The sequence below is a fragment of the Anser anser genome (genome assembly GCF_964211835.1).
Source record: "Anser anser genome assembly, chromosome: 2".
NCBI classification, from domain to species: Eukaryota; Metazoa; Chordata; class Aves; order Anseriformes; family Anatidae; genus Anser; species Anser anser.
This window is the reverse complement of record NC_139721.1, coordinates 24,441,435-24,498,415: the sequence shown is the minus strand read 5'-3', so window position 1 is coordinate 24,498,415 and position 56,981 is coordinate 24,441,435. Positions and strand designations below refer to the sequence as shown.

The window sequence follows — 56,981 nt, the reverse complement described above, 5'->3', positions numbered from 1 at the left end:
ACAGATTTCCCTTGGAAAAGATTAACTCACAAGACACACATACCTGCAGATAATGCAAGTTAATAAAGTGAGAGTAGCCAAAGAAATAAAAGTAGTGGGTTTTTTTGGTTGTTGTTGTTTTTCATACTGGCACCACTTTCATTTACACATGAAGTGAGGCTCAGCAGAACGAGTCTCATCGTAGCTGTGAGAAGCTAAGCTGCTCTGTGGATTTTTCAGAGGTATATTTTCTGTTCAGAGGACCCAGAGAGGGAAAAAAACACTTAAGAACCATCAAAACTTCTATGCAAAAAGCCTGAACGCACACAGAGTTAGCAGCCAGCTAACTTGAATCGTTCACTGATGAGGCCAGGGTGGAGGACACAGACCAGGCTGAGGTGCTCACCACCCTCCCTGCCTCACCCTTGACCAGCAAGGTCTCCCAGGACCCTGAGCTTATTGAAGGAGTTCAAGAAGGAGAAGATCAACCAGCAGCAAGTGAGGATAAAATCAGGGACTACCTGCACAAACGGAACCCATACAAGTCCGTGTGGCTAGGCAGGCTGCAGCCCACCTTCTAAGAAAGCTGGCTGGTGTCCTTGCAAGACCACGCTCCATGATTTTTGAAAAACTGTGGAGATCGAGGATCTCTGACTGCAGGAAAAAGCTAAAAGAACAATCCAGAGAAGACCAGTGAACCTGTTTCTTAACATTTAAATGGAATTTCCTTTTATTTCAGATCATACCCATCACCTTCTGTCCTTTCCCTGGGCACTACTGAAAAGTCTGGCTTCTTTTTTTTTTTCCCCATCAGCCCTCTTCAGGTAGTTACACACATTGACAAGACCCCCCCAAGCCTTTTCTTCTCCTGTCTAAACCACCCCAGATTTCAGCCTCCCTGCATTGTTTCAGAGGCTCCAGCCCCATTATCATCTTGCTGTCCCCTTGCTGGACATGCTCCACTACATCCATGGCTCTCTTACACTGGAGAGCCCAGCACTGGGCACAGCGCTCATACATCCCATCAGCGCTGAGTAGAGAAGGATCATCTCCCTCAACCTGCTGTCACCATTCCTCCTAACGCAGCCCAGGAGGCTTTTAGTTTTTGAGGCCATGAGGTGCACTGCTGGCTTAAAGTCAACTTGGTGTCCACTAGGACAACCAAGCACTTTTCTGCGGTGGTGCTTTCCAGCCAATTGGCCCCCAGCCTGAACTGATGCTAGTGGTTATTTTTCCCCAGGTACAGGAATGCATTTCCCTGTGGTGAATTTCATGAGGCTCCTGCTTGTCATGGTCCTTCTGAATAGCAGCACAGGAGGATCAACAACTTCCCTGCTGTCTCCAAGTGTGCTGGTGGTTCACTCTGCTCCAGCAGCCAGGCTGTTAATGTAGATGTTTAGCAGTATAGGACCCAGAATCAACCCCTCAGGTACACCATCAGCAACCTGCCTCAAGATAGACTTGGTGCCAGTGATCACAACCCTTTAAAGCTGAGTAGTTCAGCTGGTTTTCAATATACCTGCTCGATCTACTTACTTCATCCAAAATTTATGGGTTTGGTAGGATGTTACAGGAGACATTAAAAGCCTTGCTGAAGTCCAGATAGTATCTGCTGCTCTCCCCTTATTTACAGAACCAGTCATCTAATTTTAGAAGGCCATGATGCTGGTCAGGCATGATTTCCATTCTGGTTACACCTTACCACCTTCTTGTTCTTCAAGGTTGGAAATGGCTTCCAGGATTATTGCTCCATCATCTTCCAAGAGATGAAGGTGAGACTGGCTGGCCTATAGTTCTCCAGATTCCCAGATTCTTTTCATCCAACTTGAAGATAGTTGCTTTCTTCCCATCCTCAGGAACCCTGGCCTTTGCCTTAACTTTTCAAAGATGAAAGAGAATGGCCTCACAATATCAGCCAGCCAATGACCATTACCAGTCACAGATGCATCCCATAAATGTGTGTCTTATCCCATAAATGTGTGTCTTTAGTTGATGTGTTCCTTTAGTTGATCCTCCTCAACCAAGGGAGGATCTCCCTTGCTGTAGCCTTTCCCAATAGCATGAGGAGCCATTGATTCCTAAAGGCTGGTCTTACCAGTAGATACCAGTGCAAAGGAGGCATGAAGTTGTTCAACCTTTTCCATGTCCCTTGTCACGAGGTCTCGGTCTCCTGTCCTATTTAGCAGTAGGCACATATTTCCCCCGATCTTCCGTCTGCTTGTAACATATGTAGAAGTCCTTGTTGCCTTTCACATCCATCGTTAGACAACTGCAGGTGGCTTGGCTTTCCTGAGCCTGTCACTGCCCATGCGCAGAGGGTCTTTATGTCCCTCACAGTTTACCTGTCCCCACTTCCACCTCCTGAATGGCAACAGCCTTCCAGTACCTACAAGATGCATACAGATTCATCACAGTGGTAAACGGCAGGTCCATGAAGGGCAGTGGGAAAGATCTGAAACAAGATATTCATACTAAAAGAAGAGCCTTCCCTGGTCCTCCAAAAAAGCCAAGCACCAGGACAGGTTGCCAGGAGATTGCGCAGGCTGGAAAACCTCCCAGAATGGAGGCAGGACCAACTCAAGTCCTGAGCAGCCTGGTCTGACCCCAGCAGTAGCCTTGCTATCTCAGTGAAGAGACCCACCACCACACCCAGCCAGCTTGGTCATCAGCATCCATCAGAGAATAAGCAGACAATATTTGGATGTTATCAACCACTGGAAAGTGTCAAGGTGTATACCTAGATACTATTAGGATGTTTGTAGGATGGGGTGAACAGCCAAGCTGCCCCTCTGGTCACTTACTAGCAGACTGGAGATCATTCTTCTTAAGAGGAAGATAAGGCAGTCCTTGTGGGAAGTACAGTGCTTCCCCATGTACTCCTCATGACAGTTACCTTGTGAAGATCTGTCCATCTACAGTTTGCTTCCCTTCCATGGCTTTAGCTCCCCACCCTGCGTGTGTTTTATTAAGTGGTAATGTTTTCAGTCCCCATCCTCTTCACATACCCCACTTGTAGCCAAAACATCCCTTAGACCATGCGTTGTCACTTGATTGAGCAACGCAAGCCGATTCCCCCGGAAATGTTTGAACTACAGCAAGAATTCTGCTGTACTCACCATATTCCTACCTACCATGCTCCAAGGGGGGTGCTCACCTATTTCAAGTTTAACAGACAAAATAAGACTGACAATTTTTGATAGGCCATTTTTTTTATTGAGTTCAGATCACGTCTCCCATGGTGCGCGTAACGCACTACGAAAACAAAATACAGAAGATCGCTTTAGTAAATGCACACTGGTTATTAAGCAATGCTACTTTTTGGCAAAGTGCTGTATTTTGTCGGTTTTCAGCTTGTGTTAAGCTATTAAAAGTAAGAGCCAGACATTCTTCCATATCAAAAGGTCTGCTACAAATAGAGAAGTGGCTCTAGAAAGAAGCTGCCATAGATGCATAGACTGATGTACAGTATTAATCCTAACTGAAATGTCCCTTTTGAGTCTTCAAGTTTGCTGTGTAAAGTTACACCGAGAAGGCACAGTTTAAAATGCAAATCTGTCCATTGACCAATACATATGAAAATACCATTTCTGAAAGATTCATGAATATCAATCAGTATGAGACAGTGCAAGGCCTCCACTTTTACAAGAAAAAACACACATTTTAATACAGTCCAAAAACCATATAAAAAGCCACACAGCTCACTATTAAAACAGAAAACCAAAACAAAACTAATTGCCCAACAGCTCCAGGCATAAAATGGGGCTAGACCAACATAAATATTTAAAACAAATTAACAAAAAGCAATTGATGCAGTACTATCTCACACAATAATATGGTTTCCAATATTACAAATTGAAAAGCACAGCTTTGTGCAACAAAACAGTTTATATCCTGAAAGATATAGGCGTTCATCACCAGAAAGTTATCTAGTAATGTAGTATTAAAAAAGATCAGTTTCTCCCAACTCTAGGAGCAGTCTAAAGTTGCATTTACTTGCCTGCTAAGAACAAACCAAGGCTCTCATTTTAATGCCTGGGAGCCTTTATACTCTCAACTCCATCTCCCCACTGAGATTCAAAGGATTACTTACTCCTTCCAACACAGGGAGGTGGAGACGCCATCTTCCTTCATTTAACTTTAGGAAAATTAAAGCTGAAGGAAAGTAGTTACTTACGTATCAAGAGAAATAACACAGGAAAGCACAGTTTTCCTGAGCTAGAAAGCTGTCAGGGAGAGGGAATTTTAAGTTGGACAAAGAGCTGGAGTGATAAAGGTAGATAATCTGAGACAAGTAGAAGTATTTATGCCAGTGTACAGGTGTGAGACTGGTGAAACTACAGCTACTTGCAGGTAAGCCAAAATATTTGGACCACAAAAGAATTTGTGTATGGACATTGGTACATACTGCTGGAAATAGTGACAAAACCCCTATTTGAGGCTCACCATGTGACCAGTTTTGTTTTCTTTCACAGTCCATATGAACTCCATGTGTCTAAAAAAAACTAGCATATCCAGGAAAGCACCACTTGCTCTTACACATTTAACTATTTGACAACATCCCTTTGCAACAATCATAACTAAACTCAGGGAAGCAGCAAAACTGCAACAAAACAGAGCATTTTAAGTGCTGTTCTCCATACCCTAGGTATGTTCCACAGCAATTCCAGTTGCACTCCATGCAACACCAACACTACGTCGAGGCTAACTCAGGTTGTTGGGCTTTTGCAAAACTACAGCATTTGACTGGATTGAAAATAAAGCAATGCAGGCCTGGAATAATTCACATTATTGACCTCGCCCAATTTCCAGAGACCTCCCACATGACTCCTTATACTAACTTCTGTATAAGGACTACTGGAAGACATAACTGAATGCAACATTAACACTTTAATGCCCTAGGCACTAAACACAGGGAAAAACAGTTGAGCACTGACAGAAAGGAGGTAAATTTATGTATTTCCCCCTTCTTTCTGTGAAGATTTCTGCTTCTTCACCTCCAAAGCCATTTTACCTACTTCCTAGATAAATCTATCGGGGTTCAGTGTGCCACATGGCTACCGTGCCATATGCACTCTGTTAACAGGTAAACTTTAAGTGCCTACCTCCTTCCAGAATTCTCAAGTATTTGTTGGTTTTGAATGGCTTTTCTTCCCTGTTGGCCTACAGAATTCATGTCCAGGCCTTCTTTCATGTCCAGGCCTTCTCTGCCCAGCTGAAGGGAAGAGAAAGCACTGTGATGTGCCTCAATTTATACACTGTTATCTTTGTGTTTAATTAAGACTTTCAGCACACTTTTTTCTCCCTTTCACACCGCCCTTCATTTCCAGTCACAATTAAACTCAGACTTCATTGGAGAGGGGGACTAGAGAAGGTTAGTTAGGAAAACTTCTGGTAAGAAACAACTTTCAGCTATTTTTGAGCAACTTTCAACCCGTAAACAAGAAAAAGAATCTAACAGCAAATAGCAGCTCAGAAATAGCTGAGCATCAGCCTGACTTCTTTAAAAAACAGTCATCTACCAACAGGATTAGAATAAGAACAGTTGTTCCACCATCTTTTTCTGTAACTAGACAGATTAAATGGAATAGGTTAGGTCTTGGAAAATATGTCTGTCTGAGAAGACAAGAGTTAGAGAAAGGGAAGAAGAGAACTCAAACTGTACCAGGTAAAACAGTTCAGCTCTCTGGGTTACGCATCTGCACTTAACCCATAGGTCCACTTTTCCTTTCACTCCACTGTGAGGTACTACATCTGCAACACCAGTGCCACGTCATCCTGCAGGAATATCGAGGGGACATTTAACCCATATTACGTACCCAACACAACTCTAGACTCCACTCAAACACAGATAGGTACTAGGCAATTTATATGAGATGTCCTTCTTGTAACAGTTCAGCATAGCTATGTAAAATCCACTGGCAGCTACGGTATTTCCTTGTTAGAACGTAATCGTATGCGCTGGATACAGACAGATACACAAGCTGTCAAGTACTTGTCATTAAAGCATATGGCTAACCTCAGATTTTCTAACTCCGCTTTGATTAATGCAAAGATGCAACTGATTTTCCATCTCAGTTAAGTCTCCTTAACTTCGGTGGTCCTCAGAGACCACCTAAGAACCCATCAGTTTATAAAACAGCACAAACTGTTGTACTGACAGGCTTCTAAGACACTGATATTAAACATCATGTAGGACTTGCAGCAAGATGTTTGGAGGTGTCTCGTTTCAAACACACGCGGCACTAGTTATGATTGTGTCTGAGGGAACGATAATCAGCTTCGGATTGACCACACTTACCTACGCATGAAAACAGGAGCAACCTAAGAACCAATTAGACCATAGATTAAAACCCCGAGAGCCGTCAGTAATTGAACTGACGCTGGCAAGGCTGGTGAACAAAGAGTCCGTTGTGCTTGAGTTGCCGAGGGTGGCAATCCCTGGTAAGGTTTTGGCGGCGGAGCCCATTTCTGCTGAGATAGTGTCTTTCGCTGTGCTCTTTTATCCAGTGGGTAGGACGAAAGCTCTTCGATTTTTCCAGGAAAGTTGAACGAGTAGCAAGAGCTGTGACGTAGCAGTGAACGCGCTGCCCCGTTTCATTTTGGGCCTCCAGTCTGAAAACACAACAAGCACTTTTAGATGGTTACCGAGTTAGTATTGAAAAGAGGCAAACTATACAGGGCGTGAGAACTCCAACATCGGGCGGGTCAAGCAGGGGCACCCTTATTCTACTGGAAAACGATTTGGGCCGAGGTTAGGCCAAGTCAATTCAGGAAAAAAATCACATTGGTAAGTAGGGTGTAGTGCTGCCAACTCACTTTTTCTGCAGAGGCAACACAATAGCCTCGAGCTATTATGCTATTGTGCCTTTTCTTCCCTGCCCCACCTCCCTAACCCCAAGATGCAGCACGGATCAGAACTACAAGGCTACGTGCGTCACTGATCCAGCTTTAGAAGACTTAAATTTATCCACGGGGCTAAGTTTGGTTTAAAAAAATCATCTTGACCATCATTTGTTCGGTCTGAAAACAAAAGCACACTGATGGAAGTGTACAGTTGGACCACTGGCCACACAAGTAAACCCAAACAACGTTCATGCAGAAGAATGGGAGAGAGACTGGCGGTGACGCGCTGGGAATAACTCAGCAGGGCCGCTCTCCAGCCGGCCCTCTTGATTTCATGAGCAGAGAGTCAGCAGCTTTGGCAAACCCTTACTCCATCATGCACTAGTGAGACACACACGAGCAGCCTATGCAAGCAGGGACTGACACACTGAGAGGGGACTTCCCTACTTCCCAGAACAATCACTGGATTTCCTAAAAACTTCCAAAGGACAAAAATAACCTTGCAGTTTTAGAAGTAAGAAAGCAAATCCCAAGTCTGAGTGCCACAGCTGGAGTGAGGCCAGTGGCACCAGCACTACTTGCCTTCCCCCTTCCTGCCCCAGGACTGCCCAGCAAGGCCAGGAGCTTGCTCAGGCACAAGCAAGGTGCCTGTTGGGAAGTCTTTCAGCACTAGCCTGCCTCTGTGAAGTCCATTAACCCTGGGGAGGGTTAATTGCACTTAATGTCCAATATCTGTGAGCTCCTGGAGAGCCTGCAGCAAGTCTGGGCTGCCATGCCCCTGGTACGCCCTCTCAGCCTTGCTCTTGCAGTTGATCAGCACAGACACGAGCACCCTCTACCTCTCTCCACTCCATGTGGAAGGGATGTGCTGTCAGTACAGGACTTCACCCTGCCTCTCCCCTCTACTTTTTTCCTTTAAATATAAAAACCCACTTGATCTACTTGCTTTTTAGGCCCCTGGGTATAGCTGCACTCAAGCCTACAGACTCCAGAATAGTCACATACGGCATGCTCGTTTTCTCTTCTTCCCTCATTGGATTTGTTCTAAACCCAGCACTTTAAATATGAAGCAAGAAACGAGTGAATGAGATGACACAAATCAACTAATTTCATGAATCAATTTTTGCTATACGTATTGCACCGCTTTAATTTACTAGAGGGTGCCTGCAAATACGGGGCTCTCATTTTCTTTCTGTCGAGGTCCCTCAACACGTTCAGTGGTGGAGCTGGAACTCCAGATGAAGTCTTAGTAGTGAAAGGCATAAGAAACAAGGGGGCCAAGCCACTGTTATTGGAACACCCACAACCTAAGCATGCTTTTGGTTCACGTCATTAGCTACAGAAGGGCATCAACTGCTAACACAAAGCATTGTGGTTTACTATGGAAAAATACGACTAACTTAAAAGAACAGAGGGAAGTTTATGCAACATCCTTTTGCTTCGAAAGAAATTTAGAAGGAGCAAATCGAGATTTCCTCCACAGAAGGAGGAAGACCAATTTGAAATTCTTGCTGAAGATGCTTTTTAACTTCACACACCCCCAAAATGCTTTACAAACCAGTGCTGAAAGAGTAATAGAAAGTGGAAAAATAAATGAAAAAAATGAGACTGGGATAGCAGATACTGTTTGAATTACCTAGGAGGCCAGGCACTCTTGTGAAGCATGGCACTGTGGTACCTTACTGTTTGCTCTTGGTAGTCTGGCACTAGTGGGCCCCAGGCACTGGAACTGGGCTGACAAACCCCTATCCTCACGGTCAAGTCTCATTTTAGAGGGGCTGTGTCTAAAGCCAGCCTGCTGCTACATACACTCTGTGTCCCCAGCATCTATTCTGCCAGAAAGCTAAGCGTCCTGCTAGTTGCGCTACACAGCCAGGCCTCGTGAGAAACATTAACTGTTGTAGGGTCTGAATCCCATGAAGTGATTTTTCTGCACTTAGCATTTTGGCTTGTTAAAGCAGATGTAGTTAGGCTCGATCAATTCACATTATTTGGCACAAAGGTTAGTCCTAAAAATGAGTATTGTTTTGGCATACAAGGCTCTAGAGGAAGCGGTGTTGCTAGCAGGCTGATCAAACACAAAGCACTGTCCCAAAACAGGAGTACTTACTGTGCCAGCGTGCCTTAAGCAGCTTTTCTTGGCCCTACAATGTTAAATGGCCAACCATTAAATCACTGGGGACTCCAAAACAGTGTGAGACTCATTGCATCAATGTCATTGATTTCTCCAGTTTGTGATTTACCTCAGCTTTAGACTTAAACTACTCCCAGCTCTGCCACCCCAAAAGCGTTACATTTTACACACAAGCCTAGGTCATCTAAATAAAGCAGCAATTTCAGAAGTCAGCATGGAGAAACTTAGTGATATGCCAGCTGAGGATCTCAGCTTTAGCTTCCCAACACATTCAAGTAGCTTAACATAATACAGGATGCCAGTATAAATTCTTCGGGAGAAGCACCTCTCATTCACAAGTCACCAGAGAAGTCAGTATCCGACTTCAGGTGTTCCTGTCCCCTGGCGATTAGCAGTTTAGATAAACTGGCCTGCTGCCTTTCACCAGGCCATGCCTAACACCCTGTGGTTACCTCAGATTCCCTCAGATCTTTGTTTTTAAAGGTGCTGCATGCACATAGCCTCCTACCAAGTTAAGCTCAACCCTTGATGCTTAACATCACAAACTGCCCTGCCTAAATAGCTACAGCAATCCCCTGTTCTCTAAGATTACTGGTGTCAGCGCTGTGCTTCATCACACAGCCACATGCATTATCTCAAAGTCACCCAGTTCTTCAAACTAAGAGCTTCAAGTGTGGCAAGGAGCTGATCAGAAAAGTCAGCGGGCACCTACCTAAAGCAGCTTGATCACTGCACTCACTGTTTTCCTATTCAAAGCTTACTATACTACAATTTCTTTTAATTATAGTTTCTAGGGGTGTCAGGAAAAGTCAGTCTTTATTAACCAGAATCCACAAAACATCCCATTATTTCTAATTAAGGGAACACAGGCAAATGTGGAGCCATGATGGCAAAGACATTTTATTTGTACACATGCTGTATTACATAGATGTCTATATTATATAGATGTCTATACACTGGCCATTTAACACCAAAGAAGCAGTGCACCAAGCCCTGCTACTGCATGGCCAGATCTTTAGGACCCAAAGCTAAAACAGCACAGCTTCTTACCCTGCTAGAAGTTTACAGTGCAAATTTTTACCTTATGGGGGAGTAAGTCTATGAGCATCAGTTTAATTTTGTACCACAAGCTGTGTGTGGAAGATTTAATCTCTTGTCCTAATCTATCACTGGGTTAGAGTAACAAAACAACTTTCCTGACAGGACTGTTGAAGAAATTTTTCACCTCAAGGTGACTGAAAAGGTACTGACTAATGCTTATGAAAAATACCCATAGCTATGGAGGGGGCAAAGTGCTTTCAAGTCCACATTACCAGCCACACAGTTAACTACCAGACCCGGAGTGTGTTCTGAGGGAACAACTGGGCTCCATAAATATGCACCGCAGAGCCAAAACAGCATCGCCAACTGCCTCATGGCCCAGTCATCCCCTAAGATTTCCCTAGGCAGGCAGGCAGCTCTGACCACCCTGCTCCACTTGTGCAGGATTCATGCTTTATTCACTCGCCCCGGAATAAGCTGGAAAATTCAGTATTAAGTGTCTACGCTGATTAAGTAGAAACCAGATATTTTCACGACGAGGCGAGAGAAGCGAGACGTACCTGGGACTACCCGGGCTGGGGAACTCCTCATCCCCGCAGCCAGGCTCGCTGAGGCTGTGGCAGGCGTTGTGGACAGCGTACACAGACATGCTGGGGTGCTCGATGAGTAGGTTCTCCATAGGACTGGTCTCCACCTTGATGGCGGTGAGCCCACCGGCGGTGAAGCACGGCGGAGGGGTGATGAACCAGCTCTCCTCCATGGGGCACGACTCGAACTGGATGAAGCAGGACTCGCCGGCCTCCGGCAAGTGCTCCAAGGGGGACGGTAAGCAAGAGAAGACGGGCGAGGTGTCGGCGGCCGGCGCTTCGGCGAGGTCCACTTCCTCCGCGGAGCAGTTGGTGCAAGTGTCTGCTGCAGGTGAGGAAGCCACGGACATTGGCGAGGGCAGAAGGACGCAGACAGCAAGGTCAAAAAGAGCCAGACACAGGATATAAAAACAAAGAAACAGAAATACACCCCTATCAGCATGTACACAAAATTTGTTTTACGAGCAAGGGGAGGGGAAAAGGGAGTTCCCTCGCGATCCATGCTAGACACGTAAAATGACTTATCAGCAGAGCAATACAATTGTGTAATAAGTCAAATAGGGTTTATCTGCACAAGAGGTTCTGCTGAAGCCTGTGTCAGGTCTACAGGCCTGACATCATTCTTCTCATCACTTTACATAACCCATTTTGGTACATTTGCTCAGAAGACACCCATTTGCGCTGGAGACCTACATTTCTACCTACATTCCTTTTTCTTAGGCTAAAATCCCGTCAAGTGACTGGTTTCTTCGCATGGAAAGGTGACAAGTACAAGCCATCTTACCTATGAAGTCAACCAGAATCCACTCGTCATCTTCCTTCTCACTGAACTCTGGCTCTTGGCTGGACAGGCTGTCGATGTCTCCCATGAACATGTTATTTAACCTCTGGAACATTACTAAGGCAGGAACAAGACTTTGGCTGATAGATCTTTATGTCCAAGGAGCAAGGCACAGCTCACACTGTACTAGCAGAGTGGCATCAACTTGAGATTAAAGTGCATAGATGCTTTATCAGCTTAAGCGTGGGACATTCAGAGTCATGGCTGGTAAACACTTTGTGAAGCCTGCAAGAAAACAAACAAAAACAGGGTGTTAATGACAAAGCAGCAACAATATCCTGAGGGAAACACATGGAAACCCTCTCCTTAGTGCAGTCTGAGGTATCAGCGGAGGTTTTTTCTCACAGGCAGAGTCTCTCCTCCCAGCGAGAGGCACAGAAGTAGCCTGGGTCTCTCCTGGGAGAGGACAGCCTTCCTCCCAGGTCCTCCTCCCCACGCAGAGCTCTGCCCAGCCTCCAACCCCACCTCCTCCTGGGTGAGGAGGGAGCTTTTGTGCTCCACCGAGCCCTTCCCCAGCATCCTGCCAGCTCCCTCATGGTCAGGGAGAGGGATGCAAGGGGGGTTTCCCACCTCAGCCCACACACCCCTCAGCCCGCAGACTCCCCTGGTGCCTCCAGCAGCACCCAAGGGTGCCCAGGGGGCTGCTTCTCCCCCCGCCCACCTACAAGGGGGGAGGCAGGGGTTCACAGCACGCTCACTGCCTGTTACCAGCAGGATCTCCGCACAGCCCGTGACATGCTAAGCAACTCCAAGGAGCGAGGAGAGGCAACTCCCGTCCCTAATTACAGCAGGGCTCGCTTCTCACCACTAGATCTACGCACAGCCAGCGAGCCTGGAGAAGCACAAACATCCCGTCAGTACTGAGAAGCTCAAAGCTCACCCACCTCACGGCAGCCTGCCTACAGCCCGTGAATCTCCCTGTATTAACCAACAAACCGAGGCCATAAACCAGCTGAACATCGCTCCCGTGCAGCCTTCACTTATTCCTTATTTATTTTGTGACTTAACTACGCAGTTACTATGCACCTTACATTAAAACAGTTTCATATCTGAGCTCCCGCAGCTCGCGAGGACTCTCACAGTTAAACACCGCTCCAATAGCGCACTGAAGTAATAATTAACTAAGCTAAATTAATTAACCCCCCCCCCGCCAGAGGGCTACGGGACCGCTCCGTCCAGGCCCAGAAGGCAGCGGGAGGGACACGGGGGGGGGACCCCAACCCCTTCCCCAAACAACAACCCCGCAAACGAGCGGGGAGCACCGGCTCTGGAAGGTGCAGGGAAACGAAAATAAGGCAGAAAAAGAAAAATATATATATATAAATAAATAACAACAATAAAGCAGGAGGCAGAGCGAGGAGCCCCGCCGCCGCCAGGCGGCTCCCACCAGCCCCACACGCCCCGGCAGCCCCGCTCCGCGCCGGCAGGGAGGCACCGGGCCGGGGGGGGGGGGGACACGAGGACACGGACCCCAAACCCGGGGCCCCGATCCCAAACCCAGGCCGCCCCCCCCCCGGGTGCCGGCCCCCGCCCGGCGCCCACCTGCGCGCGGCCGCTCCCGCCGCTGCCGCTCCCGGCGCCGGGCGCGCGCCGTGCCCGCGCCGCCCTTTGTTGTGGGGGGGGTGCGCGGCCCCGCCCCCTGCCGCACCGCCCCTCCGCCAATGGGAGGCGCCGCCGCCGCCTGTCGCTAACGCACGTGACGGCGGGGGGGGGGGGGAAGGGGGCGGGGCTGCGCTGTGAGGGGAGGCTCCGCCCCTCCCGCGCCCCGGGCGGTGCCTGCCCGGGGAGGGAGCCCGCTGAGGGGCTGAGGGGGTCCGCTGGGTTCCCTCAGGCTGAAGGGGGAGGTGACAGCGGCTCCGAGTTAAGCACGAGGCTGAAAATTAAAAAAATAAACGCCCCCAGAGGGTTGATCGTCTACCCCAGGGTTGCGTTGTGTCACGACACGTCAAATAAAGCTGCACAAAGCACACGGCGCTGACGGGAGCCGTCATGTCTAGCCGCTGGGTCAGTGACAACAGAAGCATTAAAGGCAGGAGCCGTTGTTTATTATTGACGGCTATATTTCAGAATTGGGCGTTAATCAATTAGCATGATGTGTTTTGCCAGCGTAGGCGAGCCCCGGGGTTGTACACAAGAGACAAGCCCCCGGTGAAGTTCAAAGGCCAGTGTTTATATTTTAACATCCCCTGAGAGGTAATTAAAGGGATGGAGCTCTCCTCAGCTTCTCTCATTCCACCTTTAATTGCCCGTCATCACAAAATGGTGGGAGCAACGGCCCTTGCTGTGCCTTCCCCCAAATCCCCTCGGCGGGATGGGGGCAGATCCGAGAGCTGCCCTCTGCTCTTTTGCTCCAGACCTTAGGCCCGTGAGCGGTTATAGACCAAATAAATTACACGTGTGGACTTCAATCCCTGCTGGCCAAGAGCCTGGGGGTTTCATCCCGCCCTGGCTGAGGTCAACGACAAATTTAATGGTGATTGCGACGGAGCGGGTTGTGGCCTCAGGCGCTTTATCCCGGGTTGCTCACATCAATTAGTCTTCCTACTGAGTCTAATGGTTGGTAGTTCAGGCCGGCCGACAGCAGAAGAAATACGGTCACTGCGGTGTGGGGTTTGCTGGACACAAAAGCTGACAAGCTTTCCATAAGGAATCTGATGTTTGTATTTGCATTACGGAAAAAAAAAATAAATTATGAAGCGATCTCCAGAGCCGGCGAACTGCTTCCAGCAATGCAGGCAGCTGCCCGGTGCAGACTTTTGGTACAAGTCAGCAGAGAGCCCGTTGTGCTTTCTGTGTGCTCAGTGACACAGCCATCGCTGTGGCTGCAAAAATTGCCGTGTACTTCCCTAGCACTCTGCATGTCATAAGAGCAGTAAGTGGCTGGGCAATATTCCCCCGTGATTTTAAACTACATCGATTTTTCTAGATCCTACACATTAATGCGAAGCATGATCTGCTGCCTGGGTCCCCGCTACAGCAGTGTTTAGCAGGCACAATGTATGTCTGGCCGTGGCGTACAGGGATATTGACCTTCCTAGTGCAGGATCTGCAAGGTACAATGAGCGCATTGAGCTCCTAACAAAGCCCTGCCATGTGTCGTGCCTCTCGGAGAGGCCCGACTGCTCGGTCATGCCTGTTTAAGGGGTAGGTGAGAATGCAGATCGATCCCCATGTTAGGAACGCTGGGTGGCAGGAGGGAGAGCGATGCGAAATAGCACTTGCACGAACTAAAAAAAAATAAACTTTGGGGAAGACATATCCTCCAGACAAAGATATATGAAAAATCTATGCAAGCTGTATGTAACAAGCCTCTTTATATCACTCTGAGTGATTTCTATGAACAAATCAATCATTTGTACGCAGCACGAGCCCAGCATAACTGTACAGGAACCTCCAAAGCATTCATCTTTTCTGATAAATGTCTCACTGGTTTAAGGTCAGTGCAGTGCGGCAACCAAAATCAACACTTCACTTTAATACTCGGTTAAAAACATATGCCCTGAGCCTGATTGTCATTGAGACTGAGTCTAATGCCTTCTCCACGTGCAAGACAGCTTCCACCTGGCTGTGGCAGAGAGATTTTGAAGGATTCTGCAAGATCACTGCTGTTGGATAGGTCTTGGTCCATCCTGCTGAAAGCAATGTGCAGAAATAGCTGGGGTTTCATGATTTCAGAAATATCTCAATTTTATAATTAACCACAATTAAATCCTTTTTTTATTTTCATAAGAAAAGGGTATTAGATGCTGTTCAAAAGATTCCAGGCTTTCCTGCCTCAAATTTAAGCACATAAACTACCACCCTGTTGTTTAAAGCCTGAGTGGTCTGGACAGATCCAAGCACAAAAAAGCCCAGTCTCACACTTGTGTCTGTGTACAAAATGTTCTGTTCTGAAAGCGGACTTTTAGATTTAAACATCAACCTCAGTTAAAATGGCCACTTCCTTTTCTGCTTTTCTTCCTTCGACTTTGGTTAGTGCAAAGCTTTCTGCAACATTGGCTTAAAGATACCAGATTGATCGTTCCCGTTGTAAGTCACAAGTTTGTAATGCTGTTTTCCCAAACAGCAAGTTAAAATTTTGAGCAAGACCAGGCCTTTCCAGATTTTTATACAAAACAGGTGTTAGGGACCTGTTTCTATATTTCTAGAGCATGAACTAAGCAAAATTCAAGAATCCAATTTGGACTTGACTAGGAGCCTCATAATTTGGCTGACTGAGATCCAAGGAAGCAGAAATTACTGGATCTGATTCTCCAAACCAGACTGAAAAAGTTGGGGCTTCAGTTTTCTGGGGAAGAACTATTATCTGAAACCATTAAACCTGTGATCCTTCTCAGAAAAAGAGTCCTTGGTTGAGACAGGGGAGAATACTTTTTCCTTAGAAGCTGTCAAAAAGCAATTCCTTCTTTTCCTATTGTTAGAGAGCAAACCCAGGTATTATTCTGTCTTCACATTTTCATTGGCAGGGAGCCACTGTAAATCATAGCCAGATTAAAAAATAACGGTAAGCTTTAGCCATGCTTCGAGCTCTTTTCCTTGACTCAGTCAAAATAAAAACCCTTTCAGAAGGCTGGTCTGAATACCTCTGGGCTTTTTTTGTGCTGCCTTCAGTGACGGTGTCTGAATTGTGAGCTCAGACTGGCGGGGACAGGGCATCGCAGGAGCTGGTGCGGTACCGAAGTATGGGCAGCAGAGAGACAGAGGCTGGTGCTTGTTTTTGTGTCACTGTGTGAACGATTTATCTGCTTAGCCCCGAGGCGTTCGTCAATCATTTTCCATTGGGACTGGCTGCCCTCTTTCATACTTGTGTCCCGTACTACAAAAAGTCTGGCAGTTTCACCGCTCTTCTCTGAACCTGCCCTCTCCTTCAGCAGTCTCTATAAAAGAACCTGTGATACCTCTGGGCACAACCAAGAATCGTGCTCCCTGAGTGGTTTTGGTTTTGCCCCCTAATCAGAGAGGCTTTCCAGAAGCATACCTCCTGCCCAAGACAGTCAAGGAGAGCTGTCCTGTCATCCAAAGGAGAAAACACCTGGGGATTTTTGACTTTGGGCATGAACTTGAGTTTATTACATTTATGAAATTTCTACACGCTGTTTATGAAATTCCTAACACATCGGTGTTTGATGGGTTATTAACATGGTTATTAACCCTTCAATTTTTTTGTTCTTTTGTTCAGTGTGATGAAATACGATGATGTGCATCCCACGGTCGGCATATAGGCCAGCGTGCTTCACCCAGTGCTGGGGAAAGCTGCTGCAGCTTCATGTCTGTAAGAAGTTGTTCTCTGCCTACTACAAGATGAGCTTAGGAAGAACTTACCTTGGTGCCGTGATTTATTTTCCTGTGCTGGATTTATCTTCGTAAGGATTAATGTTCAGTGAAGGGATAAGTAGGTCTCTTTGTTGGTAGCATATCTGTGTTTTAAATCATGTGGGAATGACAGATGGTGATGAAATAACAGAAGTGTGTGCGCAGAGAGCTTCCTCCTTAAATTGTCAGCTCAAAGCGTGTTTTGTTGTGTGGCTAGCCATGCTTAAAACCCTTTATTGATTTTTTTTTGCACAGCCACAGTATCTGCAGACACACACTGTATACATCTCTGAGGCATTTCTAGCCCGACCAGCGAGCCACTTGTTTCCTTTTGGCTCTCCCACTGATCCGTAGGTTTCCTAAAATAGCGAGCACTATCTTTGTTTTGTTGTGATGAGTTACAAAAGAATTAGCAACATCAGCTTAGCAACCGAGTAATAAAAATCAGGTCATTTTAAAACGTGCTTGAATTTCAACCGCAAGACTCCCTCCAACTGTAAGTTTCCATTATCTTTGACAGAGCTCTTCGTCTCTGCAGCGTACGAAGCCACGCATGTGATTCTGCACTGTAATCCTTTTCAGCCGTGGATGTTTGTTGCAAATTCTGAGCCCAGCGTTTCTCAACATTACTCTGAACGGACCCAGGAGATGAAGGAATGCGCCAAATACTTCTGAGAGCAGATCAAATAATGGCCATCGCAGTGGAGCCTGAGGTGACCACAGTGGATAAAAAAGACATGGCCTGTCCTGCTTCCAGGTCTCAGGCACTGCGTTGGTAACAAAGCCAATCGATACTTCACAATATCCTTAGCCAGCATGTTCAAAACTAACTTTAGTACATTATATATACAAATATATGTGTTATCTGTATGCATTTTGTAAATTATATACACAGTATGTAATGTGTATGTGCTTTACCCAAGGAGGAACTGCCAGGATCCCAAGCACTTACTGACAGGTTCCCTTGCTCGCCTAGGACACGGATGAGGAATGCCAGCGCTCTGTGCCAGGCAAGCTCTGCTGAATGAATAAATCCCGTGGGAGGTCTTGTCTGTTGTGCTAAGCATTTCATAGAAGCCAGGTGCAAGAGTCATCATCCCTTACTGAGTCACTGCAACTGCAAATCTGGTATTACGTTCGACTGAAGAGCTTTGTTCAGATCGCATTTTGAAACTGGTTATGCACAACAACAAATTAATGAGGTCTCAGTGTCTGTCAGATTAGTGCTAATGAAGCCTCTAGGCAAGAGACAGATCCTGCCACATGCCCTTCCCATCTGGAAGAGTCTGCTTTCACAGCAAGGTATGGCTTCCCTGCACAACAGCGTAGCTCCCCGGATGCCAGCAGAGTTTCCAGCAAGACAGTCTTGTCCAGTCATTACGGCAGGGGACCTGTCGTTCCAGGTTTAGATGCTAACCTGCTGCGCTGCTTTGGGCAGGCTACGTAAGTGCCCGAGTTCCTCATACGTAGGATGTGGTCAGGTAGTCAGGCGTGCCACAGCGGTGATGCAAGAGACTTGTTTGCTCTTAACCCTTTTTATTGTAGGCTGTCTAAGAACTTTTCCAAGAACCGCAGGAGATAAGGTGAAGTCAAGCTGCTCCTGGATTATTCTTCTGGGTGATGGTTCGGCTGGCGTGAGGGCTGAATCCTAGAGAGAGTTACACGCAGGATTCAGTTCTTGCACATACACACCAAAATGGCACTTCCTGGCTGGGAGTGACAGCGTGGCAGAACGTGACAACTTGACAGTGGTGTCGCCCTCAGTGCCCAAGCACCCGGTATTCCCGAGACTCAGCCCAAACAGCTGATGTGCTGAAATCCAGTGGCCTCATCTGTGCCACTACTTCAAAATACACGTTACCTCATGTATTTTAAAGATGCGTCTTTCACTCCAACGTGGAGAAAGGGCCCAAGTATCAGAAATGTTTTTTTAATAAAAGCAATCCTGGCAGAAGCAGGGCCTTAGAGTGTCTTCCAGGGTTTTTGGAAAAACATCATGACTGTGGTTGTGACAGAGAGAGGAATGTGTTGTGAGAAAACAGTTCAAGAGAAGAGCTAAGTAAAAGACACTTTAATTGAAAGAACTCTTTTCCTGTGTGTCTGAATTTTGCTAAATATTATCATTGAAATGTCAGTGCTTGAATAATTAAAGTGGTGTAATGAGATGTAATTGCCAGAGCTGCAAGGACAGTAAACATAACTGCGCTATTATCAGGACAAGCTGAGCTTCCAATGGTGCAACAGGTCAAACAGCCATAATCACACCACTGTACCTGGAACAGGGTGAGTGAAGGGCCACGTGCAGGCTGAACATGAACACACTGTACCTCTGCAACTATAATTAGAGCAAGGCTGAAGGTTTATAGATCCTAGGCACAAAGCAGTGTGAGAAAGCTTAAAAAAAAAATGGTAGTTGGAAGAAATATGAGTTTAATATTCAAACTGAATCCAATCATTAATGAACAGCATATCTGGGATTGTTAGTGAAAAAAATAAGATGCTATTACAGAATAAAAAATGCAAGGTTTTAAGTTTGGTCAAGAACACTCAACAGCAAAAACACAGATTGAGGAGCAAATGGGTAGGGAGCAGCCCTACAGAAATGTGCTGGAGGTTGCATACTGTCTCAAAAAAAAACCAAACTTCATACTGAGACAAGGCTATAACATAGAGGCTATAAAGTACTTGAAGTGATTCTTCCAGTTTTCTCATATTGGCAAAACTTATCTGGAGCTTCGAGAGTCTGGCTTGGGGCACCAAGCTCAGGAGAGATAAAACAGCAATCAGGCTACAGGGGAGAGCGATGAGTATGATCGGAGTTCTAGAAAAACACGACTTACCAGAGAAGACTGGAGAAATGAGGGTGCCTGCTTTGGTGAACAGAAACCTGAGAGAGATAGGAGTCTTCAAAAACAAAGATATTAGAGATTAATAAGACATACTTTGGTTAGCCATTAGGAAAAAAAAAAAAACTTTATAAAAATAAGGATAGTGATGCCTTAAACTAGATTGCCTGCGGATTGTAAATCTTTTTAAGAACAAAGAAAATTTGGTCTGTAATGACAGAGATAAAATTAATCCATCTCTAGTGAGTGGGATGGTAGAGATGGCTTCTGGAGATCCCTTTTTCATCTGTATTTTCAATGATCATTCAAAAGACAAGTGGTTTTTTTTTGTTGTTGTTTTTGTTATTGTTGGGTTGTTTTTTTTGTTTATTTGTTTTGTTTGTTTGTTTGTTTTTCAGACTTGCTTGTTTGTCCATGCTATTCACTTGCTTCTTCACTTTGGAAATGGAAATCAGATTGTTCAGTCCCAGTCAGCACCGATTTCAGGTTTTTCTTGTACTCCATAGCAACACAGTGTGACTGTGTTTAAATTGCAAAGTTGTCAAGACAAAGTTAAAAACTGTGTTAGTTAAAATAATAAATTTGAAGCCGCACTCATACCGGTCAAAATACATATCATTGGCTTTACATCAAAAGAGTTCGTTAAAACAAGTCCTAAGTCGTGTGTCTCAGGTAATTCGTGTGGTCCCTTTGACACTTCAGAGAGACTTAGGTTTGATGAAACCTGTGGTTTTAATGGGACAAGCAAAGCAGAGTCAAGAATAAAAGCGTTCGTATCCAGTCTACAAAGCCCTGTTCCAGCTCTGCCTTGCTGGGAAAATAGGAGACTTGTTGCCATTTTCTGTCAACAGCACGGAGCTGCTTAGAGCCCATCTGAAACAAAGGATGTTGCAGGGGGATTTAAAGCCTGCTCGTGGAGATCTGGGCAGTCAGACCCTTAGGTAAGACAAACCCTGGCCAAGCTCAGCAGTTCAGGCCTCATCCTGCATCCACGGATGCCTTTGGTATTTTCCTTCACCCAGTGTTCCTATAGCAGCAGAATCAAAGCCTTGAACAACTAATCCTGTTGCCTACATCCTGGGAGGGTTAGAGACCATCTGAATATGTTTCTGTCTCGGTGTAATTTTGCTTATTACTGAGAGCATTTTAGCTCATCTTCAAATTATTTCAGCTCCAGTGCAGTGATCCTTGTTGCAACATGCTAAGGCTCTTGGCTCCAGAGCCAATGTCTTATAAAAAGGATAAAGTGCTTCTACCTATTATGATTAATATTATTTTTCTAAGTATGGAGGGCACTTTGGCTCCCTTTGCCCCAGGTTGCTACAGCAACACACATCTGTAAGCAGTCATTCTTTTAATTGTGTCAATTAGGCTTACATAAGAGTACTTCAGCGATCTTCATGTTGTGGAAAGCAGAGTCTGAGGTCTGGCTGGAGATGAACCTCGTGGTCCAAACACTAACAAAATTATTTTAAACTTCCTTCTGCTGTAATTGCCATGCTGTGCATGCGTTAGTCATGGCTAGCAGGCAGCACCAGTGTTGTCTCACAGAGCTGTGCAGGTTTGCTAACTTCCCAGATGGAAGGAAGCACAAGAGATGGCTTCTTAAATGCATCCCTGCAACAGAAGAAACGAAAAGTGATCTTGTATTTCATTTGCAATACATTGTTTTACAATCAAGAACAACTAAATTAGAGCAACTAAATTAGAGCACAAACCTGGCAACAATGCCAGATTAATGACTAATATTTTGCAGCTAAGTGGTGCCGAATTAATGACTAATATTTTACAGCTATACACTGCTTTTCAAATAAAGCCAAGCCATGAAATACATACAGATGTTCACGTCAACAGCGGTGAAACTGCAGCAAACTTCTGACTGACACCTTTGACCGGAGCAATTCAGAAGCTGGAAGGCTGTATGGAAACTTTCCAGGCAACAGCAGCGCCTTTCTCATGTGAGAAAACTGTGCTGCCCTCCACACAATAAAATTAAATGAAGAAGTTTGTACTAACTAGCTGCTTATTTTATTAGCTCTACCCTCCCAAGGGCATTTCTGCAGCCCAGATCATTATGTGTGAATAACAACCACTTTCTGAAAACTTGTTCTAATTCAGAGGGTTGTCATTAAAATATTAGAACAAGACACTGACTTGCTGTTACATGACATTACACCACCACACTTGCCACATTTTGCTGATGATTTGACTCATGGTAGGCGTTTGCTAGAGACCGGCCAGTGAAATGCCATCCAATTGCTGTAATTGCTGTCTGAAACCTCCTGAAACAAAGAAAACGGTAACTTTATAGTGAGACAACTACATTAATTACTGCCTGTGATGGTCATATAATAATATAACTGTCCAAACATAACAGTATGATCATCCAAATGCCTAACTCCATTCAGCCAAAAGAAACAGGCAAGTTTCAAAAATCAATATGCCAGCTCTTCACAGATTGTCATCCTCTGTCGCAGAGGAAATGCAGGTAAAGCTGGAATATCACTTCTGGGGTAGAGTGGGTGTCTCCTCATACAATGTTTTCAGATTATAGGAAAGTGTAAAAATGGTATAAAAGTTTCTCCTCGCTTTATTTAACACAGTTACAGGGGGGACAGCACAAAGTAATTCACAGTTGTGTATGAGTTCCCTGAATGGACGGATCTCAAATAGTTTTTGTGTTAAAAGTTTACAATGCCCTGTACAGGATAAAAGACAAGAAAATGACCCCCTACATATGCCAAAATGCAGCCACCTTTAATGACTCGCTGACTTCAGGACAGAGCAGAGTAACTTACTGTAGCTCTGCACCAGGCCGCCCACCACTGAAGCCTTTGGTTGGGAGCTAGGCTGTGCAGCTGAAAGCTCAGTTCGAGAAGTCGAGAAGTGGAAAACACTGAAGTGCACGGCTTCCTTTTGTTAAAGAGGGGGTGGGGAAGAGGCAACGTGGGGGAAGGAGGCGACCAGAGAAGTTCCCTAGCTTAGCGTTTCCAGTTTGAGCCTTGACCTCCACTGACCTGCCTCCCAGGACTGAAGCTTTGCCATACTGATGCAGAAAGGATTACTTCCCCATGGTTTTTAGTCGTCAATCTTACAACCTAAAGCTCCTTTCTCCTTTAAGGTTCTCAATAATTCTTCTGTTTCTGCAACCAGAGAATAACCATAAATCACCCTTCTCCATCAGCACTTTTTCCCCTCCTGTGCTCTCTGAGGGTGTTTTGTCATTGATCTTGTCTGCCCTGCAACTCTTTTCAGTGTTTTAGCTGCATTTAATTAGCACGACCATTTACAATGCTCAGAATTGAACTCTGGGCTGTTGGGGGATTTGAACACAGTTGCTTTTTAAATGGTGTTTGAGAAAAGCTTTTGGATCCATACCACCATAAAAAAAGGGAGAAGTGAAAAGCAGGGCTAAAAGCTAGGTGAAAAGCTAGGAATCTTGTTTCTCCAGCAGCGCCGTAACCTGTTATTATGGTTGGCTGTTGAGGGGCACTTCTGGGGGAGAATGTTTCTACCTATCTCTGCAGATGTCAGCACTTAAATCCCCTGAAGTCCTCCCTCCAGTTTCTGCCCAGACGTGTCCCCTCTCTTTGGCCCCCTAGATGAGACAAATCACTTTGGCCAAGCAGAGCTGGGAGGGATTATGCTTTAGGAGTGAGAACAGCACCTGTAAAACAGCGGGGTGCTAACTGCTCAAGTGTCCCTACCTGTGACGGCTCCGCTTCACAGCTTCCTCACATGCTCAGGGCCAGGAGAGGGGGAAAAAAGCCAAGCTTAAACATAAATTCTGCATTATACCCTGGCTACGTGGATATTTTACTATCTGTCCACTTCCCTGAAGCCCTTCGTAAACTACTTCAGTTGTGTACACAACCAAAATGGCAGCGTCCTTGCATCTCCTGCAGGTTTGTTCTGTGCTTTACATCTCTCCTGCAGGGTACTCTGTGAACTCTGAGGAACCAGGCTAAGCTGCAGAGGGGGGCCTGGTTGCCTAAAGTAAAGTTTGGGCAGAAAGCAGTTTGACTGAATTGCCAGGCGCTGCTCGATGATCTGAGGGGCCCAGGATTTTGTCAGGAACAATGTGTAGCCACCCAGGACTTAAAGACTATGGGATCAAGGAGCTGGCTAAAGCCACGTGGCGTAGCTTTGGCTACAAGTGCCGTGGCTTGGGGTAGAAACACTTTTCAAAGGGGAAGGCATGGGAGAAGACCTGAGGTGTCTTAGCTGCTGCCAGGAAGCCCAGTCAGCAGGGTAAGTCTTTCATTATTCACATATATATATATATAAACATATAAACACTTGACATCAGGCTTTTTAGGCTTTTGTTTGAAGTGCTGTGTTCGCTCACCTCTGTGGAGATTTCTGAGGCTCTTGGAGCTTCTTTTTCCCTGCTCGGCCCACAGAAGGGCCCTTGACCTCAGACTGTGCGGTGTAAAACGCTTGCGGTAGGCAGAGAAGTGTGGATGTCAGAGACACCCAGGCAGGCACTATCTCTTCAAAAAGAAACGAGCAGGGTTTGGGGCACTCTTGCTAAGCTGCTGGCTGCCTGGCCTGAATAATGGGGACAGCCTGGTACTTGTCATCAGGGGCTCTGGTGGAGGAAGGAGAGAGAAGAGGCTAGTTTGATGGCATGAGCAGCTGCTGGGAGGCAGAGACCAAAAGTTAAGAAGGAATGAGTGCACGTCTGTGACCTGTAACTTCAGACATGTTGCTGCTAGCTGTTTGTTACATGTGACTTTCCCAAAGCATTGTCTCATCCCCGGAGACTGGCACACCAGCACCCTAGGAATGCCCGCTCTGAATGGAAAGTTTTCCCCGAGCCCTTTTACAAGCTCTGTCGGAGCCTTGCAGGCGGCAAGGGTGCTCGGCGTGCTGTATCACTGCCAGCAAATCTGCAGTGTTTTGCTCAGCTGCCTGGCAGCACGCTCAGCCCTGCAAGAGGCTGGAGCCTGGTTAAAGTTCCTGGACAGGTCAGGGTTTAACCATAATGAAGTGGGATCCCCTCAGGCCACTGGTTTTCTAAACAGCAGAAGAAGGAGGTTCCTGGCTTGCGTCTCGTGGAAGGGATCCAAGTGCTGAAAGACGCCACCATCACGGCCTCTGCCAGAGTAACCAGGTTATTGATTATCCTCAGGGACTGACTGGGGGGTCAAGGTGTGGTACCCTTCCTAGTTCTTGTCGATATACACCCTACGTGGCAGGCAGCAATAGGAACAAATGCCCCGTTTGTGTCTTTTGTTTCGGCTAAATGCCACTGGATGAACTCCCTTGTAACTCAAGGCCTAGGACAGGGTGCTCACGATGCCAAGTTCTACCCTCTACCTTGCTCTAACGCACAAAGGCAGCAAGCAGCAGCATGCCTGTGCAGGGAGCACGAGGCAGAGGGTGAATGGCAGAGCAGGGAGTGGTCCATGCCCAGGAACACCAAGATCTGCTGCTCTCATCCCCTCTGTCTCAGGTAGCAAAGTGGAAACAGGCCTGGGGATGTTTCCCTGGCGGGACGGGTCTCATACCACCCTGTGTTCCTGCTGACTTAGTTAAATATAGCTGCTAACGGCTGTTGAAATGACTTGGTCCAGGAGCCATGAGGCGTCAGCCGCTCTCAGATGTGACCATCACAGGCAGTACACATGTTGCCACAGGAACCTAGTGACAGGACTTCAGAATCCAATCTACCGGCCTTGCGCCCTGGTTATTCAATAGTGCTGCCTCTTGCAAGTTCCTAGAAAAAAAAAAAAAAAAAAAAACAACACAGGAAAACGTAGAGATCTCAGTGGAGCATGATAAGCTCCTGGAACGTGCTGTTCTCCCCTACTGTTGCTTCTTTGCTGAAATTGCCTTAGCACACTCTCACCTTGCCACATCTGCTATGTCACTTCTTCCCAGACTTCCCAGGGACAAGTCCTAGCGATGCAGTTCCCCATTATTCACCTTCCCTCCCTCCAGGTGCTGGTCCGGTTTGCAGGGGTCCAAGCGAAAAGATATAAACAAGAGCAGCGTTGACAACAAATGCATCTGCCTCCAACACAGCAGACACAACATTTAGCTCTATCTTGGCCCTGGCAAAAACACATTTGCTTTGTAGATTCCATTGAAATCCTCATTATATTTGCGACTGACTTCATCTGCGTGCCAAAGACCAGTTTGCACACCCCCAGCTTCCTCTCCCTCTCATCTCCCTCCCAACAGCTTCACAAGAATTGCAAACAAGAAAAGGCTGGCAACTTGCTGAAAGAACACAAAGACCTTGTCCTTGCTAGCCAGAGCAACAGCACTGGTACCTGTCCGTCAAGAACCTGTGGCTTTTCAGTTTGCATGTTTCTTGCTAACAGTGTTTATCCAGGTAGCACAGATGGGGCGTATCATTTGGCAAGCCTGCCTGTAAGCTTTTTACAACAAAGATGATAACAGGTGCAAGATAAGGGATACGTACAAAACCGGAGTTCATTACAAATACATTTGCATCCAAAGCAGCAGCAGCAGGACTTGGCTCTACTTTATCTTAAAAGCATACACTTTGTGAATTCCATTCAAATACTCACGTTATTTGCATCTGATATCACCCCAGGCAACAACATGGAACCAAACTGTGTTTGTGTGGGCCCGCGCTGCTGCGCAAGGGCGGACAGATAAGTCATCTCTTCTCACGACAGTACTGAGCTTTTAGGGTGGCTCTTGAAAAGCTAGAGCCAAAACTCCGAAGAGAGTGCATTGTCCCCACAGAGATTTACAAAGGAGTACATTAGATAACTAGCAATGCCTTCTCAATCCTTAAAATCTTATTCTGATGTCAAAGTGGAAGCTGGGCAGTTATGTGCTAAGCTCTTGAAAATTTGGCACCGAGTCCTGCTTCTGCCTGTTTGTGTGTTCAGAGAACACGGTGCAGCTGTGGAGAGGCTCTTGGTCAGAGGATCAGTAACCTACAAGCAGTAGAGAGACTGAGGTTAATTAGGGTGATCTGAGTGCTGAAGCTATGTCCTTATTCTGAATTTCTCTCTACATAAGTCCTGTTTTACTCCACTGGCTAAAAAAAGGTAAGAGACTATCCTTACAAAAGATAGGTATCAAAAGGTATCATGCAACAAAAGTTGCATAACTGCTTCACACACGAGTTTGCAGTCTGAATCAGAAATAACTTAAAGTTGGCAATATCCAGCCTTTGCCTGATGGCATATGTAAAGGGCGTTGACAGATCTACCCAGGGGAGTAAAACTGAACCTCACTAAAACTGCAGAAGGCTTGAAAATGTCAGACGAGCAGCAGTTCCTGTGGGTGCAGTGGAGGGCTCCCATGGCTGGTGAAGGTGCTGGTGGATATGAAAAAAAGAGCCATTTGCTTTCCCTCTGTAGGACAGTCACTTCAGTCCTGCAGCACGTGGCCAGGGAAGCACAGAGTGGTCCTCACACTTAATAATTCTGAGACCTTTGTCGTCCATTGTATAGCGTCTTTTACAGTCTTCATTTGTGCTTGAAACTGGGGAGTGAAAGAGCAAATGGTAACAAGAAATAAATGAAAGTTTACGAGCACATTTATCTAAAGTCAAAACCGCAAAAAATAAACATACAGCAGCAACAAAGATGAAAGCTGCAACATCCTTTTGGAACTTTCTGTCTACTTTGCAATTAAGGACTTAAAGGTTTAAACCATGTAAAAAGGGAAAACTGTGTTTTAAAATGTCCCACTGCTTGTTACCACGTGTGTGAACGCATTATTCTGTGGCCAGGAGTGGAACGACTGCAGTTAGTCATGTTTTGTTAGTCACGTTTTGTTACTGTACTCCTTTAAACAAAGATTTTTGGTTGAATATTTTTAGTAGTCCAGGTAAAAATAACTGCATGTGCCTGTTCATTGCGGCATGCAACTGGACAGGAAATACTATTGCTACTCCACAAAGATTTTTCCTTAACTCATATTGGAATGAATCCAGGAGTATTCAGAAGAGGAAAACGAGAGAAAGAAAACATATCCTTGCTCATGCAAGTGCAGAGGATATACCTGTCAGATCTCTGTTCTTATTTCTTCCCTCATCATTACAGCTTAGGGATGCTGGTGTTGGTATCTCATTTTCCAGTGAATACCTGAGCCTCCAGCCTGCTGGTTATGCTGAGGTGGGTCTCCTTCTCTCCTATTCTCTTCTGTATGATCACTTTTTCGGTACAAGCACCTGCATATACGTAGGCCTCCTGTATTTCAGACTCTGTTTGGCTATCACAGGATAGCAGAGGGTCTCTCTTTCTCATTTATATGGTGACAAATAATATCTGGATGTTTTTAACAAGGGTTGGATATAACTGATCAGTATTTTCTGACCCAAAACATTTTTTTTTCCTCCAAAAACTCTATAATACAGCAACAACTGACTTATTTCTACCTAAACCAGTCATTGCTGTCACTAGCATTTCTGCCCAAGGATTTCAGAGTTTTATCTGAGGAATCTGCTGGACAAAATAATAAGTACACATCAGAGAGAGCATTATCTTTCAGCTTCTGAGAGGAGTATTGAAAAAGGCCATGAAATGAGCTCTTTGACACAATTTTATCATTAAAAAATCATAGAAGCCCCTTATTAAGCTTAAAATTTCATATACAGTGTTAAAAGTAACTCCATAAAACATTAACTCTAATCATTATTTTCACTACACTGGCAAAACAAAAGTCTAACGGGCTAGAACCAAAACAGACTTGAAGAAGCTTTTCAATAACTATACATGATATGTGAAATATTTGTTTAAAGAAAAAAAAGTGTAATTTAATGAGAACAGTAAAGGTACAGAATGGCAAGAAACAAATTCAGTGAACTGAGAAAGAGGTCAGGATTAACGTTTTTTATAAGATACCTGGTTAATTCTTTTCTTACTAAGGGTTTAAATCAGATTAACACCATTTTGGTTCATTCAGAGATTAACAGAAGTTAATATTTTATAAGATTTATTTATAATACCCTTGAGGTTTAGAGTATGTTTATGTAACCCTTCTGCCAGGAATTGGCAGCAGCTGAAAGAGTTGGATTCATTTATCTAGGGGTTCTCTCTGAAAACTTAAACAACAGCAGTTTCAGCCTCCACCCAGAAATCTACCAAAGCTAAATGACCTCCTTTGGGTGCCCTGACAAACAATAAATCCTGCTCAAGGCATAGCAAGGGTTTAAAACAAGGTCCAGAGTTTCAAGACAAAGAGAACTTCAGAGACGAGGGAAAGAACTGAGGGAAAGGGACGAAGAAAGACTCAGGATAAACCCACAAGAGCCACTGATCGATAAACCAAATAATGCTGGAATGATGTTCCCAGCCTTCCTCTCCTCCTCTTCCCTTTGTTGTCTTGTCATCACACAAAATAAAGGCTTGCTCTCATTTCCAAACAGATGTCTTGTAACTTGAATGTCACTGCCCACTCAAAACCTCCCCCATATTTACTGTGTGGCTTCAATAATTTTCAGCTAAGCAAATGAACATGCATATTAGTGCCCCAGATCAGGGAGATCCTACTCACTTTCCAGCTCATAGTCTCCTGATCGTGCCAATTCCCTGTGCTGGCATGTATTCTCACCTGACCACGTAGTGAACTGATTCAGAGCAGCAAACTGGTAGAAAACTTCCTCAAGAAAACAAAGAGAGAGCAGTGAATGTTCTGCTGTTTTAATCCCCTGAATCAGCTCCATGTAGTATTAAATGAAAGAAAAGCTGGCACTTGGGAGGAGGATGGCAAGGCTGGGGATGGAAAGCTGGCCTGTTGCTACTTCTACTAATAACTACCCACAGTTTGGGTTGGCATGGTTTTAAGATGAAACAGCTCTTAAGCTTGTTGGTACTTTTGTTAATTTGTTAGTTTATCCTCAGATAGGCCAAACTTTGAGGGGACATGACTGCTCTGCCTGTGACTACAAGACTAGAACAACCGTGTTGTGATGTGAGTCAGCTCTGCAGAGGGACCATATCCAGCACAAGGTCCCAGCAGTGTCCCACAGCCTGCACCTGGAAGCTTTTAAGGTGTCTTTTAGGGATGGCAGCTCTAACCCAGTGTGTCAGGTCTCCCTTGTCCCCGTGTTCATGTGCCACCGCTGTGTTGTGGTGTGCTGGCTCTCTTGCCCGAACATGTTCTGTGTACGAATACTGCTGTGCCCAGCCTGTCACAGCTTGGGACTGCTCCAACGGGATATTTTTATCATTCAGATTCCTCAGATTTGTGGGGTTTGAACACGTGAGTGCCGGGTTTTCCGGAATTTCTTTTGAGGGGAATTCAGCTCAAGCCCATGCCAGCGGCGACCGCCCCGGGAGCCGGGGTAAACTGAGGCCAGGGCGGCGCCGAGGAAGCCATTTGCAGGACAACAAAAGGCTGCACGGCCAAAAACCCCGGACAGAAATAACGCATTCTTGGGTGCCATCTACCGGTACCTTCTCCCTTAAACTTTTACACCGGGCCCTTCTGCGACCCTTCGGCACTTTACGGAGCCGATCTCCGCCTGAGGCTACCTCAGGGTCCTGTCCCAGCGTCCTCCCACCCTCCGCCGAGCCAGTAGGGCGCGGGACCCCCGCTGCGGGAATCGTGTGGGGAAAAGCGGCCAAACCACCGAGGAGCCGCCACTTTACAGAGGACTCGCTCCCAACCCTCCCCGTCGAGGGGGTGAGGAAGGGGCCGTCCCCCTCGGCTGCGCGGGCCGGGGTGAGCGGCAGGAGGGGCGGAGCGGCAAAATGGCGGCCGCCGCCATGGCCGCGGGAGGGCTTCGTCCAGCGCCGTGCCACCGCCTGGTGAGGGCGGCGGGGGCCCGCGGCGGGCAGCCGTGGCTGAGGGAAGGCAGGGCGGCCGTGGCGGCGGGCTGGAGCCGGCCGGAGCCCGGGGGAGAGGTGCAGTACTGCGCCGAGCTGCTGCGGTGAGTGCTCGGGGGGGAGGCCGGGCTCCGCCGCCCGCCCAGCCCGCCTCGGGGGTGGGGAGAGCCGGGGACGGGGCCGGGCGGTGAGGGGGAGCCCGGCCCGGTCAGTGAGGGTAATCCGGCCCGGGGATGGGCCTGAGGAAATCTTAATGTGGGCCGGCTCCTTTCGTTGTGGGGACACCGACCTCCCCTTTTCGGGGGACGTGCGAGGTCCTGAGATGCCCCGCGGAGTGCCAGGGCCCTGCTCCTGTTGTGGTCTTTTCTCCTCGAGTAATATCGGGACCGCAAATAAAAACCTGCGGTGGAAACTGCTGGATAAATATTGGAACTGCAAGGCTGATTTAATCTGTAAACAGTGTTTTTTTTTTTTTTTCTTCCTTCTTTCACAGCTGCTTTTCTTCAGAAGCATTGGACGTTTCCATTTGATTGTTTCAGATTATGCAGTGAAAGATCATCGAAACGGGCATTTAAAAATAATCAGTGCTTTCAGGTCTTGGTTACTGGGAAATAGTCAAACTTTCCAAGGACTCCTTGGAAAAACGAGCAGAGGAAATCCCCCAGCTGGACAGACCTGAAGTAGCTGTCCTGACCTTAAAGCAGGAGGGGGAGGATGCAAAAACATCTTTTCAAAAGCATCTGCCTTTGGTCAAAGCCCAAGGAGCAGGAGCACAGCCCGGAGGCTTTCAGGTCAGGGGACGCGTCCTGCTTTGCTTCTGGAGCTGCAAGCGATGTGCAACGCCCTCTGCTTGTTTCCTAGTCCCCAGGAGTTCAAAGGTACAGGGTTAGAGGAAGAAACCCATCTGCTGTGTAAAGACTCCTGGTTTCTATTTGGATGCTGTTGTTGATGAAAGCAGAGAGAAGGCTTCGAAGTGTGTATGGAAGGAGTGGAGCAGGATAGTCGTCTCCAAACCGACAGCTGTAAAAGACACAAAGTCACATGTGGTCAGCAGTAGTGGTTGAAGTGGGACAGCTAATGCAGAGAAATGTGACCACCTTAAGTTTTCAGCGAAGCAGCAAGCTGCAGATCTTTTCGGGTGCATCAGAATGCATAGCCAGTTTGTGGTTTAGTTGATAAAATTAGAGACTGTGGCTGTGTTTTCGTGGTTGCTCTACCCAGGGCTTACCTGTTACTCAGGAGATCAAAGGCTCTGTGTACAAGCAATATATACAGTTAAAATATTTTTGTTAGCAAACAACTGTGAACAGAATAGCTAGGTCCCAAGTCACAGAAGGCTGGCATCTTTTGTTATTTTCATTAGACATTTTTGTTGTTTTAATGTTATATTAAAACATAAAAAAGACTACTTATAAAAATACATGAGCATTTACAGTAGTGAAGTTAAAAGTGGTTATCCTTTTGGCATCATTTAATTGAAGCTGCTGTTCAAATAGGTCTTTTAAAACTGGCTTTAAGCTGTTTGATTAAAAATATTTTTCTGTAGCAGATACGTTTTCTTGGTTCTTGCTGTTGATGATGTCTGCTCTGGAAGACAAACTTACGAACTGATGATGTTATTCAGTTTTACAATGTGGAAGAAATTCTTAAGACTCTAAACTTTTAATAACACTAAAAGACCAGTAACGGTCCTAATAAAATCTTCCTATTGTGGGTTAATATGTAAGCTTATATTTCTTTGAGAGGGAGACTATGAAACACTAGATAGCAGGCTACCTTAAATTCCCTCCTTTCTTCATTCCTTACCCTAACACACAGAGTTGGGTTGCAACATGATCTACCCCAATATGAACTTAGTTTTACATGCTGAGGCTTTGCTGAAGGTTCCAGAAAATTTGCATTTCTTCTGTTATGTCCAAGGGGGCAATGTCAACATAAAACTCACACTTTTTTTTTTAAACTTTCTTTTTGGTACCTGCAATTTTTAAGCTTAGGGTAAGTGAAAAAAGTTACCAGAGAGAAGACAAATACCTCCGTTGTGCTGCTGTTTACTTTGTGAAATGTATTTCATTGTTTCCTTTCTGGAGGTAGTGGTGTTTCTGTGTTGTGTGAACAACCCAGGCAGACAGCATCGCTGGAACTTGGAAAAAGTGGCTGTAAACCTTGCAGCTCTGCCCAGGTTGGGCAATACTGGGTATTTTTACAGTCTGTTTAGGAAAAAAAAATCCTAGGATTTGAGCTGATGGTACTTTTCAGAAAGAGTCTTAACTGGGGGAGGTTTGATGCATCTGTTGTTTATTATGAACGTGGCCTTTAAAGCCTGCTAAAATCCCCAAATGCTGTTTTCTCATTGATGCTTGTGGATTTGCATCAGGAAAACAAGTTTCACAAGTATTAAGAAAACTCTAAGCATTTGCTAGCTATCAAGCTGCTGTGTGTTGCAGGAGTAAGAAACTGTTACATTTCATTTCCTTTTTGTTTGGTGCTCTAAGTAGCAACCCTAATTTTAACCTCTGGCTTTAGGTTTTTTTTTTTTTTTGCTGTTTTAAGCCGACATTCAAAAGAAACAGAGGACATTTAAGAACAGCAGACTTCTTGAAAATGAGTAAATGTTTAACTTGACACCTACTTCTCCGTTCTTGAGGCATAACTTGACGTTGCTGCTTTTCTTCTAATGAAGAATCGGGTTGCAGGTTTATCGGAAAGTACACAAATACTGTTCAAAACAAGCAGTTTAGCTTTCCTGAGGTGGCCAAGTGGTTTTGGTCATTACAGTTACGAATGATTTTGCAATTTATAATTGTTCCCCATGTGCTCTGATTGTTTTTAATTTAATGGCACACCCACGTGGTCAAATGAAAGCATATCACTTCAGACTGGCGGTGAGTTACCTGCTGGGAAACTGCCACTGCAGCACAGAGTTTTTATGCTTTTAATAAACAAAAACTTGGTGGTTAAGCAGGTACATTACTGCCAAACTCCACAGCACAAGCTTTTAAAGAAATTTGACTTCATGTCTAGAACACAGGCCTGGAGGTCAGACAATCTGGATTCAATTTGCAGTTCTGCCACGGGTTTGTTCCATGCCTTCAGCCAAATACCTTGAGATCAGGATCCGAGAGGTGTGTTGAGAGTTCAGCTTGCATCCCCCCTCTCTCAGAGCTTGCCTTATTTTAAAATAAGCTTAAAAGCTGCCACTTTTGCAGAGTCAGAGTTTTGAACTATAACTTATTCTTACTATTTTAGGAGTTCTATACTAAGCAACAACGTGCCTGATTTACATGGTGCTATAAATAATGTGTGTATTTTCTTTCCTTTTTATAGAAAGCGTGACTATGAAGGGTTTCTGTGTTCTCTGCTGTTGCCTGCAGAATCGCGAACCTCTGCTTTTGCTTTAAGAGCCTTCAATGTGGAACTGGCTCAGGCAGGTATTAAAATACACTTGCGATCTCTGGAAATGTGAAGTAACAGTTTCAGGACTCTAAATTACACCAGTAGCTGGTGTTTTGCTGAGATTTAACTTTTCATACTAGAAAGGGCAATGAATAAAGAAGCCAATACAAACCTCTGGTTTGGAATGGCCCTTGGAAAGTAGCCAGCTGCCCCCAATTTCTTCTGCTCATGTATGTAGTTTTTCTGACTCTCGTTTATGTTCTGCATTTTTGAAATGAAGTGTTAACAAACAGGCTGAGGTCCTTGCTGTTATTATGTGACTGCACCTATGTCCTGGCTTGAAATGCAGTGGTTGGATCAGAAAAGTGTAACTAGCCCCTGTGTTAAGAGGTCAGTCAAAAACCCGAATGATATAATCCGTCCCACGTCTTTCCTGGCAGGAGTTAGGTGAGGGAAATGCTTCCAGGAGGGAAGTCTGTAATTAGAGAGCTGTGGGAGGGGAGCGGCTGCACCCTCCCACTTCTGCTGGGCGGCCAAAACTGCCGGTGCAACCACAAACGTTGGTAACCTTTGCCAGGAAGGAGCAGTCCCAGAGATGTGCTGACCCAGCAACCCCCCGGGTGCAGCCTCTGTGGGCTGTGCTTCTGGCAGCCCTCGCAGGGCTTCGCTCCCTCACTGCTCTTAACCGCTGCTTCTTCTCCTGAGAGAAGAAAGCCAAGGTGGGAGTTGTCCAGAACTGAATTTCCACAGGTTTCAAAGTCAGGTTGTGGTGAATGTTTCATTTTTATTTACTCTCTGCAGTGTTCATATGGTTTGTTAGGAGTAAACAAAAATTCTGAGCCCTTCCCCTAGTGAGTTTGACTGTCCTGTGTCTGTCTTTCCAGTACAGACAGACCCAAGTGCCTTAAGGAGACTGTGAATTTCACTCCAGATATATCCTTTCCAGATCAAAGACTCCATAACTCAGAAGACTACAGGCCTGATGCGAATGCAGTTCTGGAGGAAAGCTGTGGAAGATATATACTGCGATAACCCACCCCATCAGCCAGTTGCTGTAGCACTATGGAGGGTAAAATACATCTGTATTGTCCCAAAATTCACTTGACCAAATCATTGCTGTGAGAAATAATTCTGTTGCTTTGTGTCCGCTGTGTTGCGTTGCTAACTGCATTATTTTATGTCAAACGGGTAATGTAAAGGGTGTGTATGTCTATGTGTGATGTTGTAAGTTACCTAGGAAGAGCAGAATTGGAAAAGGAGAATATTTAGGTAGGACCTACTTGGAGGCTCAGGCTTCTGTGAACCGACTGCTTTTTTCTCTTCTGTTTAGGAGAAGGGCAAAGGAAATTGCGCTAAACTGTAAGTTTACACCCTTCACACCTAGTTACTGGGCAACAGGGAGAATCTTCATGCAGTCTTTCTCCTTGCTGGAGATTTGTTTGGTGACTTCTATTTATATACGATGTTCTGTGCTGATCCTTTTGTGTGCATTGAGTAACAGGGAATGTACTTGTGAACTTTAACGGTTTATTTTTACCAAGACCCTGCATGTGAGTTCTGGCAGGCACTAGAACGTTGCTCAGGAAGTACACCTACAGATCCGTTCCTCTTCTGGTCATGGCTGAAGAAACATAAGTTTTTTTTAGATTGTTTTTTTTGTTGTTGTTTCTAGTAGTCAGACCTGCCATTGATATGTTTAATAGACAATTGAAGGCCTGGAGGCAGTATAAATGGATTTCCCCTCGATGCTGATTCAGCATCACAGAATAATTTAGTTTTTAGGGGCCTCTGGTTGTCAGCTAGTCCAGCTTCCCACTCAAAGCAGGTCAGACTTCAGAGTCAGTAGATCAGGTGTTCAGGGTCACGTTGAGTTTAATTTCTTCAGGGATGGAAATTCTGTAAGGCCTCTATAAGATCAGAACTTGTGTTAAAAGTAGGGATCTCTGAGCTCCTGGACTGGAAAAGTTGAATTTTGTCTAAATTTCCATAGCTGAATGCAGTTAAGATAGATCCCAGAGGCAGTTAATGTATGGACCTGCTGAAGAACAGGCAGACAAAAGTGGGTTCTTCATCCAAGTATTTATCTGTGTTATTCCTGTTAAAAATCCCAGGAGAAGCAGAGCACCCACTGCAACGAGGGGTTAGAACAACGCAGTTCCTGTGGGATTGGAGCTTTTAACTTGTTGCCATCTTGGCTTCACATCCACTCTCTGCTGCACCTTTGAGACCACAAAAATGAGTCCTTTCCAAATCTTCTTTGAATGACTTTTAGCAGTGCCGAACCTTCAGTCTGTCCCTGATTTTTCCTCCTTCAAACGTGAAATAAAACATAAGCGAGCATTTGTTCCTGTCTACCAACGCTCAGATTAAAATTGGTTTTGAACAAGGTGCTGTTTGTTTAACTAAGAGAAAAGATAGGTAAAGCCAAGAAGTAAAATAAAGGAAAAACACCTGTTTAGTCACTTTTAGGAAGCCCAGAGCTATTCATAAGCATCTCCAGCTCATACAAAGTGTGTGCTGTAACCACAACAAAGTGTTTGTACGGTTAGGATGAAGACTGGCAAATGTTGTGAGCCTTTGTGCAAAGTTACGGGACTTAGAATATCACCCTGGCTGGATCTTTAACACAAACATTAAGATGCAGGATTGGTAGTTCTGCATGTCAGTCTGTCTGTGCCTTTGATTTTATTTTATTTTTTTTTGTTCTTTCTGTCTCCATTCCAGCCTGTGGCAAACTGCCCAGGAACAAGACGGTTTTCTCCCCAAATGCCTTCATCTCCTTTCCAAGGAGGAACTTGCTTTTGTGTAGCTTAACATACTTTTGTTTCTGAAGATATCATCTCATTTTAATTGTCTGAGTAGATTAGGTACAAGTCAGTTTTGGGTATGATTGTGTATATTTTTTCCATCACTTCTAATTTCAGGCTGCTCATGTGTATATCAGTGTGGGGCAGAAATGTTTATTAGCTGAAGCTTAACTTAGAAAAAAATCATCCAGATATAAATCATCCGGATAGTGAGATATAAATTGCAGCCCTTTGCAGCAGCTCTGACCGCCAGTCATAGTCCTTTCTCACAAAGCAGAAAATTGATTTTGAAGTGGAAGAAAGAAATGGCCCATCTCTCTGGTAAGATCTGACCTTACATGTGATTTCTCTGAAGGAAGACCAATGTGAGACAATCCAAACAGAACTGGTTGCGAAATAAGCTGTTGAGAAATAATTCAGAAATTATTTTTAGGAGCTTTGTTACCTCTGACCGCTGCAGAGCACTGTAACAAACTAACAGCACAGCCTGTCCTGGTGACTTCTGCACTCGAGAAAATCCTCTCTCATATTTCTAAATCATATTTCTGTATTTCAGCGAATGCCCAAGAATGACCTATTTAAAGAGTGCAGCTTCACAAATCTTCGTGAATATCATTGCATTTCCTAGAAAGTAACATTGGGAAATAGATTGGCTGAAATCTTAAGTGTTGCAGAGCTGCTAATAGAACTAGCATGCATTTGGCACAGTGTTTTTTATGTATACTGTGTTCTCACTGTTGAGTTTGTATGAAGACAGTTTTGATTTTCCAGGAAAAAATAATAATTTATCATGTTAAAAGTTTTTTCTAAAGTTTTGTATATTCCAGAATACTCAAATTTGGATTCTGAGAGATTTATGCACTAGTAAAGTATATAAATAGCCTATAAAAATATTTATAGAATAATTAATAGCTCAACTCTCAGTGACTTTAATGTAATTTTAGATGGCAACTGTATATTTTTTCCTACTAGTATGTCCATTTTGAACATAAGAAAAGTGAAACCAAACGTCCCATTTCTGTGGAAGAAACCATTTTTAAAAACTTGAAAAATGAGGATGTGTTTGGATGACAGTGGTTCAAAATGGATGTAATGTACAAGTAGGGCAATTTAGCAGAAAAGTAGTATGAAAAATATCTTTCAACCTTCAGAATGCAGTACTACCATCAGTTTATATACGTTAACATGGATGTTTTATTTGATAATTTTCAGGCCGTCAAGAGGCATAACTTGACTAAAATGTGGTTCACGAAGATCATTGATGAAAGAGTAAGTATTTACCATTCAAAGTCTGATTCTGTTTTCAGTCATATTAGAATTTCTCCCCTTAATTTTATGAGTTTGTGTGTAAAAACGAGCTTAAGTAATTAATCTTTTCCAGACAGTGGTATTTCTCCTGAGAATGGTACTTTTTAATTTCCTTTTAGTTCTTCCGTAGTGCTCTTACTCATAATTTCTGCCCTTTTTGGCCAAAAAGGCTAATAGGATCCATTTAGAATTTTAGTGATGTAGCTTGTGAGTCCACACCTTTCTTGTTCCCTGCTCTGATAACCAGTGTATCTGTGCCCATGATTTCTGTTGTTGGCCTTTGTTTCTGATTTACAGTGGTTTCCCCTAGATGTTTCCATTGGGAGTTATGCTTGGATACCTTTCTGTATATAAATGAGGGAAGTCCTATTTTATATTAAATAGTGAGATCTTCATATTCACCTGTTAAGAATTTTGGAAAACTGCATTTTAATAGAAAAGGAAATGAAGATACATAAGAAGCAAGCCTCATGCATAGTCTCTTTTTGTGCCATTCCAATCCTGCCCTGTTCATTAACATCTTTTTTAATTCTTTCTCATCTCTTTTATTACCATGTCACTTTTGCCCCTAAATAGCCTTCTCTTACGATGAGTCATGGAAATAAAACCTCAAAATTGGAATGACCTCTCTGAACCTTTCTGCCACACTTTGCTGCTTTTTCCTGTTGTGGCTGTGGAGTTTTTGCTGAACATTAATTAATTTTAATGTATTAAATGAATTTTAATAATTAATTTTAATGTAAATCAGAACATTAAAATAACACGAATCTAAATATCCACCCTTTTTTGGGGAAAAATGAGAGGAACAATTTCAGTGGTACAGCAATGCTGCTACCAACTCTGACATAAGGGAAAGAATGAAAAGGTAAGGGCACAAATTTCTTAAAGTAGCTTCGCTGCTGAAGCTGGTATCACTTAAAGTTATACCTTGAGAAAATTGATAGCAGCAACGCTCTGCAAGCAATTGACTGTGAAAGGCTTCAGAGTTTTTAAATCTTAAAACTGGTATATTTTAACCACAGAAGCTATTAGGACAGGAAGAATGATGGAGGGTGTTATATTTTTGGGGTGTTTGCATACGACTTTGAAACTCATGTGTATTTGATGGATTGTTTTTTTTTGTGTGTGTGTGCATATTCTCAAGAATATATTCCTGTTCATCTAAATTTCTCTGTGCTTCAGTTTCTAATAAGGTATTAAATTTGGCACCTCGGTATCATTTTGTTTTGGCTGTATCTTTTTTTCTGGAAAATTCTGATGTGTCTTTATTGCACAAGGTTATAATTGCTCCAGTACCTGGACTTGGTTGCAGTTGCATGTAGTTTATGGTAGACTACCTCCAGGTTTTAATGCCTGTTTCTACCTGAGTGTATATTCCCTTTATCTCTTCATTTTGTCCTTCGTTTCTAACAGTAAATCAGTCTAATGTGTGTACAATAAAAAACTTACAGAAATAGCAGTTCTGTGTACCTTTTACTGAAGTTTTGTGTTCAAATTGCAGGAGAAGAATTTGGATGACAGAGCATACAGTAACATCCAGGAGCTTGAGACGTATGCTGAGAACACGCAGAGTGCTCTCTTGTACCTCACTTTGGAAATGCTGGGTAGGTGCTTTCCCCTTTTTAGGTCTTGTTGACGACTCATTAGTACTGGTATGATATTTATTGATGCTTCAAGACAAACAAACACTTTTTTTTCCACCAAGGTTTAATTTCAGTATAGGTTGTCCCTTCAGATACCATCTTAATGTTCAACCATAAACCTGGAGTCTTAATTGCCCCTCTCCTGAAAGTACGCACTTTCCTTAGAAACTGTTTAGTGGAAAGGTCATTGAAGTGTATTTTCATACTTTGTTCTTTCTCTTAACAATGTCTTCTGTTTTCTTGTCCCTATTATGGAGTGTGGTAAGTTCAGCTCTCTCCTGTATTTTCTGATTGTCCCACTTGGCAGAACACAGAGTGCTGTAGTTACTCTGCAGCTATTGTTCTGTATTCTTGTGATCTGTACTGGCTATCCTGAAACAGTTGACTTCCAAACCTGTAAGGTTCCCTTGGTAATGTTGCAAATTTGGGTCTGAATCCTTGCTCCTTCCTAAAAGTTGGTAAAATATCAATGTTTAGGCTGAGCGCAAGTCATTGTTAACTCGTATTCTTTGAGGCTTTTTTTTTCTTTTCATCCCTAGTTATATGTAAAGCCTGAGTCGCCCAGTCAGTAAGTTATACCTATTGATTCCTCCAAGCCACAGTCTGCTTTCTACTGCCATTACTAAAATAAATCCATGTAGTCTGCCTATAGTGACTATTTCCTAAAGGTCCTGAGACACATGCAAGGCTCAGGCAGGCTTGGGCAGTGATTCTGGTATGCCCAGTATCATTTCTAGGTGCCAGGCAGGCTCACTGATCTGTAACTCCTGTATCCTCATTTCTGTCTTTGTAGAATGTCGCTTCCGGTAGAACTTTAACTGTGAATTTTAATTTTCCTTTAAATTTTCATTTTATCCTGGGTCAGTCCCATGATCAGTATAAGCCAATTTTACACGGTCTTGCCATGATGAGGGGTGGTGCTGCTGTACCCGACTCATCTTCCTCTTGTTTCAGTTCTAACACCAGCCGTGCAGTAGCCAAAGGTAGTTGTAGTGGTGATCTGATCCAGTTTACCATGTTACTATCTCATTGCTCACTACAGCACAAGGGAGGTGGCACAGAAATATGGGTTCAGTGGGGGAAGCATAGCACCGTCCTTTTTGGCTTCGGGACACTGCTGAATCTGCTGCAGCTAATTGATGAAACGAGGAATCTCACACTTGAATGAATTCTCTGGCAGGAAAATCAGTTCTTGAAATACTGCTGTCTTGGAAGAAGGCATGCCAATTCTCTACACAAGACTATGTAGAGATGGGTTGTATCTGAATAGGTGCTGCTCCACAAAGTACGCCCTTTACCAAAACTGGAACTAGCAATGAGGCATCTTGCTTCTGAATGTGGGAATCAACAAATTTCCCTGCTGCTTTGCACCTCTGAGGTCTCAAGGCAACTTAAACATAGGCAGTTCTATCATGGATCAATACACTCGTTAGCTAAATACTTAAATAGCTCTGTAATACACATTAGGGAAGACCCCTCAGAAGGGCTGGCAGTATGTTTCTAAACATATTATTTCTGCAATTTCAGGTGTGAGGGACATCCACGCCGACCATGCAGCCAGTCACATTGGGAAAGCGCAAGGCATAGTTACCTGTTTAAGAGCAACTCCGTACCATAGTGCAAGACAAAAGGTCTTTCTTCCCATGGACATTTGTATGTTGGTAAGAGAAAGGAGTTACCTGGATTTGAATAATATAAAGTTTCTAACTGTCTCAACACTAGATAGATCACACTTCGTTAGCACAGAAATTTCGTGCCAAAAGAAGGGCAATGAAGCTGGTGAAGGGACTAGAGAACAAGTCTTATGAGGAGCAGCTGAGGGAGCTGGGGTTGTTTAGCCTGGAGAAAAGGAGGCTCAGGGGACACATTATTGTGATTTACAATTACCTCCTTTAGGATGTTGTAGCGAGGTAGGGATCGGGCTCTTCTCCTAAGCACCAAGTGATAAGATGAAATGGCCTCAAGTTGTGCCAGGGAAGGCTAAGGTTGGATATTAGGAGAAATTTCTTCACTGAAAGGGTTGTGAGGCACTGGAACAGGCTGCCCAGGGAAGTGGTTGAGTCACCGTCCCTGGAGTTCTTCAAGAAACATGTAGATGTAGAACTTCGTAGCATGGTTTAGTGGTGGACTTCAGTACTAGGTTAAAGGTTGGACTAGATGATCCTAGAGGTCTTTTCCAACCTGTATGATTCCATGAAACAGAATGCCTTTTTTAATTTATTCTTACAACAGTTTCTGCTGTGGCCCAGTAATACTCATGACTCAAAAGTCATGGTTTTATATCTTCTGGGAGGTGAGAGGAGTGACCTTCATGAAACTCCAGGGTGATTTTGTTTCCCCTTTTTTTAAAAATAAATAAATAAATAAATCTAGTAGTATTTTCGCTTTAAGTATTCTGCAGAAGGCACAGACACTGAAGTAGGTTGGGTTTATAGGATTGTAGAAGGGAGCTGCTCCCTGCTTTCAGCCCTTCTGGGACTGGATGGTATGGGAGGCTTTCCAAGTTCTTTGGTTTTCAGCTGTAGCCTGAAAAATTCAGTCATCCTTGCTGCAGAAGGTGTTTTACAGTGAAGCTGCGTAGTTAAAGATCAGGAGACTGGCAGACAGCTTGCATCCCTTCTGTGCAGACTGAGCATCTTGCAAGCATTTCAGCTGCTGGCAAGTATTGCGGAGTTATATTTGAATCTGGCCCTCCCGTGAAGCCTACCTGCCTGCCTTTGGACAGTTTTCACATCTGAATGTTGCAGAGAACAGCAGGCAACCGGTGCAATTCTGAATCAATTCTTAATATACCATATTCTGTCTTCCTTTGGTCACTGTACTCACAGAATGTGTGGTGGGTGTGGTTTGTTTTTTTTTCAAACCTGGTGGTGCACACCAATCCCAAGATAAGCGTGGCTTCTTTGTTAACTTCTCTTGGCCTTATTCTGCTTAATATTGCTTTTTGGTTTATGTTTTCAAAAATTGGGCATCTAAGCTGATCCAACTTCCCAAAACTTCAAAACCTGACTTGCTTATCTGACTGGCCACAATGTCTTTAGGGAGCAAGTTCGTGCAGAAAGAATCAGTACCAACTGTTCTCTTTGTTCTATTTTTTTTCTAAGTGACCAAAAAAAAAAAAAATAAAAGGGGTGGTGGTGCAGAGAGGAGGCAGCAGCAAAACGCACTTAGGCCCTTTCAGCCATATGCCTGTGGTTTGGTTGCTGGGATGGGCTTTTGAGGATTCTTATATTTCGTGAAGCTAAAATGGAGCCTTGATATTTGTTGAAGGGTTTTTACTTTTTGATTTTCCTTCCCGTGTCTAGCATGGCGTTTCTCAAGAGGATTTCATAAGAGGCAAGCAAGAGAAAAATGTGAGAGATGTCATTTATGACATTGCCAGCCAGGCCCATATTCACCTAGAACATGTGAGTTTCCTTCCTCTTTTTTCTTTCTTTCTTTCCAATAAACATAATTGATGCTAACCTTTTACAAAACATTGTGAATATGTTGTTAGAAGATTTATAGCTGCATCAGAGGGCTGGATCCCCTCTCCTATAAGGACAGGCTGAGGGAGTTGGGATTGTTCAGCCTGGAGAAGAGAAGGCCCTGGGCAGACCTTACAGCGGCCTTCCAGTGCCTAAAGGGGGCCTGCAGGAAAGCTGGGGAGGGACTCTTTGTCTGGGGGTGTAGGGATAGGGCAAGGGGGAATGGCTTTAAACTAGAAGAGGGGAGAGTTAGATTAGGTATTAGGAAAAAATTCTTTACTGTGAGGGCGGTGAGGCCCTGGCACAGGGCCCAGAGAAGCTGTGGATGCCCCATCCCTGGAGGTGCTCAAGGCCAGGCTGGATGGGGCTTTGGGCAACCTGGTGTGGTAGGAGGTGTCCCTGCCCATGGCAGGGGGCTGGAACTGGGTGGGCTTTAAGGTCCCTTCCAACCCAAACCATTCTGTGGTTCTGTGTGATACCTTATTTCAGATATTTTAAGCTTAGTTACTTTGAGAGAAATTTAAATTTAAGAAAAAAAAAAAACATTTAAATATTTTACAGCTACTTCTGTATGAATAAGATATTTATCTGTCTGTACAGATGTAGAGAAGACAGTTTTCTCACTACCAGGTCCAGTTGCATATATAAAAATACTGCCTAAAAGCCTTACTGCTGGGAGAGAAACTTCCAGCAGACTTTTATAAGTGCAAGAATATGCCAGCATGGGATCAGCACCGCAGAAGGCGCTTGTGAAGTACCATCTGCACAGCACAGTGGAATGGCTGCCAGGAAAGCAGGGCACGTTGGCTTTAACTGCTGCTTAGTGTGTGGGGAGGGAGGATCCGTTCCCCAACTTGACCAGCCGTGCTGAAAGCTGTGTTGGGAAAGGTGCTTTCTGTTTCTTTTCTGGCCCACAGCCAAGTGCGTTAGGAAAGACTTCTCTTTTTTTGGAACAGTTGATAATGAATCCTAAAGAAGTGCATAGGCCTTTTTTCCCTTTTTTTTATGTTGATGCTCTTATTCTAGACCCAATCTGAACTGCCTGTTGGTACCTAATTCAAAAGAATGCTTCATCAGCAATGTTACATCTGCCTTTATCTGGAAAATAAAGCTTGCAAGAAGCACTGTAAAGAGTGTCTTGTGTCTACACGTATGTGTACAGATGTACTTTGAGCATTGCACCCAATGCTTCCAATAAAGGTGGTCTGAAAGGTACCACTGCAAAGGAAAGACGTGTCAGAAGTCTCTGCGTTTACCCCATTAATATAGTCCTCTACTGCAGCGTTATCCATGATCACAAAGTATTTTCTTCAGTAAAGCAGGAGAGCCCTTCTTCTTTTAAATTTTTCTGAAGGTAAAATGAGGCTCCCTCGTCTGTTCCATGAGTTGTTACCTAGTTGATTGATTTTTTTTTTGTTCAAATGCAGTTAGTTGAGTAGTTCTTTTTGTCACAGACATGTAGCCTCAGTCATTATTTTAATATAGACTATTTATAATTTATATTAGGTGCATTCCTGTTCATGCTGTTTTGCCTGATGTCTCTGTTTTTGTTGTCACGTGCCCAAGGAAACTGTTTATCCCGTTTGAGAAGCAGGGAACAGAAGAAGAAAATGCAAGGTCAAAACTGCCCACTATCTTTGATGTTCAAGCTGAAACCTCTTGATTTTTTTTTTTCCCATTACTCCTCTACCTGCAGTGCAGGGTGTATAAAACCTGCTGACTCGGGTTGTGATTGTGGTTACAGAAACACTGAGCACCTGGCCTGAAAAGTCTCATATCAGTGGTGGGAGGCACGGAAAATAAGCAATGTGTAGCTGTTGTCCAGCTGCTTAAAACTTGGTCGCTGGTATTGCATGGAAGCTTTGGGACAGAGACAGAGATAATTCAGTTCTTTAAGGCAGTTCTTTAGTCAGTTCTTTAACTAACGCAGAACCTTAGTTCTTTTCCTTCCCACCCCATTCCTAGAGCCCTGCCCAAACTGCACACCAGGAGGTTCCTATGGAAAATATGTAATGTGATCATGTAATTGGAGACTATAAAGAAAAGCATGAACACAAAGAAAACAGATTAGGGCAATAATTAGCATTTTATTCAGTTGAGTATTGGTCTTGGCACCCTCTCCCTTTCCTTTTTTAATAGTCTTAATAAAAAAAATCCCTCTCTGAATACTTGCCACAATCTCCGTCGTCATCAGTGGACGATAATGGGCAGTGGGGGATCTCTAGAGGATTCATACTACTTGAAACTGGTATTAAGAGGCAGTAATAGTAGGGTATTAGCCTCATTAATGATCAGATGGTCTTTGTTAATGCAAAAATAAAGATACTTTTTCCCCTAATGGACGAAATAGGCATTTGCTGGCAGTGTGTTCTGGAGATTTCAATGCTTCAGGTGAATGTAATGGGCTAGTGCCTTTAAATGCATCTATTCTATGCCTTTTTATTTTGCTTAAGGGCGTTCTCAACCACTACCCTCTGTCCTGGTTGGAATTATTTGGGGGTGGTGAAGCTTAAACCTGCAGAGGGTTTAACCATCTCAGAATTTGGCACGTGTTTTGGAGGATGAAGATAACAGTTATCATCCATCTTTCACAATCAAAAGAAACAATCTCAAAATGCTAAATAAGTCTCAGGGATATTATATGAAGCATATTGTACTAATATGGCACTTGATCTCGGGAGAGAAGTTTCTGAAGTGTGGTCAGCTCTTCCTGAGACTGCTGCTGCTGACCAGCAGAGGGCAAAATAAGATAGTGAAGATTGCAGTTTTCTTTAGGACTTTGGTGTTTTATTAGAATAAAAGCATATAATAAAAGGGCTGTGTCAGTCCCACAGTGAGCCCTTTGAAATGTGCTAGCAGGCTTTATTCGTTCCTCCTTTTTCTCTTAAGCGCTGTCTCCCACATTCCTCTAGGGTGGTCTCCTTTGGCTTTTTGCATTTATCTCAGCTATGCTCTATCAGTTTACCAGGGAAGATAACATGCTTTCTAAATAACAGTCACACAAACCCATTCTGAGTTAAGAAGATCAAGCAAGATTACTTTTTTTCTTTCATCTCACAATTAGTAAGCTAGAATATAAGATCAAGGAGCATAATTTTCCTTTTATATATATGCATAGTATTTCATCTCAAAGCTTTAAAATAATTTGCCCTGTGCAAAGATTCAGTATTTTTCCTTCCTAAAGTTTCAGCCACGATTTCTCTAGAAAAAATCTAGAAAAATAACAAACTCATACATACTCATCAGTGTTTGTGAAGGGCTTTTTTGTTTGTTTTAGCAAAAGAAAGGGCAAAACTAGAAGGGATTCACTGTTTATAAATAAGCACTATGGAAGATTTGCTTCAGTTCTGTTAGATGTAGCTGAGTTGTACATGTGTTTAAACTGTAGATTTGATTCAGCTGTGGTTTGGACTGTTTACACACAGCTACTGAGGACCTGAGGCACTGACTGAATAATTTCAGAGTCCCATGAATATAAATGGAGCATAACTGAAGTGCTGGGACTGACGGTAAGGCTGGACCAAAAAGGTCCAGACCAAAAGACTCAGAGAAAGGCATTTCTGGCCTTCCATCAGTGCTGTCCCTTGGGATGCAAAGAATTACTTGGTGGGGAAAAAATTGCTATGCTATACTTGTTAAATCACATGCAGCGTGGAACTTTGTAGGAGCGAGGGATGCTAATTTACATTGTTTTATTATTTATTACGTAAACTGTAAGGTTGTCAAAAGATGAAAGAGTTCTAGCAGGCGTCTCCCAGCATTACATACTTTGGGTAATTACTTTTGCATGGGGTGAGGGATGGTGCTGGCTTGCACGTAGTGAAAAATTACAGCTTCAGTATGTCAAAGTAAGCAGGGACGAAGCTCATTCTGTTGCCTCTAAATGTTACATACAGAGTATTTGATGTTTAATCTGAAATGTTAAACTCTCCTGATAAGTGTTTTTTTTTTTTTTTCCCACCTACCTTACCCCATTTACTTTCAGGCTAGATCTTTCAGGAAGAAAGTTCCTGCGAAGGCATATCCTGCTTTTTACTGTACGGTGGGTGCGATATCGTGCACTGGTGAAATGATGGCCTCGTTTTTGTGCTAGTGTGTTTGTGAACAGGAGAGTATCACATTTAAGCATTGTTAACTAATGCTTCATGTGTCTATGGGAGAATGTGAACCCTAAAACTTCTGAAAGTCATAATGTTCCCTTCTGTGGAACCTCGTAGGTTTGATCAATGCTTCAATCCTTCTTTGTCTACGTAATTTCTCCAAAGGTGTCTGTGTATTCGTAGCCTATCTTTCTAATGCCAGGGGCCAAATCCTTGTCTGTTTTTATCATTGCTAGTTGGTCTAGTAGAAATTAATGCTCCTCTTCTCAAAAGTTGCCTTTTCTGTATCCTTCAAGTGCGATGGTTACACTACCACTTGCTAAAACAGGCAAACTGTCAAGCCTTTTTGCAGTTCCTTATCGGGTTCATGTATCGCTTTTTAAATTTAATGCCCAATTATTTGTGTGCGCCATATGGACTAAGCTTTTTTTTTCTTTTCTTTTCTAGGTTGCTTTAGATGCTTATTTATATAATATACGGAAAGTGGACTTCAATATATTTCATCCAAGCTTACAAAAGAGGAGTACATTATTACCATTGTATTTATATATTAGATCTTGGAAAAAAACATATTAAAATTTTCTTAACATAAGATTTTCTCAGACTGCTGCGTTTTTATTCTTTAATGTCTTCACTTGATAGAATTGTTAAGTGTCTGACTTCGCACTTCTGCAAACTGCTGTTCCTGGGAAGCAGCAGATGTGCATGAACTGTAGCTGTCAGCCTGCTGGCAGTAGTTAAGTTTGTTCTTGGAATATTAGGCCGATATCTCTGCTTCACAAGTCTGCCAAGTCATATGTCCTTGTCTGAGATTACTTTTCTTGTCTCATTTCTTGTAATAACAGCAATGTAATAGAGCTCTTCTTGGACAAATTCTGTACTAGTGGATACTTCTGATAGCTTCCTTTTCACTGCCAAAAAGAAACACCAACAAAAACCCCACCTTTGTTTGTGCCCTGAAGCAGTTACAATACACGCAGTGTGTATCAGCTCAGCAGTTCTGTTTTGTGCAAGGTGCGAACTCCTTGCAAGTACTAATGATGCCTCATAGCTGGAAGGATGCTTGCATATAGTTGGATGTAAGAAAACTGTCAGGAAAAGCTTCAGCTGTTTTAATTATCTAGTGTTTATGTAGTACTTCAAAATGGTGAAATTAGTCAGAGCTGCAGCACAGAAATTATTTAACTGTGTTGAGATTGAGCTTTGAAGTGACTCTAGGAAGTGGGAGGATAGCTTTACAACAGATGAAGAAAACTCTTACAAGGTTGTTTTTTATTTTTTTTTTAATCTCCAACTCAGCCAAACACTTTCTCACTGTGCTCTTAGCTTGGTGTTGTCTTCCTCCTGCCCCCTCATCCCTCTCTGCTGCTGCCCACAGCTGCCGTTGTAACGTGGGTTCGACTGCCCCGTTGTTGACATTCCCCATGTCTCTCAGGATGCCCACCTACATGGCTTCCCTGATTTTGTTCTCCTTAGTAGTCTGACAAAACATATTGCTGAATGTTCCAGGTCATTTTAGTCCTCCCTCTCTGGAAAGTTTGTGCTGGTTTTGGTGGGAATTAACTGGGAGCTTTGTACTTAGCATCTCTTAAGATTAAGATTTAAGTGCAAAATATGTGTGATTTGTGTTTTTTTTCAGTGAAACAATGCTTCCTGACATCCAATTTGATTCACTGACACAAATCCAGTAGTGTGCTCTGCCATCATCCTCATTCTATTAAATAAGCTTTTCTTTTTTTCCCCAGAGATTTTGTTTCATCAGAGTTAATCTCCCCAGATGCTCGGTTGTATAACGGCATCCTGTATTTTAGGGTACAGTGCTCCATAACAAATCTCTGAGAACAAAATTCATGGCTTTTTTTTTTTTAATCACAAAATCTGTTAGCGTAGTGGAAGTTTTAGGAACCCAACATTAAATCCTTCATTCAGTGGTTTTCTTATATACGTTTGAAATTGGGTTGTGATGCAGATCTTAGTTAATTCTGCACTTTCCTACCCCTGAGTAACACACTTCTCTCTGAATGTGTTCAGCTCAGGACCTTGCTTTATTACATCTCTAGTAATAAAGAATCTAGGATGGTATGAACCTAGAAAAATCTGTGTAGACTGGATCAGGAGTACACTGGATGTTTTCTAAAAGTAAAACAGTGGATTCAGTCTGTATCCACTCCTCAAGTCGGCTGCTTTATCTTATCATCGGTGTTCTTGACTCTGGCAGAGGGGTCTGGCTAAAAGAAAATATTTTCTTCCTATGTAGGCACCACAGCTCTTCCTGCCAAATGACAAGCCGGGGCTTAGGCTTAGGCTCTGCTGCTACTACCAGGCCAGCTGCACATTCGCTCCGTTTATGTTCTGGAGAAAGCCTTACAAATGTCTCTTTCTGCAGTTGGTCCTCGTTTTGTTCCTAGCATGCTGAGCCAGGACAACAGCAGCAGCCCTGTCTTCCCTTTGAGAAGGAATCACCCTCCTGTAAAGTTAACTTTTGGCAGGAACTTACTTAGAGTAACTTAGCAGGGATGGAGGAGGAGGGAAAGAAGGGAAGCCGTGCAGCATAACAAATGCATCGGGTTGTTGTGCTGATATCTTGCTTCCAGGCCACGAGGCCAGTGCTTCGCTTTGCTGTTGAAGTGGAACAAATCTCGACAGTGTGCTTACAAAGGAATCCGTGGAAGGACCGATTTGTGCTAGCGCAGAAAAGAAACCATGTGATGCAGTGAATGGTTAGCATGGCGAGAGGAATTTATCAGTGGATTTAGTAAACAGGATGCGGAGTAAGGAAATTCAAGTTATGACTTAGGTCACGAGAGAGTTTTCAGTGGTCTTAGAAAGTAAAGCAGCACTTTGAATTGCAGATGACGGAAGGCTGCCTGAGTAAGCAATCTGTGTCTCCTTTGTGTCCTTCCAGAAACAGTTCTCTTTCCTGGATCACAGGGCCTGATTCTGCCCTTAGGGGCAGCGTTTGGAATGGGGGCATTACATACCTGTCAGACAAGGTGGTCGTAGGGTGTCTGCTTTCACTCTCCCCACTTATTTCTTCATTGCAGTTGGTGCCATATTAGAAACTCATTTCATCAGTTCTGATAATGTACAATTCCACATCCTACAAAAAAAATCATCCTTTCGTTGGCTCTGACAAAGTATTTTCTCACAGTGGTGCTAACCTGCTAGTCACGCCTATCAGAAAAACTAGCAAATGTGTTGCTAGCTGCTAATTACGCTTCTGAAAATAATTTCCATGCCTAATTGCATCATGGCTAGTTAACCAGCCCTTGTAAAACGGCGATCTAGCAGGTATACTCCTCAGTGGCCGTACGTGTTCTGTGTATCTATTCGATCTTTATGGTCTTGTTTCCTTTTGGTTAAGCACTGAACTGTGTTTTCATCTTTCTTTTCAGAGCAGCTCACCAGAGTCTTCCACAGGCGCTCTCCATTTAGACTTGCAGGTTAAAGCTGGCAAAACGTAAGAATTGTATTTTGTCTGTGACACATAACAACTGTGGAGTCAAAAGCGCACAACAAATTGAAATTGACCCCAGACATCACTTGAATGGTAATCTTGCTGTTTATTGCTTTTCCACTTTGCCATATAATAGCCTTAGTAAAGCAAAAATATATATAAAAAAAAAATGTTTCTATGAAATACACAAAAATCTCAATCCTCATGTCTGAGAAATACATCCTCCAGACTGTACCCACTTCTCTCAGAGCTTAGCATCTGAATATTTGCACCTTACTTTCATCCTCTGGTGTCATTACGTTCAGTAGTACCATAAAATGTTTCCCAACCACAAGCATAGGGGCTGCTGTACTGCGAAAGGGGAGTGCCATGCACTCTTGTACTTTTCACATTTGACTTTTTGTGTTTCAAAGAAAGATACAAGAGGAACCATTTAGATGTGCCTACATAGTGAGGATTTTCTCTTCATATTGTGCTGATGCCAGGTCAGGACCTGAACGACAAAGGTTGACTTGTGACAGGATTTAGAAGGGGATGCAGCATTATGCTCAGTGTTCTCAGAACCTGCTTTCCATTGACTTCTCTGATGGCAGTTGTGTTCTCAAAGCTTACACTTGTCCTTCTGCCTCAAACATCTTTTTTCATCTTTTGTGAATCTCACTCTGTCTAGATTTTTTTTTAAAATATGGCTGACTGCCAACCACTTTCAAACTGTTGAAGTTGATCCAGTAAAAAATAACATCCACAGGTACATAAAACGGGACAAAATTTACAATTAAACCATAATGTTCAGGCTAAAAATTAGTTGGTATTTGCCTTTATAGACAGGCAACCATTCATGGATAATCATTCACTGATTTATGTTCTTATCTGAAGCAAACAGTGTTTAGGAACCTGCTCTGGTAGGAGTAACTTAGATATGCAGCGCGCTAATCTGCTCTGGATATTTTAGATTCCCTGCTCTCGGATGGGCTTCTCCGTATCTGCCTGAAGTCTGAAATGCAGCATGATGTCCATTTCTGTTTCATGGATTAAAACCAAAACAAAACAGAGTTTTTAATGGAGAATGTTTTTTTTTTTTCTCTATGCTGGTGAGGGGATTTCCGAACCTTTAATTGTGCAGTAATAACTGGCTGAGATTCTTTTTTGAAAGTAGGCAGTGGATGGCAACTTGGAAGCGGTAGCTACTCGTGTATAACCTGCTGGAAGGGCTTGGAGCAGCCACCCGCGTCCTGCGGCCTGGAGCTGAGGATTAGTTTTGCCCTGGGCATCTTAGGCTGAGCACGTTCCCTATTCAGACTGTTCAAATTTTATGTTTTAGTAATCCGAAGACTACAAAGGAATTTTAAAAACAAACAACAGCAACAAAAAATCCCTCTAACTTTCAGTCACTATGCAAAAGGCTGGAATTTGCCTTAAAACAGAAATCCATTTTTTTGTTGTTTGTAATGCCCAAAATCTGCACTCTTACTTCAAGTTGTAGTATGTGACAAGACGGGGCATTTTCTTTAGTTGAGCTCTAATTGATTTGTCCTTGTTTTAAATAATCTGTGTTTTAATTTATCGCCCTAAACACAAATAGCCTATTTTTTTTTTCTTTAAGCATCTAAGGAATCAGTGTGCCCACCTAATCTTCACATTCACTGTCAAGTTGCCGTAACAAGTTACAAGGTCTCCTTTTCCTAAATAGCCACAAACAGGTCTTACATCAGGTCTTACATTTGCTTTTCCCTGTTGGCAGGATCTTAGTTGGAACAAATTAGGTCAGGTGGCCATACAGATCTGTTATTCAAACATCTTGATTATGATTTCATTTTGATACTGAGTACAGCCTCATGAGAACAGGGCTGAAAGGGACCTTGGGGAGAAACTAAAGTTGCAGTTCATCTACGAGCAGAATCAACTGTAGCTATAGCATCCAGTTACCCCTGTTACAAGTATATAACGTGAAATAAGTTATTTTTTATTGTCAGAGATTTGGAATTTATTATTGCTATAGTTTAGGAAGGTGGTAAGAAGTACGCAGTTTTTGCTGTCCATTTCGGGTTTACAGCTGTTCTCTGGGATTATTTGAAAGGAACATAAAGGATGCTTTAAGTAACGCTGTCAGTGGAGCAATATATATAAAGAGACTGTCATGTTTGCTGCCTGCTACTACTTTGGTCTCTAATCTGTGCCAGCAGGAGAGGGGCTTTAATAGGGAGGGGAAATTTTGTATGCAAAAGCATCTCCTACTGTTTCCTGCATCAGAATCACCGTGCTCTGGAGAATCAAAGGCAAAATGTTGGGGCTGGGCTGGGGAGATTGTTTAGACTTCTCTCAGTTTATAGTTTAAAAAACAAAACAAACCCCGCCAAACTCTTAAAAGATCAGAGTGTGTGTTTAGTTTTGCCAGAGTGTATCTAGATGCTGTTTCTTGACTTATTACTGCATGTAATCAGTTAAGGCTGAAGCGTGAAAGCTTAGATTTTGTAATTTCACACCTTCTTTAGATACTGCAGGCAGAGCAAAACACTGGGGTTTAGAGCATCCATGCCTATTTAGCTTGCCATGCTTAAATAAGCATAAAATTAAATGAGGGGGAAGGAAAAATAGTTAAGCTATCACTGTCAGCCTTCTTCAGTGTCAGAAAGACCACGTTCCTTCAACAAAGTGCTTGCATGTGGCATCCTGCTTTAGAAGCCTGGTCTCTCTCTCCTCACCAGAACAGCCCAACAAAGGTTAGTGACTGTTTTCCCTCTGTGCAGATCTGTGCGATTCCCAGGTTCAGTCAACTGCCCCCAGATATTTTCACTCTAACTTTAAAAAAAACAAAACCAAAAACCTCCCCAGGGGAGCTGAGCCAAAGGTGGCAACATGTAAGGGGGTTAACGATGGATGCAATTTTCAGAAATTAGAGGTCTGAGCTGCAGCCGCAGAAGCTGTGTGAAATCTGCTTGCCTGCAAATAATAAGCTTTTTGTGTAGTGTAAGTGAAGAACATAAGCGACTAATGTGTGGCAGAGCAGGAATTCACCCCATGCGTCTAAAACCACGATGCAAGTAGCTGCTGCTCAACAGCTGCCGCTGATCTCTGCAGCCCCTTACCTTTAAAGTTGTCGTGGTGCCTGGAGCTGTGTCTGGGTAGACTCGGAGCTGTCCCAGTGAGCTTTATCTCATTTCCACATCATGCAGGCTCTGCATATACTGCGTCCTCTGGAGCCCCTAAGCAAGCTGAGGACCTAAGAGCATGGCTGGGCTTTCACAGCATACGGCTGTGGTCCTTCAAGGCTGTCCCAGGAATGGAGACCTCAGCCAGCTCCTCTCTTAGCTGGTAGCACTTCCAAGCCCTCACCACGCAGGAGGGTGCCTTATTCACCAAGTCTCAGCCAGCCCGAAGCTGCTGGAGATGTACAGAGGCAACTCTGTGCGACTCAGCTTCTTGCGTTGGCGTTGCTCCACGGTGCAGCACGGGATTTGCAGTTCATTTGGAAAGAGGTGAGAGGGAGTGTGCCTGTATGGGCCTCGTGGTTGCGTTCACCGCTTCCAAGAAGAGAGCGCTGAGCTCTGCTGTCCGCTCCTGAGACTGGGAATTAGGTGTTTATGTGCTTTTGAGATCGGGATCTGCGCCTCAGTCTGCTGGAAAGCTTTACTGCGAAGCGTTGCTGCAGGGATGGAGGTCTGAAACTCCTTCCCTGCCAGCCCACGGTCAGACACTGTTATCACTTAAAAAAAAAAAACACAACAAAGATTCAAATACAGCATAACATCTGTTTGTTGTCTTCTAATGTCAGGAGATGTAAAAGCACCCTACAAGCTATCCGCGCTTTCTTCACGGAGTTATTGCTTGCTTCTGTCCAGGCAGAACACAAAGAGGAGTTCAGCCTCTTAAACCATAGCTCTGAGCAGGACACCTTAAGGATGGAATTCCAAATTTCAGCGTATTGTTTATTCAGGAATGAACACACGGGACTGGATTCCTCCAGTGTTTTGCAGAACACTTCACAGAGCCAGACTCCTGACAAATTCATGTGATTTGTATACTTAGAAATCATATAAACTTTTACTAAGATACACTTGAACTGCAAAAATGCTGTGCCTTCATGGCACTTGGAAAGCCAGAAAATACAGAACTTAGGACTCGCTGAAGCTTTCCCCTTAAAAATCTGTCTTAACAGGTTAACTTCTTAAAAGGGGTGGCGAACAGTCTTTTGATATCAACAGTGCAAGTTTAGAATTTAGCGTTACAGGTTATTTAATGAAAGCTGGCATAAAAAATAACACGAATATTTGCCAGTTCAGAATGAAAGACATTGATCCCTAGGAAACAAAGAGTTACTTCTGGTTCAGCTTCTGAGCCCTTTCTTCTCAGGCCACTGGCTAGCAGTTTGGCTGCGTGAACTGAGGAGAAAGAATGCCGTTCGGAACAGATGGGACGAACACCAAATAAATGAAAAGTTCTGTGTTTATGTTAATTTCTAAACGTTAGGGAAAGGCATCAGTTGTTATGGCTGCTACTTTTCCAAATTCTTTCATACCTTTGGCGTATGAGTGTGCCCTCTTGGTTATGAATTCTCATCATATGAAAACAAACGATGGATTTTGTTACTTTTCCCTTGACTGATCGGAAATTGCCCTCAAGTTTCGAAGAGATTTTGAATACACAGATGGTGAGCAACAGTCAGAAACTCTTATTGTTTCAAAAACAGCGGTCCCTTTCTGTTAACAGTGTCAAGAGAGACGATGCATCAGAAAATGAGCTTGGCTTGAGCCTTTGTGGCTCTGTTATTTGTTAAGATACAGTGTTAAATGGTTAGTGCTGTGTCTCATCTGTGTGGTGAGTACAGCAGAGGGGCAGAAAGAAAAAGCATTACTTTGGAGTGTATCTTGATCTCAGTTCAGAAATAACTGATCTGTTTGCACTTTGTGGCTTCTAGGGTAGGTTAAGGTGTAAAATGCTTGTAATATATGTAAATGGAAATAGCTCAAGCAAAAACAGACCAAAAATTACAGATATCCATCTGAATTCCAGTTCACAGCTGGGGGCTGGTTAAATTTACAGAACACATCTAAGCAATTTTAACTGAGAGAAGTTGGGAATCAATCTGAGGTTTTGAATTTGAATCCCCAAGTTTAGTTTCTGTTGTACACGTACAGATATTGGCTCTTACAGTAACACTGTGGTGCAAGGTCTTCAGTAAGCAACAGTGGTTTATGTAATTCTAACAGCTTTTGAAAAAAAAGTTGTCTAATGTGCAGAACTCCAAGTTGTTAATGTAAACTTCATGAAATTATTTTTAAAAGATGCACAATCACAGATGGTCCTATTTCACTGGACGCTGCTTATAATATATGAAAGAGACAAATGTTGTGCTCTTTCACAGAAAAAAAACCACATTCGGATGTCTTTATTTTAAAACTGTAATGCTTAAAAGCAGTTGTATCTGAGGATATCAGATTGATTTTCTTTTGAATGCCTCTTCTCATTAACATTACATGCAAAATAATAGCCATAATATTTCAATTTTATGTATGTCAAATACAGCTCCATTAAAATGATGTGTGAATCCTTATTTATCACTCAGCTATTTCCATTGCAACTGTGGTCAGTTTGCTATGAGCCATTATTTATTTTTTTCTTATGGCAAGAGTACAATTCTAATCCCACCTTGACCCGACCGAAGTTAAACCACCTGCTGACCTGAATCCTACTCAGAGGATCAAGGTGTTCAGAAATGATTAACAGCAAGTTTCCACAGTTCATCCTTGGCTCTGGCTGGTCAATTAGTTGGCTGTGGTGGGTTTGCCAGGAAGTAACCGATCAAAGGTTAGCAAGCAGTGATTATTTTCAGAATACAAGCATTGGGTGTGCCGGCTCCTACAGATGGGAGTGAAATTTTAGTAGCATATGTTTATAGATCATATATACACTTCATATTATTAATTTTATATTACTAAATATGTTTTACTTTGAATCAAATAATTCAATAATCAAATAATGATCGTTTAAAGAATAAATACATTTGTATGTGATTTTATGAAGCTGAAAAAAAGGAATTAGATGAATTTAAGGATAAATTTAAGGATACGTTATCACTTGGTATCTATTAAGGAGCGTATTAATTGCTACCTCTATTACACGAAGCTCAGTTCGAGGTAAGTACGTAATTGCTCTATTTTCACTTGTTTTTCCTATGCCTCCACTAGTAGGCACTGTTTGGGACAGGGCACAAAGTTAAGCAGATGTCAAGCAGGGCTTAGTACGACTGCTGTTAATTTTCAAGAACAGAGTGGTCTGTTTGGGGCGTTATGGAGCTTTCTAAACGTTATTATTATCTTCCCTTCTATCTTTTGACTAAATGAAAATGAACAGATTCCAAAAAGGAGTGAAGAAATGAGAGGAGTGAAAAAGAAAACTCCCATGTTTTACAAAAAGGCTGTAGGAAAGAAAATTGTAGCTGATGGACTGCATAGTCCACAC

The 56,981-nt window shown here is 43.6% G+C and overlaps 2 protein-coding genes and 2 long non-coding RNA genes across 15 annotated transcripts; 1 reads left to right on the top strand and 3 right to left on the bottom strand.

The window, feature by feature from the left end:
- Positions 1 to 3,169: 3,169 nt before the first annotated feature.
- TP53INP1 (tumor protein p53 inducible nuclear protein 1) lies at positions 3,170 to 13,069 on the bottom strand. Of its 3 annotated transcripts, none has more exons than XM_083825222.1 (4): positions 12,968 to 13,069; positions 11,369 to 11,650; positions 10,558 to 10,909; positions 3,170 to 6,591 (listed from the first exon to the last, which is right to left on the bottom strand). In XM_083825222.1, the coding sequence occupies exons 2-4, from the start codon at positions 11,478 to 11,480 to the stop codon at positions 6,342 to 6,344; spliced, it is 714 nt and encodes a 237-aa protein (XP_083681348.1). In that variant the 5' UTR covers positions 11,481 to 11,650; positions 12,968 to 13,069; the 3' UTR covers positions 3,170 to 6,341. The 3 variants fall into 3 exon arrangements, with proteins under 3 accessions (XP_083681348.1, XP_083681350.1, XP_083681349.1); XM_083825224.1 differs by having other exon boundaries at positions 10,558 to 10,906; XM_083825223.1 differs by lacking the exon at positions 12,968 to 13,069 and adding an exon at positions 12,091 to 12,514.
- Positions 13,070 to 19,162: 6,093 nt separating this feature from the next.
- Positions 19,163 to 23,785, bottom strand: LOC310893889. Its single transcript, XR_014579391.1, has 3 exons — positions 22,602 to 23,785; positions 21,773 to 21,866; positions 19,163 to 21,201 (listed from the first exon to the last, which is right to left on the bottom strand). It is a non-coding gene; the product is annotated as an uncharacterized lncRNA (long non-coding RNA).
- A 65-nt stretch (positions 23,786 to 23,850) lies between these two features.
- LOC310893890 lies at positions 23,851 to 29,528 on the bottom strand. The gene is made up of 3 exons (XR_014579392.1): positions 26,127 to 29,528; positions 25,439 to 25,533; positions 23,851 to 25,306 (listed from the first exon to the last, which is right to left on the bottom strand). It is a non-coding gene; the product is annotated as an uncharacterized lncRNA (long non-coding RNA).
- Positions 29,529 to 29,824: 296 nt separating this feature from the next.
- Positions 29,825 to 47,657, top strand: NDUFAF6 (NADH:ubiquinone oxidoreductase complex assembly factor 6). Of its 10 annotated transcripts, XM_083823366.1 has the most exons (11): positions 30,312 to 30,451; positions 30,841 to 31,225; positions 33,672 to 33,771; positions 34,687 to 34,809; positions 35,071 to 35,099; positions 37,760 to 37,816; positions 39,357 to 39,459; positions 41,026 to 41,159; positions 42,804 to 42,905; positions 46,951 to 47,007; positions 47,513 to 47,657. In XM_083823366.1, the coding sequence occupies exons 6-11, from the start codon at positions 37,787 to 37,789 to the stop codon at positions 47,639 to 47,641; spliced, it is 555 nt and encodes a 184-aa protein (XP_083679492.1). In that variant the 5' UTR covers positions 30,312 to 30,451; positions 30,841 to 31,225; positions 33,672 to 33,771; positions 34,687 to 34,809; positions 35,071 to 35,099; positions 37,760 to 37,786; the 3' UTR covers positions 47,642 to 47,657. The 10 variants fall into 10 exon arrangements, 9 of the variants coding, with proteins under 9 accessions (XP_083679495.1, XP_083679496.1, XP_083679491.1 ...); XR_014579388.1 differs by lacking the exons at positions 30,841 to 31,225; positions 35,071 to 35,099 and adding an exon at positions 44,472 to 44,582 and having other exon boundaries at positions 30,250 to 30,451; XM_083823371.1 differs by lacking the exon at positions 35,071 to 35,099.
- Positions 47,658 to 56,981: the final 9,324 nt, after the last annotated feature.

Excerpts from the sequence above, each read along its gene's own strand:
- TP53INP1 (XM_083825222.1), bottom strand. The coding sequence starts at position 11,480 with ATGTTCCAGAGGTTAAATAACATGTTCATGGGAGACATCGACAGCCTG. Across the intron at positions 10,910-11,368 it reads GATTCTGGTTGACTTCATAG|CAGACACTTGCACCAACTGC; the intron begins GTAAGATGGCTT and ends CCTCACCTGCAG. Across the intron at positions 6,592-10,557 it reads CCCAGCCCGGGTAGTCCCAG|ACTGGAGGCCCAAAATGAAA; the intron begins GTACGTCTCGCT and ends TTGTGTTTTCAG.
- NDUFAF6 (XM_083823365.1), top strand. The coding sequence starts at position 30,273 with ATGGCGGCCGCCGCCATGGCCGCGGGAGGGCTTCGTCCAGCGCCGTGC. Across the intron at positions 33,772-34,686 it reads TCAATGTGGAACTGGCTCAG|ATCAAAGACTCCATAACTCA; the intron begins GCAGGTATTAAA and ends TATCCTTTCCAG. Across the intron at positions 41,160-42,803 it reads CCATGGACATTTGTATGTTG|CATGGCGTTTCTCAAGAGGA; the intron begins GTAAGAGAAAGG and ends TCCCGTGTCTAG.